Genomic DNA, 72089 nt, shown 5'->3' on the forward strand with positions numbered 1-72089 from the left:
GCATCAGCATTCATTAGGGATATTGGACTGTAATTTTTTTTGGCAGCATCTCTGTCTGGTTTGGGTATCAAGGTGATGTTGGCTTCATAAAAGCTGTTTGGAAGTGTTACCGTTTTTTTCAATTTCATGGAAGAGCCTGGCTAGTATTGGTAGTAGCTCCTCTTGAAAGATTTGAAAAAATTCATTAGGAAATCCATCTGGGCCTGGGCTTTTCTTTTTGGGCAGATGTTTGATTACAGTTTTAATTTCCTCAGTAGTGATGGGGGTGTTTAGATATGCTACATCCTCCTTACTTAACTTTGGAAGTTTATAAGTGTCCAAGAATTTTTCCATTCTTCTAGGTTCTCATGTTTAGTCGCATAAAGTTTATCAAAGTAGTCTCTGATTACCCTTTGGATCTTTGCAATATCTGTCATGATCTCCCCCTTTTTATTTCTAATACGGGTTATCAGATTTCTCTCTCTTTCTTTGTGAGTTTTGCCAATGGTCTATCAATCTTGTTTATTTTTTTCAAATAACCAACTTCTGCTTTCATTGATCTTTCGGATTGTTTTTTGGGTTTCCACTCATTGAGTTCTGCTTTCAGCTTTGTTATTTACTTCTGTCTCCCTATTTTTGGTTCCTTTTGTTGGTCATCTTCTAATTTTTTGAGCTGCGTCATTAAGTTATTCAGGTATGCCCCTTCTTCCTTGCTGATGTGTGCTTGTAAAGCTATAAATTTTTCTCTCAGGACCATTTTTGCTGTGTCCCATAGATTCTGGCAGTTTTGTGTCTTCATTATTATTTGTTTCCAGGAAAGTTTTTATTTCTTTTTTTATTTCATCTCGGACCCACTGGTTGTTCAGTAGCAGGGTGTTTAATTTCCAATTGTTAAAGTTTATCTTCTGTGTGCCTTTGTAGTTCACATCTAATTTCAGAGCCTTGTGGTCAAGCAAAGGTAGCCTACAAGATTTCTATCCTCTTGATTTTATGGAGGTATGTTTTATGTGTCAGCATGTAGTCTATCCTGGAGAATGACCCATGTACATTGGGAAAAAAATGTGTATCCAGGTTTTGTGGGATGGAGTGTCCTATATATATCTACTAGTCCTCTTTCTTCCATTACTCTTTTCAGAGCTAGTATGTTTTTGTTGGGTTTCAGTCTGGTTGACTTATCAAGTGTTGATAAGGCCGTGTTGAGGTCTCCCACAATTATTGTGTTATGACTGATTTCTTCTTTCAGATTTGTCAGTAACTGTATTAGATAATTTGCTGGTCTCTCATTGGGTACATATATGTTTAATAGTCTGATTTCTTCCTGTTGCACATATCCCTTGATTCATACATAGTGTCCATCTTTGTCCCTTACCACTTTTCTGAGTATAAAGTTGGTGTCATCAGATATTAATATGGCCACTCCAGCTTTTTGAGGGTGTTGTTTGCTTGGATGATTTTCCTCCAGCCTTTGATTTTTGAGTCTATGTTTGTTCTGACTATTCAGATGTGTTTCTTGTAGGCAGCAGAAGGTTGGATTCATCTTTTTGACCCATTTTGCCACTCAGTGTCTTTTAATTGGTGAATTTAGTCCATTGAGGGAGATGATTGTCATAGGATTTAATGTCATCTTTGTAGATAAGTTTGCTGTGTTTGTTGGTCTCTCTTGTCTTAGAGTAGACCTGTCAGTTTTTCCTTGAAGGCTGGTTTTTCATCTGTGAAGTTTCTGAGCTGTTGTTTATCCATGAAGCTATGTATTCTTCCTTTAAAACTGAACGTGAGTCAGAATGGGTGCAGTATTCTAGATGAGGCATTTATTTCATTCAGTCTTGTCACAATATCCCACCACTGTCTTCTGGCCTTGAGAGTTACTTGTTGACATGTCTGCTGTAAGTCTTATGGATGCTCCTTTTACTGTAATTTCCCTTTTTATCCTGCTGCTTTCAGTATCCTATCTCTATCTGTGGGATTTGTCATTGTAATGAGGATGTGTCTTGGGGTGTTTTTCTTTGGGTCTCTTTTAGCTGGTACTCTTTGGGCGTGCAGAATTTGATTGCATGTAGTCTTTAACTCTGGGAGTATCTCTTTGATGATGTCTTTGACAGTTGATTCTTCCTGGAGATCTCCTACGTGGGTCTCTGGGACTCCAATGATTCTTATGTTGTTGCTGTTGAGTTTATCAAAGACTTCTATTTTCATCTGTTTGCATTCCTTAAGTACTTTTTTCATTGCCTGTTCATTTGTCTTAAGGTTCTTTTCTAATTTCTTCTGTTTTGTTGAGTTTTTCTGCATCACATCTTCCAGTACTCCAATTCTCTCCTCAGCTACTGTTACCCTTCTGGCGAGGCAATCCATTGAGGTTTTCAGTTGAGCTACCATGTTTTTCAGATCTGTTATTTCAGTTTGGAGTTTTCTAATTTCTGTATTTGTGTTCTGTTCAGATCGATCTATGCTTTCTCTGAGTTCTACAAACATCTTCCATATTGCTATTTTAAGTTCCTTATCCGAGAGGTTAATAAGGTGGTTGGAATTTATTAGGTCATCCGAGCTTTCGTCTTTATTCTCTGTGCATGGTGTTTGCCTTCGAGGTTTCCCCATTGTCACGCTTGTAGTGTGGTTTTTTTCCTGCATGTTGTAGTGGGATTCATTGGTTAGAAAGAGTGTGCAGCCGCTAAGGCACTCTTCTGCTGCCTCTAGTTGACAGTTTTTTGGGGGTGCGCTCCCTAGGCCTCTGAGGAGACCTTCAGGTATTCAGAAACACAGACAGGCACAGGAGAAGTTTCCCTTGAAGTCCTCAGAGTGAACAAAGGCACAGTAGGGTGGAGCCTCCACAGGCCAGAGAGCTCAGCTTATTGGTCAGCGACCCCCACAGCCAGAGTTTACTCACTGGGTAGCTTCAAAATGCAGTTTTTTGGGGGGTTCGCTCCCTAGGCCTCTGAGGAGACCTTCAGGTATTCAGAAACACAGACAGGCACAGGAGAAGTTTCCCTTGAAGTCCTCAGAGCGCTAGTTTATACATTTTAAATACCTTCACCATTTTACCCTCTCTCCTTCCCTCCGTCTCTGGTGAGCCCTGATCTGTTTTCTGTACAGTTTTTTTAGAAGCAATATACATGTACTATATTAAAACCCTGTGTTCTAACACAAACTATTTTTGAGGTAACAATGGACATTACAGAGAACAGCAACCAAAAAATATTTTAATTTTGAAATCACAAAATAACAATTAAATGTCTTATAACATATGTGGGTTATAGAATAAAGTTAATATTTCCAGAGAATAATTTCTTTTTTTAATTACTTGAAATCACTGTCATATAATTTGTTTTACACTGGAAAAAATATCATCATCTATTTTCTTTTCTTTTCTTCATTTTTTGAGGATGAGGGCATACCCAAAGACAATCAGATATTGCTCCTGGCTCTGCACTCAGAAATCACTCCTGGAATGTTTGGAAGACACTATTGGATGCTGGTGATTGACCCCTGGTCAGCTGCATGCAAGGCAATTGCTCTATCTGCTATTCTATTGCTATCTCTTTTCAATTAATAGATATACTTTATTTTCAAACACCTCTGCACTCTTTTTAATTTCTTCTAAAACTTATTACAAACCAAATAATTGTAGTCAGTGCAATAAACTTCTGAAAACATAAACAAGGGTTTTACTATAACTCTGAAGCTTTATAATTTTCTTTTTAATATTTTTATTAAGATAATTTTATACTAGCAGATAGGCAGAAATTACAACTGTTGCCATTTTTAATATATCCATAAAGATGTAAAAATACAGTCGAGGAAAGCTAGATCTATTCTTCAGAATTAAAATTAGAAATTCTCTAAAATTAGTATTAGATTCTAAAAAATATCAGATAAATATCACTGACAAAAAAAACATTTTATAACAAATAAATATATCAACAAAGAGCTGTTGCTACTATACAAAGAAATCAATAAAAGGGATGTATTTTGTTTTAAATTAATACAACCAGTTTTTTTCTTTTTCTTCTCTTTTCTTTTCCTTTTTCTTTTTTTTTCTATTTTGCAATAAATTATCAAATCCAGTGCTCTACCACTTACCTGCATCCCTGAAATAAATCCTACAACTAGATTTTTAAAGTTAGAAAATTCAAAAGTTAGCAAAATCAAAATTCAACAAAATAAAATTCACTCTTCCAAATATGCACCTGAACTTAAGCTGCAATTTCAGCAGAAAGATCAAGCTTCTGAAAGTTCAATAATTAAACTGAAGCTTATAATATTTTTAATAAAAGCTAAAATGGAGCTTATATGTGTGGTACATATTAAAATAAAATGTTAATGAAATAAAAAGAAAATAACTTTATTATTTAATCACAAAAACTTTAGCAAGCACCTTATGTTTTAGTGTATCATTTACTCTTTACAATGATCAGGGCAAAAATCCACTGCCTAATCAAAACATGAGACAGCATCTCACACCACAGAGACTGGCACACCTCAAGAATAACATGAGGGCCGGGAAGGTGGCGCTAGAGATAAGATGTCTGCCTTGCAAACGCTAGCGTAGGATGGACCGCGGTTCGATCCCCCGGTGTCCCATATGGTCCCCCCAAGCCAGGGATGATTTCTGAGCGCATAGCCAGGAGTAACCCCTGAGCGTCAAACGGGTGTGGCCCAAAAAACAAACAAACAAAAAAAAAAGAATAACACGAGAATAACACGAACAACAAGATCTGGTGCAGGTGCAGAAGAATGGACTGTCATTCACTGCTGATGGGAACTTTACTGGTTCAGACTTTCTGGATAACAATATGGACTTTCCTCAAAATTCTAGAAATTGAGCTTCCATTTGACCCAGAAACATCACTCAGGTAATAAACTCTAGAAACACTAACAAAATGCAGAAAAGGTATCTGCACTCCTATGTTCACTGTAAAGCTACTTACAATAACTAGAATCTAGAGTCAAAGTTCCCAAGAATAGATGAGTAGATAAGGAAATATGGTACAATTACACAATAGAATGCTGTTAAAAAAAAATGAAGTCATGACAATGATAGTTGGAACTGATCACTCCAGACAAAAATGGGGTGCTAGGGGCCAGAACCATAGCACAGCAGTAGGGCATTTGCCTTGCACACTGCTGATCCAAGATGGACCCGGATTCAATTCCCAGCATCCCAAGTGGTCCCCTGAGCCTGCCAGGAGCGAATTCTTAGTGAAGATCCAGAAGTAACCTTCTCTTTCACATTTCCTTTTTAACATTGTGGTTTACTCTATTGTTAATGAAGAAGTATGTATTATGCGTATCACTTTATTCCCTTTTAGCACCCTATTTTTGTAGGTTTGTTTTGGTTTGGATGCCACACCTGGTGGCGCTCAGGGGTGATTCCTTGCTCTGCACTCAGAAATTGCTCCTGGCAGACTCAGTGGCCCATATGGGATGCTGGGGATTGAACTCCGGTCTGTCCCATTTGCATGCAAGGCAAATGCCCTATGGGTGTGCTATTGCTCTGGCCCCATTAATAATTTAAATAATCAGTCTGAACAAGAACTGGGAGCTGAAAGAAGATAAAGTGATATGCATGAAACTCCTACAGTAATTCTGTCTAAAAGGAAAAAAAGAAGAAACAGAAGTTTTAGCCAGAAAAGAAGGAAAGGAGAGGCAGGAAAACTGGGGACATACAGCCATTTGAGAGCTGTAACCTTGCCTACAAATGCAATTGCCAAGCCTCTTCAACAAGTGGTGCTGGGACAACTGGTCAGCCACATGCAAAATAAAAGGGAACTCGTACCTCTATCTAACACCATGCACAAAGGTCAAATCACAATGAATTAAAGACCTTGATATCAGACCCAAAACTATAAGGCAGGGGTCTCAAACTCGAGGCCCGCGGGCCATTTGCGGCCCTCCATACATTTTGTGGCCCACGGCCGGCCTTCAAATATCGCAGTATTCACGATTATTCGCTTACTGAATAATTGCAATAAAAATCGCATTAGTAAGAAAAAATCGCATTAAACATTCGTATACCCCGAGCAGTTTCCTTCGGGGTATGCAAATGTTTAATGCGACTTTTTGCGGGTTTTTTTTCTTACTAATGCGATCTTATTGCGAATATTTGGTAAGCGAAATCCCTTATACGGCCCTGCCTCCCCCCGACTTTGCCTCCTGCAGCCCCCAGGTAAATTGAGTTTGAGACCCCTGCTATAAGGTATATAAAAGAAAATGTGGGCAAACCCTCCATGATGTTGAGACTAAAAACATCTTCAAGGAGGAAACACCACTGTCCAAACAAGTGGAAGCAGAGATAAACAAATGGGACTACATTAAAATGAGAAACTTCTGCACTTAAAGCAAACAATGACTATTGATACAAAGGCCACTCAAGGAATGGGAGAAACAGGCCGGGGTGGGATGGGGAGAAGGGAAATTTGGGACATTGGTGATGGGAATGTTGCTCTGGTGAAGGGGGGTGTTCTTTACATGACTGAAACCCAACCACAATCATGTTTGTAATCAAGGTGTTTAAATAAAGATATTAATTAAGAAAAAAAAGAGGGCCCGGAGAGATAGCACAGCGACGTTTGCCTTGCAAGCAGCCAATTCAGGACCAAAGGTGGTTGGTTCGAATCCCGGTGTCCCATATGGTCCCCCGTGCCTGCCAGGAGCTATTTCTGAGCAGACAGCCAGGAGTAACCCCTGAGCACCGCCGGATGTGACCCAAAAACCAAAAGAAAAAAAAAAAAAGAAAAGAAAAGAAAAAAAAAAGAGACATACAGAAAAAGAAACTCTTCTCCCAATATCTATCTAAATTGTAATTATTTTTTACTTTATATCCTCTCAATTATACCATAAGTATCTTAGGGTAATAATTAATTCCATTTTTATTCAAATGTCATCAAATTCTCAGCTCAGATTGTAGCAACCATAAACCTTCAATAAAACTGCTGGTGAATAGAATGATATAACATATACAAAGTGATTGGGAAAAAAATCTGACATCTAATCTCTAACTACAAGTAAAACTGCCTTCTTTGTGATAATTTTGTAGGGGCTGGAAAGGTAGCACTGGGGTAGGGGCGTTTGCCTTACACTTAGCTGATCCAGAATGGATGGTGTTCAAATCCCGGTATCCCATATGGTTGCCTGTGCCTACCAGGAGCAATTTCTGAGTGCAGAGCACTGCTGGATGTGACCAAAAAAATAATAATAATAAATATGTTAATTTTGTGGAGAGATACTTCCTAGTAATCTAGAACACTTATGCATGTATTGCTTTAAATATTTGTTTCTACTAAACTGTTGACTACAGTCGTACATATAAAGTATTTATCTCTAAATGGCCAACAGTTTGGAATTATCCTTTCCATATAAAAGTTACTTGAGAAATGTGACATGGCTGAATGAATGGAAAGACAAATATGAAAACAATTTTAATACACTATGCTAAAGGTCAGTATCTATAGAACAAACAAACAGGGGCATAGAAGAGGAAATGCCAACTAAAGGCGGGGAAGTTATGAGAAACCACATGAAAGATTTAAAATGCAAGCTTTGTGAATAGATTGTGTTACATGAGAGAAAAAAATGACTGAAACCAAAGAAAGGAAGCATTTCAGATTTATGACCCCTGATTCATCCAAAATATGAACTAACAAGAAAGAAAATTAACTGAGCACCATGATGCCACAATGACCCTTTCCCTCATAAAAAAGAAAGTAAAAGAAAATTAAAAATGATTAAACTATATAATCAGGAGTAAATTCATAAAGGTACTTGCAAGCTGGCTACAAAGCTAGGTTTTGTATTTCATCCCCTAAACAACTGAGCTTAGGATCCTGAAAAAATTAATTACAATGCATGCGTTTCTGTGTCACAGAAATGTAGCAAATAAGTGGAGATTATTAAAGATAACCTTTAGAGATAATTGAATTAACACAAGGCAATATATATGAATGTCTAAATAACTATGTTAATATTTTTAGTGATAATAGAAAGAAAAATACTCCAAAAATTATTTACTAACTAATTATTTACTAGACTACTTTAGACAAGATATAAAGAATTTGGAGGGCAGCCACACAGGGCAGCAGAGGTGACTGAGGAGCTAGCCAAAGCTCAGATCACCTGACTTAGCAGCAACATGGTCTTCAGGAAGATTTTCTCCAAGAAAATCCCAGTTAAAACCATTTACGGGATTGACCTTCTTTTCTATGACATTTCCCCTAAAGAATCAAAATATTTTCCAGTGATACACAAGACTATAGATCATATTTCTGTACCATAAAATGAAGATGAAAAGTTTCTTCAATACTTGATGATTGTTGACAAGAAATGTGCTGCTGATCAGGGCCTAAAGAAGGATTATTGGATCATGGCAAATAAAGATTCTGATGGGGACAGTTGGTGATGAATGGATTTCCTGGTTAAGCTTATTTTAGGAAGACTGTTTCCTCCAGAAAATAAGTAAGCTTTTTTCGCCAGAAAATAAGTAAGCTTGCAAGTACCGATGTGTTAGACAGTGCACTTCTCTTTAGTTTTGTATGGTATGAGGAAGTAATTTTTTCAGGAATGCATACATAATAAATATATTGTTTCATGGCTAAAACAAATAAGAGAAGGGGAAAATTAGAAAGGGAAACTGTTGGGTTACACTTTATTTTACCCAAAACACAGATCATCCCTGGTTTCTTTGTATGTTTGATTACAACTTGGATTTACACCCATACAGAGATTGTCTTCTTGTTAACCTGGGTGAGTTTACTGCCCCACCCAAGGATGGTCCCTGTACGCAATAATTCTGGCAAACAGGAGGAGCTCCATACTAGGTAGAAGACTGCCAGACTACATGTATTTCACCCTCAGCCTGGTCTGGTTTATTTCTTGTTTGACCCTGATTCACCTGGGCTTGGAAATACAATTCATGGGGTGATTTTACAGTAAGCTAAAAAAAATGCCCCAGTTTTATGCTTTAGGTGATCTGGTCTATTAGGTCTATAAAATCACCAGCCAAAGTTGAGAAGGGGAAGAATGTCAAGGTAAATAAGAGACAATAATGAAATTATTTTTAAACACTGATAGGAGACCACCGAATAGAAATATGTTGCAGGCCTTTGGAAATAAGCCTAAGTACTGTGTTCCTTTCTTTTATGTTCACATATAGAGAAATAAAACTGCGATTAGAGTTTCTCCAGTTATACTGATGACAGTAGGCCAATGCTCCTTATAACTAAAGAAGGAGATATATCCATTCAATCTATTATAGACGCCAAACAACCTGATTCCCTACAAATGCACACAGATCTATAAATGTATAAGCTGATCTTTTCTAAGAAAGAGTTCTTCAAAGTCATGTCAGCCTTTCTCTAAAAGCTATTTATCTTTGCCTATTAAGTGGAATACATCCAAGTTCCTGACTCTTACCTAGGATTCTCATATATCCCCATTATTGAGCTCATCTCATTATGTCATTAACTCACCTAATAGAATACATTACTGCCTGTTTGTCAGCATCTATGTTCCAGTCACCCTCCTACCAGCATCCAGATTTGTTTTCAAATTTAAAGCTCATTGTCAGTGCAACCCATGTACTTTAGGCAAAGCTGATCCAATGATTTCTGATCTCTGGGGAGGCTGTTGTTGACAGTAGCAATCAAATTCATTCTCCACCCTTGCCCACAGTGCCTGGCATATTTGTTGAGCATGGTACCCAGTCAAATCAGTATGAATCTCAGGACTTGAAAAGAACATTCAAACAGAAGCTCTTTTCCCAACAAAAATAAACAAACAAACATATATTCTATCATTAATGGAATACATTATGTTGTGAAAGCTTAAAAAGATATATTTAAAATATTTTTTAAAGTGGACCAGAGAAATAGTATGCTGGATAGAGTATTTGCCTTACATGCAGCAACTGACCCCAGTTTGATACCTGGCACTCAATATATTCACTGGGGCACCACCAGCAATTATCCCTGAGGGCAGAACCAGGAGTAAGCACTGAACGCAGCCAGGTGTGCCCCCCCCACTGAAAATAAAATCCAAAAACTAGGATATCATGAAGCTAATTAGCCTTTTACCACAAAAAATCAAAAGCAGTAAATTACTGAATTTTCAAGTAATTGGAGGGGGGACATGGGAATAATATTTACAATTGCAATAATAATAGATACTAATATATATGCAAATTTAACAAAAATGGATAAAAAGTAATATGGAAGAAAATAAGTGAATGTGTAAGTGGATAGTAGGGTAAAAGGTAATGATGGAATAAAACATAAATTTCATCATTTCTTGGAACATCGGTGATGGGAATGTTGCACTGGTAAAGGGGAATGTTCTTTTTATGACTAAAATCCAACTACAGTCATGTTTGTAATCAATTTGTATAAAGGTATTTTTAAAAACTTTCTAATAAAACTTAAAATTTTTTCATTATTTCTAACTAGAGTCAGTTATTCTGAAATATGTCATCACAATAAAAATTATTTTAGTTATTAAAGTAGCATTAGTTATTAAAGAATGAGATATACCCATTCAATCCATTATAGCCACCAATTAGCCTGATTCCCTACAAATGCACACAAATCTATAAATTTAAAGTTTACAATAGTAATTCATTTATTATTTTTAATTGCAGAGCAGTTACACCAGTCCATCTACCAGTATTTCGATATCTCTCTCAGGTAAATTTTGTGCCAATGCGTTTTCTTTTTAACTGTTGCAGAAAGTATGAACCATATTTTCTATGATGAATACACATAATTCAAATTTACTAAGATTCAAAAAATTAAAAAATAAATGGCCTAAAAAATATAAATAAATAAATAAATGGCCTAAATTTAGAAGATGAAACCAGCTATATCCCAGATCAATGACTGGTTTATTTTCTAATAAGGTATATACATAACTTCATGAACTTGTAACATTAAGATTATTATATGAGAATAATACACATGATTTTTGATAATATTGCATATCTGAAACTGAGGAAGTTTTAATGTAATGTAATTCAATTTATAAAATAAAATTAGATGATCACAGGACATAGCTGATAGAGACCCTAAATTTGATCCCTGTCACTACATGAACACCACCAGACACAAGCAGTGCAACACTGAGCACTGTTCAATGTTTAGTTTTGAGCACTAGATCATTCAGCCTGCATAACCAAGAATTGCCAGGAGGGTCACTGGGCCCCTAAGTAGTGGTTGGGAAAGTAAAATTAGATTAAAGTCAGTCAGATAGAACATAAAATTAAATTAAGTGAGGCTAATCTCTAAGAAAACTAAAATGATATAATATATGTGGGCAATCAATGAATAGCTGTGGGATGAATCAATTTTCCTGTAATAATTTTTCAATAATGTCCAGACATTATTATGAATTATATGTATAAAGTACAAAGAGAATTTTCACTTTATACTTTCGGAATGAGAAAATTTATTTACCTTAGTAAATTTCACAACCAGCAGAGCAGATTCTAAGCACAGTAAAATCAAAACTTCTAGATGTCAACAAAATTCTACCTGTATTTTTAGGCCAAAGGTATTTATTTCCAATTTCTTCCATATTTTGCTGTGCAAATGACATTTGCTATTCAAATGACAATTGCCACACACACATTTTTTAATGTAGTTCCCATCTCTGGAGAAAAAAATGGGAGCATACTAAATTTTTGGCTATTGCATTAATGACTTTATAACAAATACAGGAAGTTTCACAAATATAACTGCTAATGAATTCTCTGTCCCTTCTTCCATTTTTTAATTCTCTGTTCTCTTTCTATTTCTTAATAACTTTGCTTTCGGTCATCCCTGTGGTGTACCCCAAGACCCACCCATATCTGGGAGGAGTTTTGGGAACCGGATAATAGGTGTGACCCTACCTGCAAGACCTCCCATTCCTGGGAGGGGTCGGGAAAAAGTTAGATAAGCCTGGGACGAAAGGGATTCGGCCCCTTTTTGTCTCTTGGCCGGCTTTTGGATCTTTGGGCCGCATGGAGCCCAAAGGGAAGATGGCTAACAGGAGATAAGATGCAGGGCTAGCAAAATATAGCTGAATGCTTAAAAGGTTGACATAGGCCACACACCTGTGGTGGCTAGGGCATAAATAAAGATGATTCTTCCTGAAGCCTGCGTGTGAGTGAGTCTTAATTACGCGGATTACCTGGGCCTGAAATTCGCCAGCTGGATGGGGGATGAAGCCACGTGGCTGGGGCCTAAGCACAAAGGCCTCCATCCATCGCCATCCAGCCCCATCGTTAATTAATTAATTCAACAAATGGCGCCCGAACAGGGACCTGAATCCTGAACCCAAGAAATCAGCAACAATGGTAACATTTCTGCTCTTCTGTTTCATTTTGGCTCTTTTCGGGTGCACTGAGCCCAAAACACTGGGCCACGTGCAGCCATGTTCAAACATGGCCGTGACCCCTTCTAGGGAAACAAGGGCAATTAAAACAAAAGAGGTGGAAGCTTGCATCACCTCCAGCCCAGGCCCAGGCCCAAAACTGAAACTTTGTTACAAGAAACAAAAACCTGGGCCTCTTCAAAGACTTATTAAAAGTCTAAATTGGAAACGGAGAAGAAAAAAGACTGTATTTAAAGTGGACTGATTTTCTGAAAATGACCTTTGGCTTGAATTTGGATTTCGACTTTGGAAATTTCGAACTGAACTTTTAGTTTAAATCACTTGGAACTCTGAACATCCAAAGTGCTCCCAGAGGGGAAAAAAGGCAGCGGTGAAGCCCCTGCGGCAAAAAGCTCCAAGCGGCAAGCTCCAAGCAGCTCGGCTCGGCTGGGATCTCGGCTGGGATCGGCTTGGCTGGGCTCAGCTTTGCCCGGAAAAGCGAAAAACCTGGAATCCACGCTCCAGATCACAAACCGGCAGCGGAGCCTGGAACTACGGAAGAAAGCCACGTGGTAAGATCAGCGTGGGACAAACCAACATCTGAACTTTAAAAGTATACAAAAGCCACGTGGTGAGATCAGCGTGGGACAAATTAATCTAAACTATGGTTTTAGGTGTAGAAAATTAGTGGGTAGTAATATTTTACTCATAGTTGGTGATGGGATAAGTTTTAATTAGTTAGTGGTTAAAAAATAAAAATATAAGGGAGGTAATACAGATTAGCCCATTTTAACATCTAATTTCTAACCACCTGCATCTTTGTCTTAGTCATTTTCTTTATGATTTAAATGTGTTTTGTTGTCTTTCAGAGTTAATATTTTCAATTGCAAAATGTTTTACTGTGTATTTTAATGTACTTAGCCTGTTTTTAAAATGTATGTTATGCATGTATGCTGAAGTACTTGTGTATAGGAAAAATATAGGAACAGTGAAGTTCCCCCAATATAGTTTAAAAATATAGGAACATGAAAGTTCCGAAATAGTGCTTGGTAAAAAAGCATTAATACAATTTTAGGTTACAGGTGTAAAGTATATTTTGCAAATGATATGTTTTTGAAAAGGGCTGGTATATTAATTTTCACTTTATTACGTTGGCGCATGAAAATATTTAAAAAAGGGGGAAATGTGGTGTACCCCAAGACCCACCCATATCTGGGAGGAGTTTTGGGAACCGGATAATAGGTGTGACCCTACCTGCAAGACCTCCCATTCCTGGGAGGGGTCGGGAAAAAGTTAGATAAGCCTGGGACGAAAGGGATTCGGCCCCTTTTTGTCTCTTGGCCGGCTTTTGGATCTTTGGGCCGCATGGAGCCCAAAGGGAAGATGGCTAACAGGAGATAAGATGCAGGGCTAGCAAAATATAGCTGAATGCTTAAAAGGTTGACATAGGCCACACACCTGTGGTGGCTAGGGCATAAATAAAGATGATTCTTCCTGAAGCCTGCGTGTGAGTGAGTCTTAATTACGCGGATTACCTGGGCCTGAAATTCGCCAGCTGGATGGGGGATGAAGCCACGTGGCTGGGGCCTAAGCACAAAGGCCTCCATCCATCGCCATCCAGCCCCATCGTTAATTAATTAATTCAACAATCCCGAAACAAATGTATTATGATCAGTTATATCAACAATGTGATACATTTTCTTTAAATAAATAATTTAAATTAAAAAAAAGAAATGTGAGTGTCTAATTTCTCTTAATGGACAGGCTAGTGTAGAATTGCTCAGGCAGGCACTGACTCAGTCAGCAGCAAAAGCAGAAATAACACTCACCCAGCAATAGTGTCAGAGAACAATATTCAGAAGTGACTCCTTGGAGAATGTAATCTACCCCTCAGGGACTCTAATGATAATGGAGATAAGGAAAAACTTACAACTGAGTAGAGCTGCTTACAGTGAAGTGGAGAGTAAAATGAATAAGATTTGAGCATTAAAGGGCAAGCTCAATGTTTTAGAGGCATGCAAATTATATGCTGCTATTATACATTTTCTGGTATTTTGTTTCCTGGAATCAGAACTCTGATGGGAGATTGATTAGGGACACTTTGGCTAATCAGTTTCCTTTTCCCTCCTTCAGAACATATGAAGCACCTTTCCTGGAATAATTTACCTCCAGATTTTTTTAAGTTTGTTTTCTTTAAAACAATAAACTTTTTCATCAAGACACTAATTTTTCAGTAATCAAGAAACATTTTCGAGAGATTTGATCAATATGCCAATATATAACTATTTTTCTTACCTCTCACCCAGTCATTTTGATCATATTATTGTTTTATTAACTTCAAAGAATATAAAGTTAGCTAAATAGGCTTAAGGTGAGGCCGCACCAAGTGGTGCTCAGGGCTTTCTCCTGGCTCTGTACTCAGGGATGACTCCTGGTGGGCTCAGGGCACCCTACTGAGTGTGAGGGAGCAAGCCCGGATGGCCATGTGCAAAATACATGTCATCCCTTCTGTACTAACACTCCGGCCCCAAAAATTAGCTAAAGTTCTAACATAGTTCTTTTTTTTGTTGTTGTTGTTGTTTTTGTTTTTGGGCCACACCCGGTGGTGCTCAGGGGTTACTCCTGGCTGTCTGCTCAGAAATAGCTCCTGGCAGGCACGGGGGACCATATGGGACACCGGGATTCGAACCAACCACCTTTGGTTCTGGATTGGCTGCTTGAAAGGCAAACTCCGCTGTGCTATCTCTCCGGGCCCCTACATAGTTCTTTTCTTTATTGTGTGTCTCAATTAAACATTCACCCATCAAGTGAACTCCATGAGAAAGGTAATTTTGCATGTGTTGTTACAAATTAATTCCCATAGACTTGAAAATTAACTGTCATATATGATAGGCATTCTACAAATTATTTATTGAATGAGTATTAATCTGATTCAAGAGTTAAGTCATTGATGCCATATAGTATGAAAAATTTAGATAAGTATATTCATTCAAACTTTTTTTCAGTGAATGTCATGCCAAGTGGGCTTTGTCTAGTCTAGACTTTGTCACAACGATAGAGAATATATTGCACCATAGAAATCTGAACAGGCATTTAGAAGAAAATAAAACTAGGCATAAGTCCAACCCTGTCAACCAAGATGACCTGTTAGACAATAATATTCCCATTCTAATAGTACAAACTATTAAACCTATCAGAGACCATCTGTAAAATAGCAATTATAATAATAGGACATGTCTCCTAAGATTAGTGTGCAGATTAAATAAATTAGTGCATATAAAAGTAATAGTGCAGTCCTGTACTTTAGTTAACTGCTATATTCATGGTCTTCAGTGTGAAACTTACTACAATTGAGAGGAAGAAGAAGCAGGAACACTAGAAAATTGGAGGTTGTGGAAGTTTTGTACTCTAGTATAGGTTGTAGTGCTGGAATGTTTCATACATGAAGCTATCATTCACAATCTTGTAAACTATGTCAAATAAATGCCCAATATTTGCTAAGGGTAAATCTCAGTAGTAGATTCATGTGCAAAATTGTTATATTACATATGTATGTGATACATACATATTATATATAACATTTCTTTGAAACCAAAGCCCACTGAAAATGTATAATGTGCTAATACATTTTCTATTTTGATCCAAAGAAGATTAAAGAAAAATGTAATTGTTTTTATTCATTCATTCAATTCGATTTCACCTTATCTGAGTGGTACTGCCAGCCTGTAAAAAAGAAAGATATAGTCTCTGTCTCAAGAGTACATTCAGTAATCAAGTAATCACGAAGGTGAACATACTGGGTAACAGATCTGATGGAATGAAATCTATCAGAAAAGTTTGCAAAGGGATGGTGAGAACATTAGGACTTAAATTGTTGGAGAGGAAGTGTCTTAGAACTAAGCCTCAGACGTGGGAATGAGAAAAGTAGAATTGTAGGCAAAATCCACAGTGGGGATGGGAAGAATCAAAATGGAAAGTGAGGATATGGCTGGACTTTGAGATTCATTGCAAGGGACTAGCACTCAAATTGCTGTCTGTTTAATCACTCAAGGGAACTAGGACTATCAGAAAGACAAACATGAGCTCATAAAGGAATTAGTACATCAACTCAAATATGTTGGATTTTATTCTCTAAAACAAGAAGTTCAAATCACAAATATCTGCAGGAATCTTATAGGACATATGATTAAGTAAAGTGGATCAGGTGTGAAAAACATTCTAATTACAGGAACTATACATAATTACCTGCCTCATTCAGGTACCAGGTACAGTACTATCAGTACAGAGATTTCTAATCTCTTGGACTGAACACAGAAATAAAACTCCCACAAGACAATGTGATGTTAGCCTTCATTTATGTACCAAATACAATGGGATAAAAGAGAATGGGGCTTATTCACTCCACCTGAAGAAATCCGGAAGTTTCTCTGTGAGATAATATTTCAGGTAGAACTGAGAAATAAAGGCTCATTTCTCTATTTCCAGTTATACCCTAAAATTCCCTTCAACCCAACCAGGTTGTTCTTACTGCCATCTTTCTCAAGTTTCCTTTTTATTTACCTTGTGTGTCCTAGCTCACTTCCTTATTTACCTTACCCTTAAAGTGCAAGCCTTCCTCATATGCAAAATTCATGAAGACTTTCCAGGTATCAGAATTTAATTGATAGTTCAAGAGTCAAGACTTCGGTAGTAAAACTCTTCTACTAAAAGATAAAGAAAGAAAAAATTTAAAAAGATAGTAAAAATGTAAAAAAAAAAAAACAGAAAACAAAAAAACAAAAAAACAAAAAAAAAAAAACAAAAGGTACAGGAGTAATGGTACAATGGGTCCAGGGCACATGCTCTGCATACAGCCACAACAGGTTCTATCTATGGCAACCCATGTGGTCCCAGAGGACTGAAAGGAGTAATTTCTGAGCACAGAGCCAGGAGTAAGGCCTGAGCATGCCAAGTGTGGCACAAAAAAAGTGTATACATACACATACACTCCACACTGGAGTGCAGAAGAATTCCATAACATATAACTATGCTTATGCAAAGCCTACTGGCATGGAAATCAAGGATTCAGACTCCCTTTGAAAAGGGACTTGATATATATTATATTTCCAGCAGGATTTCCACACAAACCTTCAATTTTTTTTCCCTTAGGATCTAAGTGTCACCTCACTAATGAAGAGTAGCAATAATGTACTTAATTTCTTTGTGCCATCCTAAATACCACTAAACTCCTATCCTAAACTTAGGAAAGGGCAAAAGTCACATAATCTTTGCAATCCAGTTGCAGGACAATCTGTTGTTTCTACTTGAACTGAAACGATCTGTTTACTTGAGAAGGATGGAGTTCTCTGAGAATCCATTGTGCAACCAACCCTTTGGGTGTGGCTAATCTGGGAAAAAATAAATATGTACCCTAAGGAAAAAAAATCTTTATATACTAAGTGAATCCACTTCACTTAGATGAAGACTACAAATCCCATGATGCAAAGCACAAGCCCAGACCAAGGTGGACAGTAGTGAACTCCTGAAAAGTGAGATTTTTTTTCTGATCTCCAGTAGGAAAAAAAAATTATCATCAGCCTTCATAGCCTTGCTTGACCTCAAAACGTACATTATCAAGAAGCTGAAACAGATAAAACCAAAAGAGCTTTCAGAAAAATCACCTTCCATCCAGCTCTTGTCCAACCAAAGAGCCCTGGCCCTCTAAAGCCGCACCTCTAGGGGCGGGGCCATTTAAATTAACGCCTAGCTCTCGTCCAACCAGAAAGCCCATCCCTTTATAGCCATGCCCCTTCTGGGGCGGAGCTGTGTTAAGTGACTCCATGTGTCGTCCAATCAGAAAGCCCTATCCCTTATAACCACGCCCCCGAAGGGGCGGGGTCATTTTCGTCCAACCTTTCGAGTCTCGTACGCCCCTTTGGAGGCGGAGTCATTGGTCAGCTTCCACCTCTCGGACAACTAGAACGCTCAGGCCCTTTAAAGCCACGCCCCTTGAGAGGCGGAGCCATTCGTCCAACCTGAGAGCCCTTTCCCTTTAGAGCCACGCCCCAGAGGGTGGATTCATTTAAATTACCTAAATTACCCTCCAGCTCTTACCCAATCAGAAAGCCCTAACCCGTTCAAGCCACGCCTCTAGGGGCGGAACCATTGAAATAGCCCTTCGGCTCCCATCCAACCAGAAAGTCCTCTTCAGAGCCACGCCCATATGAGGGCGGGGCCGATCTTCGATACGTCACTTCCGGAACGGCGACGGCGGCGGAGGCGTCCTAGCTCCTCCTCAGGCGCGCGGCTTCTCTCGGGGCGCTGAGGGGGCGGGGAACACCCGGCTTTCGGGGTTCAAATTTCGGGGGACCTCTCGGAGTTCTGAAGAAAAATAGAAAAGAAGGTCCGGCGGAGCGACATCAGGGCCGCGGACGGACGCCTCAGCCGGATCCCATGTAGAACCGTCCACCGGAAGTGTGCTGGGCTGCTGGACCTGAGGCTGAGGTGAGGACCTGAGGCGCTGGAGGCGGAGGTCCCGCCTGGACCCCGACTTCCGAACCCCGCTTTGGCGAGGCCGCTGGGTCTCTGGGCCCTTCCCGCAGCTCCCCATGAGTCGTTGATCGCCTCAGGGGCTCCCCTCCACCGGCCTCAGCTCGCCCGCCCCGGGCTGGATTCGAACCCGCGACGCTGACAACGCCCTGGAATGTCTCCTGCTCACTCCTCCAGCCCTGTGGACCTGCAAACGAATGGATCAAGGGGCCTTGTGGCCCTGGGGCAAGGCTGACGCCCCCCCCCAGACGACCTTGAAAAGCTTGAAGATGTCAGTCAGAATCCCCCAGTGATTTTTTTGGGGGGGACCCTGCAGGCTGCTGCAATGGAGGAGCCCAGAAACAGCACCTTTGGGGGTCTTTGTATTTTGCAGCAAAGTCTGGGGGTGCTTTGCTCAGAGCCTTGCGCTGTCATTCATTCCTCATCCCTGCTTGCAGCCCCTATTGGCTCACTCACCCCCTCTTGCCTCTCCAGGGCTGGGTTTTTGCAGAGGGTTTTTCTGTTTGTTGGTCTGCAGTCGCTTTTGGGGAAATTCTCTGATCAAAACCATGCTTCTTGCATTGCTGAAGTTATTCAATCCAGGCTGACTCGCTTTTTTGGTGAACTCTCTCTCTCTCCACTTTGCTGATCAAAAACCATGCCTGTCTTGCTTTGCCGAAGTTATTCAAACCAAGCTGACTCATCACTCGGAGGGGAGAGATGATTAAAATATGGATTTCAGAGATTTAAGTACAGATACTTTTTTTGGAGTGTCTAAGTTAGGGAATAGGAAACTAAATGATAATTAAACTTCGCTTCTCATTCTGGGAGGGAAGGAGGGAGAGAGAATTGGAGTAACTGAGTTGGGGATCAGAAAAACTGAATGATTTGTTTAAACTTTGCTCCTCATTCTGGGAGAGAGAGAGGCAGAGCCAGTATATCGGATTTCACCTCTTGTTTTTGTTTTCATAAAGGTGTCATAAAAACTTTGACACGGATTGGAGAACTGGGTGCTTTCAAAGCAATCACTGTTCTGGAACATTCTTGAGAATTTCATTAGCTGAATCATGAAAATATAAATAAATGTGCGCCTTTTGTTTTTCCTACTTTGTACTAGGTCATTATGTAATGCTCATAATTGGGGAGTGAAGCTTTGGGAAGATGCCACTTTCATATAGATAAAGGCAGGTTGAAATAAATGGCAGAAATCTATCAGGAGGAAATTATTCTCCTGATACGAAAGTTAAGAAATAAGCCTCTGGAGCGATTTCTGGGTGTGGCTCAAAAAAGAAAAGAAAAAGAAAACAAGCCTGAGATGTAGATCAGCAATATGTGAGGCCCTGGGTTGAAAAGGCTCTCTTTACATTGCCAAAATATCATTTTAGAGCTGATTTTTTTTTTTATTAAAGAGAGATTAGATCGTGTTTTATTCTAACTAAAATACTAATGTAAGGGGGGAGGGTGTGCCCTAGAGAATCTAGAGTTTTAAGGCTCTTGCCTTGGATACAGTTGACCATGGCAGGATCCCAGCCACTACATATAGTCCTCCAAGCACTGCCAAGAATAATGCTGAGCGTAGAACCAGGGGTAACTGCTAAGTACTTCCTGGGGTACATCCAACCCTGCAAACCCTCCTGAGTAGTAAATGTATATGATCTTTTGTTTTCTTTTGGTTACTGCCCACATTAAAAACTAATCTGACAATATGTTCTCATTTTTAGATAGTTCCCAAGAAGAAATCATGGATTGTATAAAAGTCATCCTCTAAGTGTTTGGACTCAGCAGTGTGCAGGTTTGCTGCACAGGCAAAAGGAAGATGGCGACTCCTTACGTACCAGTTCCAATGCCTATAGGCAATTCTTCTTCCAGCTTTACAACCAACAGAAACCAAAGAAGTTCTTCTTTTGGGAGCATCTCTACAAGCTCAAGCTCTTCAAAAGGCCAGTTGGAAGACTGTAATATGGGTCATTCTAAACAGACAACTGTTCCTTATCAAACGGATAATACATCATCTGTCTCTAGCAGTCCCCTCATAAGGACGAAATTTACAGGAACAAATTCTTCCATTGAGTATTCTGCTAGACCAAAAGAAAATGAAGAACAAAATCCTGAAACAATAAATTGGGAAAATAGACCTTCTACACCTACGATACTGGGCTATGAAGTAATGGAAGAAAGAGCTAAATTTACTGTAAGTATTGAACTCTGCTTTACACAAATAGAAAAAATGGACTAACCTATGTTCTGAATTGGTGTTGAATTATTATTAGCCTATACTTAAGAGTTTTTTGAACATAAAATGGAAATCATTAACATCTCTAAATTTTGACCTGTAATAGTCAGTAGATGCCTATAAAATTAATACATGGTTAAGAATTACTGACATCCCAAAAGTCCCATGTTATCCTCATTTTAACGCTCCAGTTAATATATAGTGTCCTGATTTTGCCTATTTTTGTACTTTAAATTAAATTATGGGGCATATGCTCGTTTATCTGTGTTATCTTTTCTGGAGTTGTGTTTGTTAGATTCATCCTTGATCTCGAATGTAATTGTAGGCAACTGATAGTTATTGCTGAAACTATTGCTTTATATAACTATACCACAATTTGTTGGTCTGTTATTGAAGAACATGGGTCAATTCTAGTTTGGGGCTACAAATACTACTGTTGTGAATGTGTTAGTGCTGGTTACTCAGTAAGTATAGGTGTACATTTTATTTGATATCTACAAGGAGTAGAATTGGTAGACCTTACTCCTGCTTTAGAAGCTTCTGATAAGCAGTTCTCCACAATGGTTGAGAATAAGCTGGCAGCAATATATGAGGGTTCTAGTTACTCTACATCTTCCCAGCACGTGGTATTTTGCATTTTGTCCTGTGGTTTTAACAAGCGTCTTTATAAATAAAGACCTTTTAATAAGTGAAGGTAAGTTTTAGAAATTGAAGATCTTTTTTTGGATGTGGGGCCACAACCAGCACTTATTCCTGGCTCTAGGCTCAGAAATCAATTATGGTAGGCCCAAGAGGACCATTTGGAGCCAGGGATCAAATCTGGTCTGGCCACCTGGAAGGCAAGCGTCCTACCTGCTGTAGGGTATCGCTGTGGCCCTTAAGACTTTTTTTCTAAGATGATTATTATTGTCATTAAATTCATCCCTTTTGCTATATTTGTTGCAATGACAAAGGTGGGAGTCATTCATTGGATTGAGGTGCTCACACATTGAATTGTGCTGGTCAGGGCCCCAAACTTACCATAGGCTTCTATCAAGCCCCTGCATTGTTCCAGTGATACTACCCACTTTCAGAAGACTATGTAGGTTAACCTAGCAGGGGTCTCAAACTCAATTTACCTGAGGGCCGCAGGAGGCAAAGTCAGAGTGATCCTTGAGTGCAAAGTCAGTAGTAAGCCTTGAACATTGGGGGGTGTGACCCAAACAACTAAAAACAAAACAAAACAAAAAAAGATTCATCTAGGGCAGGGCCATATAATGTTGTACGGAGGGCCTTTTGCGGCCCGCGGCCCGGGAGTTTGAGACCCCTGAAAGGAGAACTAAAATACTTAATGTAGTGTGTCTGAATCTGTGAGTATAATTTATTGGCTTAAATTTTCTTCATCTTTTAATAAAGTTTTGTGAGAGTCACAAAGTAACTGAGATAACTGGGAAAGCAAAGGAATTTGATAGGAAAATCAAGCAGGGCATGTGGACTCTGCATTAGATGGGAATCTGAAAAGGTTTTAAGAAGATAAGCTTATTCTGACTACTGTAATGAGAGTAACTTTGTGGGGCAAAGAATACACCCAGGTGACAGGTAGGTCCTTATAGTAAAAGATGGTATGAGCTGGGGTGATGAGTAAGTACACGATGGGATGTGATTCTTGATCTGTTTTGAAAATTATGCTGTTCAAGTAGGATGTTGGAGAAAGGGAAATTAAAAAATGACCCCAAATTTAGAGGGAGGGAGGGAGGGAGGAGCGAGGGAAGGAGGGAGGGGGGAGGGAGGGAGGAAGGAAGGAAGGAAGGAAGGAAGGAAGGAAGGAAGGAAGGAAGGAAGGAAGGAAGGAAGGAAGGAAGGAAGGAAGGAAGGAAGGAAGGGAAAGGAAGGAAGGAAAATACTTGCATGTAGCTGACCTCCGTTTCATTCCTTGCATGTGTGGAAACCACCTCCTAGCCCCCAAGTACTGCCAGGGGTCAGTCCTGATCACAGACCAGGAGTAACCCCTCAACAAAATCCACCCCCATAAAAGAAAAAGAAAATGGAGGTGTTAGTTATGTATTTTCATGGGAGTGTGCCTAGAAGAGGGGGTCATTTGTACATGTTTAGGGGAAAAGTGCAAGCGTGAGACAGAAGCTTGGAAGTCTTAGGTTTATAATAAACCTTTGCTTATTAGGTTTTTGGGGATGGATAGATAGATAGATAGATAGATAGATAGATAGATAGATAGATAGATAGATAGATAGATAGATAGATAGATAGGAAGTCTTAGGTTTATAATAAACCTTTGCCTATTAGATAGATAGATAGATAGATAGATAGATAGATAGATAGATAGATAGATAGATAGATAGATAGATAGATAGATAGATAGATAGGAAGTCTTAGGTTTATAATAAACCTTTGCCTATTAGATAGATAGATAGATAGATAGATAGATAGATAGATAGATAGATAGATAGGAAGTCTTAGGTTTATAATAAACCTTTGCCTATTAGATAGATAGATAGATAGATAGATAGATAGATAGATAGATAGATAGATAGATAGATAGATAGATAGATAGGAAGTCTTAGGTTTATAATAAACCTTTGCCTATTAGGTTTTTGGGCATAGATAGATAGATAGATAGATAGATAGATAGATAGATAGATAGATAGATAGATAGATAGATAGATATTAGGTTTTGGGCCACACCCAGTAACACTCAGGGTAAGATAGATAGATAGATAGATAGATAGATAGATAGATAGATAGATAGATAGATAGATAGATAGATAGATAGATAGATATTGGGTTTTTGGGCCACACCCAGTAACACTCAGGGTACTCCTGGCTCTGCACTCCGAAATCGCTCCGACCACATGGGATGCCAGGAATCGAACCTGGTTCTGTCCCAGGTGTCTGCATGCAAAGCAAACGCCCTATCCATATGCTATCACTTCAGCCCCTAACTTTATATATATTTTTGAGTTGATCTCTGAACTAAATAAAGTGTTTGGACTTAAGTGGTGACATGTTATAGTCAACTCTTTAAAAAGAGTTTAAAATTAAGTACCTAGCTAGAATGAAGTCGTTAGTAGCAACTGGAAAGAATCACAAAGTGTGCTGTTTCTGTTGAAAATGTTTCAATTTCCTGCTACCAGTTACATCATTTCCAGAATACAATAATTTACATACTCCTGATTTGTGCACCTTTATGTTTGCATTTTTGTAATTCAGTGTTATAATTTACTAGCAATATTTTAAAAAGGACTATATTAAAAGACACTACATAATAGTGTATACTAAGTTTCAAAAAGAGTACAGACAATAAGTGCTATTAGGAATGATTAGTACTTGTACCCAATGCTTTTAATGAAAGAAAAATTTAAAAAAATAAAGCTTTCTGTGCTCGCTTCAGCAGCATATATACTAAAATTGGAACGATACAGAGATTAGTATGGCCCCTGCACAAGGATGACACACAAATTCGTGAAGCATTCCATATTTTTTCTTAAAATAGATTAATTAAAAATAAAAAATAAAGCTTTCTAGAAAAATTGAAGTACAAAATTCTGTGTTTCATCGAGAAATGGAGTCTAGTTTAATAGTTAGAAGAGAGAGGTTTTTTTTCATGCAGGAAAGTTAAAATACAGATCATATATAAACCCAAATTTTTTTACCATGCATCTGTTCATACTCAAAAATCTGAAGTTGATTTGACCCTCTTGTTTGAATTAGTTTTTTTAACATGTAATTGTTTCCTTTGTGCCTCCTTTGAGACAATATTTGGTCAGAACTTACTGGACTCTCAAAGAGTGTACCCCATTTTATCACCTTCTCTCCTTTGTATATTACAAAGAAATTGCTTGTTTTTCATAAGTTAAAAAACTCTTGCTAGTTCTCCTAAAGACTTAGAGTATTATGTAAAGAAGAAAAATCAAATGAGAAGGGTCTAAAGTTTCTAAATTAGCAGGTTGTCTGTAGAACAGCAGTATCCAGTAGGACTATAACACAAATGTGAGTTATATTCGTAATTTTTACTAGTCATGTCAAAAGTTAGTAAAAAGCACACAGGCAAAATTATATTAGTAAAATATTTTTAACTTAATATATCCAAAAAAGATTTCAGTGTGTAATCAACAGAATTATTTTAGTTGAGTATTCTTATTGGTTTATATTAAATTGTTAAAATATGTGTCTTTTACACTCACAGCACACCTTAATTTGGGCCAGTCATATTTGACGTATTCTATAGCCTGCAGTGGCTAGAGGGCAGCTGTAGAGTCACAGTTTCTACTGTGCAATACAAATATACTTTCTTCAAAGGGATTTTTAATTCAGCATACTTTATGTGTGCTTCACATTTATTTTGGCCCAAAGTACTGTACCAAAGATGTCAAATATTTTACTAGTGCTCCGTTCTAAGTAGTATCTCCTCATAATTAACTCCAAAATTATTTTTAAATAGATCCTAGTTTTTCTAGTTAGATACTTTTTTAAATATTGAATGGCTTCAAACAAGATTTTCTATTCAATAGCATTAGATGTTATAATTATATAAATATAACTGTGCGTGGACATTTTTTAGTTTGTATTTCAGCTCTGAAAATTTCAACAAAGTATTTAGAAATTTTTGTTGTTGTTGAGCCTGAAATTTTAGTTTCTTTAAGAGAAAACTGACTATTTTCTTTTAAAATCGTACATTTTTTTCAATAGTTTTTAAATATGTAGACATACATTTTGGAGCTTCTGAGTAAATGTATTAGTGTGCACAATTTTGTCATTCATATTTCTAAAGGAAAAAATATTGCTTTTGAAACCTACATTGTTTTTAGATTTGGTAGTCAAAATGATTTCTAATTTTTATGTAATAATATATATAATCTGGATTAAGAGAATTTTTTTTAAACTGGTTTATTTGAAGTTTTAAATCTCTCTCTCTGTATAGGTATATAAAATATTAGTAAAGAAAACACCAGAAGAAAGCTGGGTAGTTTTCAGAAGATATACTGACTTCTCTAGACTTAATGATAAAGTAAGTACTTTATGGGATGGCATAGATCGACCCATAAATTTAAACTTAACTTTTAAATTTTGAATGATTTTCTTTCCCGAATAGTTCTTAGGTTTTGTGTTATTTCCCTTCCATTTTATTTATTTAAAGTTTATTTTTGCTCTTTCATAAGAAAAAATTAACTCTAACTTTACTTTGATAATTTTTAAATGTCTTTTGTCTTATATAGAGTTGCCCTTTGGGCAAATACAAATAGCTCTTTTTACTTATTTTTGTGATGTTTTGTTGTTGTTCTAGTTGTGGGGACTCCTAATCCCAACCATTTGGTAGTCCCAAAGGCATCCCAAGGTCTCCTCTGAACCCTGTAGATTCTCTTATTATAAGTCTCATCCCCAGTGCCATAATAATTAATACAAAATATAAAAACCTTATAATTGGGGCTTGAGTGCAAGCGGAAGGGCTTTTGCCTTGCACACACTGACCTAAGACGGACCACGCACAGTTTGATCCCCAGCGTCCCATATGGTCCCCCAAGCCAGGAGCGATTTCTGAACCCATAACCAGGAGTAACCCCTGAGCGTCATCTGGTGAGGCCCCAAAGCCAAAAATAAAAAAAAAAAAATTCTTATAGTTGTTAATGAGATATTATATAACTGTGTGAATTTGAAAGATATTTAACTATTAAGACCCTTAAGTTATAAGACTGCTAGAGAACAAGCAAAATATGTTTTCAATGTACTGTAAAGTTTTACACTGCTGTGCAACAAAATACCACAAACTTTGCAGCTTATAGAACACCTGTTTATTATATACAGCTTTGTGTGAGCTCAGCTGGCTCATTTCAGCGCAGTGTCACACAGGGTCAAAATCAAGCTTTTGGTTCTTTTGGACTTTTATCTGGACACTCTGGGGAAGAATCAGATTCCAGGCTCTCTTGGGGTGTAGGCGGACTTCAGTTTCTTGCAGTTGTAGGAATGAGGTTCCTATTTCCTTCCTGGCTGTCAGCCGGGGATTGTTCAGAGGTCCCAGAGGCTGCTCTCAAGCTCTCTGAAGTCTTTGCCTATGATCCCGACTTCTTCAAAGCCAACAGTAGCAAGCCAAGTCATTTTTTTGTGTTTTGTTTGAATCTCTTAGACTTTCTTTTCTGCCACCAGACTGGGGTAAAACTGCTCTTGGAAGTTTTATTTTTAATTGCTTTTAAAGGTGATAAAATTGGCTCACTCAGAGAATCATCCTATCTGAAGGTCAGATATAAGATACATAATTACATTTGCAAAAATCCCCTTTGCTATCTAACAACTAAATCATAGAATTTGTACCAGGAGCAAAAATAATTTTTCTGCCATCTGCCAAAGAGGATAATAATAAAATTTAAGTAAATAAGTCCTTTAAAATAAATGTTAAAAGGCCGGAGAGATAGCACAGAGGTAGGGTGTTTGCCTTGCATGCAGCAGGACAGTGGTTTGAATCCCGGCATTGTCCCCTGAGCCTGCCAGAAGCAACTTCTGAGCGTAGAGCCAGGAGTAACCTTTGAGCGCTGCCGGGTGTGACCCAAGAAACAAACAAACAAACAAACAAATAAATGTTAAAAGTAAAAATACAGAAAACAAAGCAGATGGTATACATACTATATATACAAATTAACAGATTTCCAAAATATTAAAATCATAACCCCAAGAAAATAAAATCAGAAACTTTTTTCTCTGTTGAGTTGGCATATTTAAAAAGATGCTATCCATGGTTGAAATTCTTAATCTTCCTAGAGAGCACTCTCAAACTATGCATAATTTTAACAATTGAATTTGAGGGCTTTATCTCATATATAAGTCTTACTTCCACTTCTTTTCTGAATGTTTTAAATTGATATACCCTAAAAGTATTTGGGAATGATTTTATTCCCCAAATGGGAAACCCCAATTATGTGACTTTACAAACTACCTGACCATTCGCAAGTTCTTGCTATTCTGAAAACATTCAAAACTCATTTGAATTAAAAGATAAAATAATGAAGGTTAAACATGATACTGTTTTATCTTTTACAAAGACTATATAAAAATTATATAGATGCAATCCTAACTTTAATGAGAGTTTACATTATCCAGTTATCAGTAGTTAAATGGTATTGAGAAAATAAAAACATCCTCTTAACAATTTGAAAACTATTTAACGTTGCTTTATTGGTTTAAAACTGAAACATTTCAGGGCTGGAGTGATAGTACATTTGGCAGATGTTTGCCTTGCATGCATCCAACCCAAGTTTAATCCCCAGCATCCATATGGTTCCCTGAAGTCTCCAGAAATGATTCCTTAGTGCAGAGCCAGTAATACCTTTGAGCACAGACAACGAGACCAAAACAAACTAACCGTGCATTGCACACATATACCATTATAATGTTGAAAGTTCTAAGACTACTTTATTCTTGCATTGCATGTAACCAGTTCAATCCCTTCTTATCAAGCTATGATTCCCACCAAGCCCTGCCAGGTGTGAGCTCTGAGCAAAAACCAAGAAAAGTTCTTGAGCACTAATAGGTATGGATGGCCTAAACCACACTGTCTCCCAGTCTCCCTCCCATCAAAAAAAAAATCTTAAATCCAATAGGGTTTACTTCTTCTAAGCTGTTACTATTTTATTTTCATTACAATGCATTAACAGAACTCCTAAACCAAACTGTTCGGTATCATCATGATACTCACAAATCAAAGTTTTCAGGTGTCCAAATACTGCTCTAATTTTTGTCTTTCATTGTTATCTTCCAGCGTTTATAGAAATGTGGACACATTACATTTTATATTTTAATTCATTATATTTTAAATATTTTATAGTCATGTTTTAAATATGGACAGATCATATTTTATACTGTTACTGAACTGTGAAATTTTCCCTTTGCTACCATGTACATTTAAGTACATAAATATGATTTTATCCAGTTATTGAACATAGATAATTGACCATATATATTGACTATATTATAGACTATAGTCCAGTTTAGTACAATGCTACAGTCTAGTTTAGAAGAGTGAAAAGTGTCTTTCATAAAAGAGGTTATGGTGCTTACTTTGCAGACAGCCTATCTTAATTTGATCATCAGCATTGCATATGGTCCCCTGCATATGGTCCAAAAGTTTGAGCAGCACAGGGTATTCCCAAAAACAAGAATGTAAAATTTAAACAATATGCAAAATGGATCTAAACCAAAATGCAAAGAATAAAACTATAAGCATCTAGGAAAAACCATAGATGAAAATATTTCAATTTTAGATAAACAAATTTTCTTAGGTAGAATCTTTATTTTTCTAATAATAGCTTTAAGCACCATGGTTACAAACATGTTTGTAGTTGGATTTCAATCATAAAAAGTTTGTCGTCCCCCCCCCCATCACTAGTGCAACCTTCTGCCACCAATGCCCCCATCTTCCCCCATCTCCAGATAGAATCTTTAAAAGTGTACAATCCAGTAAGGAAAAAGATGGGTAAATTAAACAATCTAATTGAAAGCTGTGCTCTTTCAAGACTTTAAAGATTATTAAAATGACAAATCACAGGGCCAGAACGATAGCACAGTGGATAGGGATTTTGCCTTGCACATGGCTGCCCTGGTTTCATGCCCAGCCTGCCAGGATTAATTTCTCAGCGCAGAGCCAGGAGTGACCCTTGGAGTAACCAGTGCCACCAAGTGTGGTCCAAAAACCAAAAAAATAAATAGGCATTAGTTGGGAAAAAAATACTGTTTCATACATATACATGTACTTCAGAAAAGACTTTGATCTAGAACTCTTAGATATTAATAAAAGTAATACAATTTTTTAACTAAGTAAAAACATTTTAATAGATAAATTACTATAGAATATATGCAGATCCAAATAAGATGCGATATGATCAGTCTCATTTATCAAAACAGATAAGCTGATAATATTTTTATTGCTGTTTTGTATTGGGGTCTTTCTTTTTTACTTTTATTGGTTTTTGGTTTTTCGGTCACACCTCATGGTGCTCATAGGTTACTCCTGGCTTTGCTCAGAAATCGCTCCTGGCAGCCTCAGCAGACCATATGGGATGCCAGGAATCGAACTGGATTTCGTCAGTCTGGGATTGGCCACATGCAAAGCAAACACCCTACCACTGTGCTATCACTCTGGCCCCTTTATTGCTGTTTTGAGGTTATACCTAGTAGTACTCAGGGGCTGTTCCTAGCTCTGTGTTTACGGTGACCCTGCTGGTGGTCCTCACGATATAATGTCAGCTGTATGCAAGGCAGGCACCTTACACCCTTCACCTCCATGTTATCTTTCAGGTCCCAGAAATGCTGATTATTAAAATCTCAATGAACTGCTATGTACCTACTGAGAATGGCTAATGTTAGAAATATGCCAAGTGTTGACAAGAATACAGAGCATCTAACCATTGTACTACAAAATCAACAACCCAAAAAGTGCTTAAAAAAACCGCTTAGCTGAATTTGATTTGAATTTTAATGTTTCATAAATAGTTTGATATAGTCAGCAGTCTAGATTTTGTCAAGTTGATGTAATTGTATTTTGTTTTTGTTTTTCAGTTAAAAGATATGTTTCCAGGCTTCCGATTAGCACTTCCACCAAAACGTTGGTTCAAAGATAACTACAATACCGACTTTTTAGAAGATAGACAACTAGGATTACAAGCATTTCTTCAAAATTTAATAGCTCATAAGGACATTGCTAACTGGTATGTAACAAGTTGAGTTAAGAAGTTATAAAAAGGGCCTGAAGAGATAGCTCAGTGGTGTTTGCCTTGCAAGCAGCTGATCCAGGACCAAAGGTGGTTGGTTTGAATTCCGGTGTCCCATATGGTCCCCCGTGCCTGCCAGGAGCTATTTCTGAGCAGACAGCCAGGAGTAACCCCTGAGCATCGCCGGGTGTGGCCCAAAAACCAAAAAAAAAAGGAAGTTATAAAAAAATATTTCAGGGGCCGGGCGGTGGCGCTGGAGGTAAGGTGCCTGCCTTACCTGCGCTAGCCTTGGAAGGACCACGGTTCGATCCCCCAGCATCCCATATGGTCCCCCAAGCCAGGAGCGACTTCTGAGCGCATAGCCAGGAGTAACCCCTGAGCGTCACTGGGTGTGGCCCAAAAAAAAACAAAAACAAAATATTTCAACTGGTTTAAGCTAAACAATAATTGTAAGACCATGGCTTTTAATCACAAAAATATTGGGTTGGAGTATATTATTTATTATCTAAAACATGGTGGTATTTTCTTACTTTTGTTGTGTCATATCATCATACATTTAGTGAGTAAGAAAACTTAAATTTTAAATAAGTTATGTCATTTACTTTAGGTACCCAATTGTCTTCTTTGAGGTGATAGATAGCACTTTTTAAAGAAATTAAGCTTTCACAGGGCTGGAGCGATAACACAGCAGTAAGGCGTTTGCCTTGCACGCGGCCAACACAGAACGGATCCTGTTTCGAATCCCAGCATCTCATATGGTCTCCTGTGCCTGCCAGGAGCAACTTCTGAGCACCGCCAGATGTGACCCAAAAGCCAAAAAGAAAAAAGAAAAGAAAAGAAATTACTCCCCCAAAAAATATAAAAAATGGACCAGAGCGATAGCACACTGGTAGAATGTTTTCCTTGCACACAGCTAATTCTGTGTTTAAACACAGCTAACACCTGCGTTTAATTCCCAGTGTCCCATATGGTCCCCCTAGCCTGGAACGATTTCTGAGCACATAGCCAGGAGCTGAGCGTCATTGGGTGTGGCCCAAAAACAACAACAACAACAACAAAACTCAAAACAGAAATTAGGCTTTCTTTTGAGCAAAGTACCGTATTTTTTGCTCTGTAAGATGCACATAGTTTTTAAATGCTCTCCTTTCCTCCCCTGCACTCAAGCTTCAGTTCCAGGTGACAGATCCTCCATAATATGCATAATATAACTTTGGAGGGGGGGAATGTGGATCTTAGGGTATGAAAAATATGGTAAGTCATTTTTCTTAAAATGCTATCTGGTATGATATAGATTATAAAAGTAGCGGAAACTCAGAAAAGGAAAAGATCAGTACTATTTGTGGGCAGTCAAGCAGTCCTGAAAGTAGAAAGTATAATTTTTTTTTAATTGGGGAGTATATACCCAGCGGTGGTCAGAGTGTGCCATATGTGATACTAGATTTTGAAGCAAGGTTGCAACTACAACCTCATAGTAGGCAAGTGCCTTAACCTTTTCATTATTTCTCTGGCTGGAAATGGAATTTGAGAGCATTAAAGACTAGACTAAAACTATGAGTTAGAAGAATAAGAGTTAAAAATTATTAGAAGCAATCTAAAAATTCTGAGATTACTAAAGGGACGCTGATGCATTGGTCGTCAGTTCATTGAAATTGCCATAGTACTTTTCATACTTTTCTTTAATTATTTTAGCAACCCATACTTCTATTTCTTCTCTGAAATAAATGCCTAATTATCAAGTGTCAGAGACTGAATTATAGCAGCAATTATGCTACGAGTATTAATACTGCTATTGTACTACCATTCTGTATTTAAAAATCTCAAGTCTACAATAAAATAGTTATCTTATCTCATAAGATAATTCACCCAAAAAAGCTATTTATGGGTCTAAAAATGTAGAAGTAGAGTGAAAATAACAATTCTTTCATTTTTATAGTGCAAAAGAAAAAAAGGTAACATCCCTTTTAAGGAGATAACACAGCTTTCTTGTCTATCAAAACATTGAACTGCATATTAAAATTCTCTAACTTAACGTGCGACTTTCTTATATTTCCAGTAGTAAAGAGCTATCTTTATATGGCCAAATAATTATATTAACTTTTATACAGTTGTAGTTTTTTTTAACTTTCCTTTTGACTTTTTTTTTTGGGGGGGGGCCCACACCTGGCGTTGCTCAGGGGAAAGACAGGCCTGGAGAGATAGCACAGCGGCGTTTGCCTTGCAAGCAGCCGATCTAGAACCTAAGTGTCCCATATGGTCCCCCGTGCCTGCCAGGAGCTGTTTCCAAGACAGCCAGGAGTAACTCCTGAACACCGCTGGGTGTGACCCAAAAACCAAAAAAAAATTTCCTTCTCCTTTAAAATACAAAGGACCTTGCTGTGCTGGAGATTAATACTAGGCCTTCTTCTTGCCAAGCATTCACTCAGCCTATTGAGTTATATTTCCAATTAGTTATATTTCCAATTCTATATTTAAGTTTAAAATTTTAGCTACTTCTCTATAGATAATTCTAGTTTTGCAGTAAAACTTGAAGCCTTCTCAAAATCTGCACTCAAGTTTCTGAGTCCTTTCCCAGTTGAGTAATTTCCTCATGTCTACTTTGTTTTGTTTTGTTTTGTTTAAATTTTACTTATTTATTCATTTATTTATTTATTGGTTTTGGGCTCACACCTGGTGGCACTTAGAGGCCACTCCTGGCTCGAGGCTCAGAAATCACTCCTGGCATTATCGCTTTGGCAGCACACATACTAAAATTGGAATGATACGAGCATGGCCCCTGAGCAAGGATGACACGCAAATTCAAGAAGCATTCTATATTAAAAAATAGAAAGAAAAAAGAAAAGAAAAAAAGAAATTGCTCCTGACAGGCATTCCGATGTTAGGAATCAAACCAGGGTTCATCTTGGGTTGATCACATGCAAAGCAAATGCCCCACCACTGTGCCATCGCTCCAGCCCCTACTTTGACCTATACTTGTTCATTCCTATCATCAACAGAAAGTGCTTTATCAATAAAGCACCTCCTTAGTACTAATGTGGTTATCTCTAGACCAAATCAAAACTTTTTATAATTTACCATTGGTTTCACAGCTGGCATTAGGTCTCTTTAAAATTACATATGCAGGGGGCCAGAGTGATAGTACAGCAGGTAAGTAGAGCATTTGCATTGCATGTGGTCAATTTGAGTTTAATCCTCAGCATCCTATATGGCTCCTGAGCACTACCAGGAGTAATTCCTCAGTGCAGTGCCTCAGTAACCCCTGAACATCACAGGTACAGCCCTACCCTCCAAAAAAAAAAGTCATTGGGGCCGGCAAGGTGGCGCTAGAGGTAAGGTGTCTGCCTTGCAAGCGCTAGCCAAGGAAAGATCGCGACCGTGATTCAATCCCCCAGCGTCCCATTTGGTCCCCCCAAGCCAGGGGCAATTTCTGAGCACTTAGCCAGGATTAACCCCCAGCATCAAAAAAACAAAAAACAAAAAAAAAGTCACGTGCTGGCATATTCCCAACATATATGAAATGTTGCTTTTTTTTCTCTTCACACAGAAGGGCTTAGTCCAGGATCTCAGAAGGGATCTCAGAATTATTATCAGTACTGGAGAAATGCAAGGGTTCAGGTGTTTGCCTTGTATGCAGCCAGTACAGATTCAGTCTGTGGCACCACATGTAGTCCACTGAACCCCATCCTGAGTAATCCCTTAATTCATAGACAGGAGTAAATTGTGAGCACAGCAGATGTGGTTAAATAAGATATATTTTAAAAAATTTTTTAATTACCATCGTTCTCGGTATTTACAACAACATTATAATCTATTTTAATTTTTTATAAAGTGCCATTTAGTTTGAAGTTTTGCTTCTCAAATGTATACAGCTTATTAATGCAACTCAGGAACAAGCAAGATTCTGCTTTTGTAATAGATTCTGCTTTTCTAATTAATTTTTAGGTGATCTTAAAAAAGGGGGCTGGAGCACTGGCGCAAGCAATAAGGCCTTGCACATGCTAGCCTAGGATGGATGGACCGAGGTTCGATCCCTTAGATATATGGTCCCCCAAGCTACGAGCGATTACTGAGCGCATAGCCAGGAGTAATTCCTGAGCATTACTGGGTGTGGCCCAAAAAGCAAAAAAATAAAATAAAATAAAATAAAAAGGTGGTCTATGGACATTTTGAATAGCATTGCTAATATGTGGAGCTAAAAGTTATACCTACTTACTAAGACAGATGGTAAGGCCCTATTTGTTTACATAAGGTTATGTATCATTTAACATTCTCTAATATAAAGATGATAAGACTTTTGAGAAAATGAGTTTCTCTTTACCCTTAAAGATAACTCTTGGTGGAATTAAAGAAGGAACTAGTAAATGGAATATCATAGATTAAATTCTTTCTAAAATCTACTCTAGATATAAAAGATAGCAATTCTTTAGTTCTTAAGCATTAATAGTTTAGCATTCAGTTATAGTCTTATTGTTTGGTTTGGTTTGGTTTTAAATTTACATCTTTACTTAAGCACCATGATTACAAACATGTTTGTAATTGGGTTTCAGTTATAAAAAAGAACACACACCTCTTCACCAGTGTGACATTCCCACGACCAATAACCCCATCTCCCTCCTCCCCTACCTTGCTGTATTCAAGACAGGCATTCTATCGTTGTTATGATAATTGGCATTGTAGCTATTTCTCTAACCGCACTGACCACTCTTTGTAGTAAGCTTTATATCTTGGGCCAGTTCTTCTAGCCTTCATCTCTGTTGTCTCTGTATATTATCACAATAATGTCTTTTATTTTTCTTAAAACCCATAGCTGAGTGAGGCTATTCTGTGTCTCTCTTCCTCTGACTCATTTCACTCAGCATAAAAGTTTCCATGTCCATCCATGTATAGGAAAATGTTATGACTTTATTTTTTCTGCCGGCTACATATAGTATTCCATTCTGTATATGTACCACAGTTTCTTTAGCTACTCATCTGTTGTTGGGCATCTGAGTTTCCAAGTTCTGGCTATTGTAAATTGTGCTGCATTGAATATAGGTTTGCAGAAGGCCTTTGGTTTTCCAGATTTTGGCTATTGTAAATAACACTGCAATGAATATAGGTGTGCAGAAGGCCTTTTTGTGTTGTGTTTTGTGTTCCTAGGGTATATCTCTTTTTTTGAGGAATCTCCATATTGTTTTTCATAAAGGCTGGACTAGAGGACATTCCACCAGCAGTGAGAGTCCCTTTCTGCCCACATCCCTGCTCTTTGTGATGTATGCCAGTCTCTGTGGTGTGAGATGGTACCTAATTGTTGTTTTGATTAGCATCTCCCTGGTGATTAGTGATGTGTAGCTTTTTTGGGGGAGGAGGGCCCACACCTGGTGACGCTTAGGGGTAACTCCTGGCTATGCACTCAGAAATCACACTTGGCTTAGGGGACCATATGGGACGCCTGGGGGATCAAACCCAGGTAATCCTAGGTCAGCTGCATGCAAAGCACATGCCCTACCACTGCACCACCACTCTGGCCCTGATGTGGAGCATTTTTTCATTTGCCTTTTGGCCATCTGTTTTTCTTGAGAAAGTGTTCATCTTCCTATTTTTTGATGGAGTTAGATTTTTTTTTTCTTGTTAAGTTCTGTCAGTACCTTGTATATCTTGGATATTAGCCCCTTATCTGATGGATTTTGGGTGAATAGTTTCTCCCATTCTGTAGGTGGTTTTTATATCCTTGTCACTATATTCTAACTTAATATAGTCCCATCTGTTTATCTCCACTTCCACTTGTTTGGATATTGATGTTTCCTCCTTGAAGATGTCTTTGGTCTCAGAGTCATGGAGTGTTTTACCTACATGTTGTTTTATATAGCTTATGGTTCCAGGTCTGATATCAAGATCTTTAATCCATTTGGATTTGACCTTTGTGCATGATGTTAGATGGAGGTCTGAGTTCGCTTTTTTGATGTGGCTGACCAGTTGTCACAGCACCACTTGTTGAAGAGGTTTTCCTTGCTCCATTGTGTGTTTCTTCCCCTTTATCAAAGATTAATTGATTGTATGTCTGGGGAACATTTTCTGAATACTCAATTCTATTCCACTGATCTGAGGGTATGTCTTTATTCCAATACCATGAAGTGTTAATGACTGTTGCTCTGCAGTACAATTCAAAGTCAGGAAAAGTGATGCCTCCACCTTCTTTTTCCTTTTGGTTGCTTTAGCTATTTGTGGGTGTTTATTGTTCCAAATGAATTTCAGGAGTGTTGGATCCACTTTTTGAAGAATATCATGGGTATCCTTAGAGGAATTACATTAGATCTGAATAATCTTTGGCGTGTATTGCCATTTTAATGATGTTAATTCTCCCAATCCATGAGCAGGGTATGTGTCTCCATTTCTTGAAGCATTATTTTGTAGTTTGTTTGTATTGGTCCTTCATCTGTAGTTAAGTTAATACTCCAAGATATTTGAGTTTGTGTGGCACTAACGTGAATAGGATTGTTTTTTGTTTTAGTTTTTTAATTTTTATTTTGATCATATTGGCTTACATATCTTTCACATTAGTTTTTAGGTACATATTAACATTGAATCAGGGGAATACCCATCACCAAATTTGTCTTTCCCCCATCCCCGTTCCCTTCCTGCAACCCATGTTCCCCACCATCAACCCCTGGGCTACTAGAGTAGGTGAGGATTATTTTTTAATGTCTATTTCTTCTCTATTATTATACAAGAAGACGTGTGTGTGTGTGTGTGTGTGTGTGTGTGTGTGTGTGTGTGTGTGTGTGTGATAGCATCTATTGTTTCTAGAAGATTTTTGGTAGAGTCTTTAGGGTTTTCTAAATATAGTATCATGTCATCTGCAAACAGTGAGAGCTTGACTTCTTCCTTTCCTATCTGGATGCCTTTGATATCTTTCTTGCCTAATTGCTCTGGCAAGTGCTTCCAGTACAATGTTAAATCAGAGTGGTGAGAGGGGCCAGCCTTGTCTTGTACTGGATTTTAGAGGAAAGGTTTTTAGTCTATCTCCATTGTGAATAATATTTGCATTGGCTTGTGGTAGGTGGCCTTGACTATACTGAGAAAAGTTTCTTCCATGCCCATCTAGTTGAGAGTTTTTATCATGAATAGGTGTTGGACCTTATCAAATGGTTTCTCTGCATCTATTATGATATGATTGATATCTGTTAATAATACTTTTGTTGATATGGTTTATTATGTTGATGGATTTACATTCAACCATCTTTTGCATTCTGGAATGAAACCTAATTGATCATGAGAAGAAGGTCAAGGTGTATGTCCTTTTTTTTTTTTTTTCTGAAGCATTTATGTCTGATTTTGATAGCATGGTGATGTTAGCTTCATAAAACCTATTTGGGAGTTTCTGTTTCTTCAATTTTATGAAAGAGCCTGAAAAGTATTGGTAGTAGTTCCTCTTGAAAGTTTTGAAAGAATTCATTAGTGAATCCATCTGGGCCTAGGCTTTTATCTTGGGGAGACTTTTTAGATTACCATTTTAATTTTCTGAATAGTAATGGGGCTGTTTAGATATTCTAGATCATCCTGATTCAACCGTGAAGGCTTATAAGAGTCCAAGAATTCATCCATTTCTTCCAGGTTCTCGTGTTTTGTGGCATAGAGTTTCTCTAAGTAGTCTCTGATTACCCTTTGAATCTCTATTATCTGTAGAGATCTCCCCTTTTTATTTCTAATTCAATTTATTAAATTCCTCTCTCTCCCTTTCTTTGTAAATTTTGCCAGTGGTTTATCAATCTTGTTTATTTTTTCAAAGAACCAACTTTTGTTTTCATTGATCTTTCAGGTTGGTTTTTGGATTTCCACTTCATTGATTAATGCTCTAAGTTTTGTTATTTCCTTCTGCCTATTTTTTTTCCTATTGCCAGATGGTTTGCTATAAGGTTCTTTTCCAATCCCTTTTGTTGTATAAAGTTATGCATCTAATCCTCCATCTCATTGATTTCAATCTTTATCCACTGTTACTCTGTTGGAGAGGTTTACGTTTCACCTACCAAGTTTTCAGTTCCGTTACTTCAATTTGGAGTTTTTTTATTTCTATTTTCATATCTTCTTGATTTTTACTTGTGGTTTGTTCAGCTTGATCTATACTTTCTTTGAGTTCTATGAACATCCTCCATATTTCTTCTCTAAACTCCTTTATTGAGAGGCTAATTAGGTGGTTGGCATTTTTCAGGGCATCGAGCTGTCATCTTCATTATCTGTGGTGTTGGCCTGCATTGTTTGCCCATTGTCATACCTGAAGTGTGATGTTTTCTTCATGTTGTGCTAGGGATCATTAACAGATCTGCCTGGCCTCGAAGCTTAGTGGCTCCTCTGGTTCCACCCTTCTTGAGTGGTGTCAGCTCACCTCCAATCACGTAGTTACTGCAAACACTTCTGGGAAGGATTGGTTTCAAAAACTGCTATTGAGGATGAGGGGGGCAGCAGCCACCCTCGCTAGGCATTTGGCATTGATCAGGCTACCAGTCTTATTGTTATGTTAATAACTGCTTTTTTAAAAATATATGAAGATGTTATCAAGAAAAGTTGGATCAGTTTTATATTTTTACATGATAGAATTCAGTTATGTATATAGCACCTGAAATATCATCTTATGGAATCAGCTTACTGTTAATAAGGCTGGATACAGCTAACGTTTTCAGCATTGTTACATCTCTGCCTTGACCATGACCTGTTTAGTATAATTGGACACCACTCCTCTGTTCTGAATGAGACAGTCCAATCAGTAGGGTTACACCTACATCAGCAAACTGCAGGCTGGCATTTGAAGGCAGGCATAGATGACTTTTCCTTAAATATTAGTTTGATAGAAATCCAAATATGAAAACTTCATTAAAAACAATTTTTTTCTAGTCAGGTATATGTAGACTCTTACCTAGTTAAATTGTATTTTTGAGGAATTACACATAATTTAATTTTTTAAGCTTTGTAGTAAAATAATTTTAGGCAATTGCTTTTAGATGAAAGTCCAAGAATCTGATGAAAAAAATAATTCTTGAAGCAGAAGCCTCATGCCCCAATCCTCCCAAGGGAATAGGGAGCCGAAGGTCTGGAAAATACACAGGAAATAATCCACACTTGGTGAGGGAGATAAAAACAGGTTCAGGAACTTTCACCCAGGCTATGTTGGCTCAGCAGGGGAAATGTCCTAGAAAGATTTTTTGAGTTGAGAGAAGAAGTTAAAGCCTTCATGGAGAAGAATGGGAATGCTGTTTCTGAGTTGAGTGATCACAAATGGCTCATGAACTTAGCTTTTCTTGTTGACATCACACATAAGCTGAATGTACTAAACAAGATGTTATAAGGCCCGGTGCAGCTTATCAGTGCTGCCCATGACAACGTGAGAGCATTCTCCACAAAACTTGTGTTATGAAAATCCCATCTCTCTCAGACAAACCTTTGCCATTTCCCAGCATGCATGGAACGTGTGGATACAGGCATACCATTCAGTGGTGAGAAATATGTTGATGCTATTTTTAAGCTAGAGAAGGAATTGGATCAAAGATTTGCAGACTTCAAAAAGCACAGAGCCACTTTCCAAATTTTTGTGGACCCCTTTTCCTTTGATGTGCAAGATGCCCCTTCTGTGCTTCAGATGGAGCTCATTGACCTGCAATGCAACTCTGATCTCAAAGCCAAGTTCAGGGAGATTAGTGGAAAAGCAGACATGCATGGGCAGTTTTTGAGAGAATTGCCCCCAGCTTCCCTGAGCTTTCCCGAATATTCAAGTGCACTATGTGCCTTTTTGGGAGCACATATTTGTGTGAAAAGTTATTCTCCACATTGAATTTCTATAAGTCAAGTACAGGTCTAGACTTAATGATGATCATCTTCAAGCCATACTGAGGGTCTCAACTGCTTCCTCTAAAGCCAAATGTGCTTCAGATTTGTGAGAAGAAGCACTGTCAAGTCTCTGGCAGCAAGGAATAGGCAAAAGATGCCATGTTCAGAAGAAATAATTAAAACTGTTAATAATGACGTTTGAGGACTTTTTTTTTTTTTTTTTGAAATCCCTTATGTGGCCCTGCCTCACCCTGACTTGCCTCCTGCAGCTCCCAGGTAAATTGAGTTTGAGACCCCTGCTATAGATAGTTTTCTTTTTTTTTTTCTTTTCTTTTTTTTTTGGTTTTTGGTTTTTGGGCCACACCCAGTGTTGCTCAGGGGTTACTCCTGGCTGTCTGCTCAGAAATAGCTCCTGGCAGGCACGGGGGACCATATGGACACCAGAATTTGAACCAACCACCTTTGGTCCTGGATCGGCTGCTTGCAAGGCAAACACCGCTGTGCTATCTCTCCGGGCCCTATAGATAGTTTTCAACTAGGGGACATTAAAGATTATTCTCTGTTATTCCATGATAATAAATACTCAGATATTTTCTTTTCTGTGACTGGTTGTTCTTTCTTATTATGAGAATATTAAAGCCAATAATTTTTTTCTTTGTTCTGCTTTGGTGGCCATTCCTCTATATTTACATTTTATTTTCTTTTAGAAAGGCCCTCTAAAATTCTCGTTTTTCTCTTTATGATTCCTCTATCAGTAATTATGCTGTATGAACCAAACTAAACCCCAAGATACCCCTACCTTTTAACAATATAGCACACTGAGAAATCTTACCCTTATCTATTTATATCTGAACAAATTAATCTCTCCATATTTATTTTAATACATACAAAGAATGTTTATCCATAAAAATGTTACAAAGAAGTTGAGTTATCTGCCTTTTTAACCTGTTTCTGTTTATTGCAATGTATAAATTTGCAGTATGATCTTTTATTATTTTGTAAGTTTTAGTTGTTTAGAAATGGAATGTTAATTTTTGTTCTCTTGTTTTATTTAAAGAGTATTTATTAAAAGTATAATAAGAACAGTTTCTGGCTTTATTTAAAATAAGTGTTTTTTTTTTTATTAAAACGGCTATTGAAGAGTGATAAGTGAAGTATAAATTAGAAATTGCTTTGATTTATATCATGATATGACAAACACATAGGCCTTTGACAGATCATTTAGGTTTACTTCCTAATCCATTCTGAATTGTTTCATGTATGTACCTTTTGCATATCATATTTGTAATCTGTTGCTGTCTTTTATAAACTTATTTATGCCCCAGCTAATTTTTTTTTTTTTTGAAAAGCCTTGCAGTAAGAGAGTTTCTTTGTCTGGATGATCCACCGGGTCCATTTGATAGCCTAGAAGAAAGCAGGGTAAGTGCTGTATTATATGTCACATGAAAGAGGAAACAGTAATATAGTATAATAACTCCATTGTTTTTTAAATGAAGAAAATCACTATAAATTCAGACATAATAGTTTTGCGCAAAAAGTTTTTAATGCTTGAGTCAAAAGTTTCTTTAAATCCTATAAGGATTTAGTTCAGTAAAAAAAATTAAATACACATATACGTCATATAGTCTCTGAAACTCTAAAATTAAATCTTGCACTGTGTTCTCTGTATTTTTGCTATTAAAAGAAAATTATTCAAAAATTTGTTTTACTACATTTAAAAGCAATATTTGAATCTTTTCTAATTGAGGTAAAAAAATTAACAGTCAAAATCAAATTTGACATTTTTCTTTAGAAGTTATTGTCCTTATCAACTCAGATCAAGTTTAACACTGCTTAAATTGCATTGATTAGCTTATTAAAGTGGTTTTTTCTTGTGTAGAATTTGGCCACATTGACAAAGCAGTGTTTGGTCATAGATTGGCTAGGGGTTTTTTTGCCAATTAACAGGCCCCACCCCCAACACACACACACACACACACACACACACACACACACACACACACACACACACAAATGTCTAGTAGTCTTTAAAGGAAACAAATTTCATGGGTAGGTTTGTAATGTTTTCTTTTAAACTGAGTCAGTTCTTCATATTAAAGTGAATAGCATAGCTTTTTAAAAAGCACTTATTGATATAAAGTTCTCATTCATTTTGTGTGCATATTCCATTGTAAATATTGAATAACTTGTTACATGTGTGAGCTGTGGGGCTGGAGCCATATTGGAGTATATTGGTTGGGCTTTCCCTTGCACACAGCGTACTCGGATTCCTGCTTCCCATATGCTCCTAAGCATTGCCAGGCATGACCCAAAAGCAGAAAATGGACCCCCAAAAATGTGTGAGCTGTACAACCATCATCTTAGTCCAATTTTATAATTATTCATTACTTAGGGAAAAAACAAAACCCTACAAACCAGTTGGGTGTCGTTCTAAACTCCTGGCCATATATAAATCATTGATCTACTTTCAAACTCTACATATTTGCATTTTCTAGATATTTAATTTTAAAAGAATCACATAATATATGCATACATATTTTCTAAATAGAATACTGATGTTGAAATAATTTTAATTATACTTCTCTGAACTTGGTATTGGATATTTCTTCACATCTAACTTTTTTCATTTAGCAAAATATTTCTGGGGTCATACACATTATAGCCTCTATCAGTATTTTGTTACTTTTATTACTGGATATTTTCTATTATATGGATGTAATACATTTTGTTCTGTCACCTATTTGGATAAAATTTCTTGAGTTCTTTATTATTCAGCCAATATTGGGCAGCAATTTGTTTAAATATTCAAACTAGTAATATCTTTCCCCTTTGGCAGTATGTATATAGACTGAAGAATGCAGTGAAAATTCAATTTACTTTCAAAAATGTTTACTGTACTTTATTCTTGATTTACAGTGTTTTTAGACTCTGTCAGCACTCATGGTTTGGGTCCCCAATTTTACATGCATAGACATAACTTCTTGTAACATAGGATATGTGGGAAGTTTACTATGCTTCCATGTGTTTTCTGTAACTCCTCACTAGTTCTTTGCTTGCCATGAAAATTGCCACTTTAGCCAACAACACTGAGTCCATGAGCCTATCCAGCAGTGGTTACAAAGTGTTGATCTTGAATAGAACTGGGTTATTGCATTTGAGTTGGAGGTATTAGCCTAGATCTGAGCCTATATATATCTACAACATAGATCAGTATGAACTATTCCCATATGAAGTTAAATTATTCTAGATTGTCACTTACTTGTTTCACATAAATAAGTAATTTGAACCTAAATGTGTATTGTTATTAAACACAATTCTTGGCAGTCCTTTGTAAAATTCAACTTTAATCAGGAATTTTATTTTCTCAAACTTGAACATAGTTATTTTAGCATCATTATTTAATTTAAAAAAAAAGGCAAAACCCTTCTTCCCAAAAAGTTTCATAAGCATTATCCAAAAAACAAAATTATTAAAAGGGAGCCAGCGAGATAGTACAGTGGGTATGGCTCTTGCCTTGTATGCCCAACTTGTTTTTGGTCTCTGAGACATCATATGGTTTTCTAACTCTCCTAGGAATGATTGCTGAGCATAGAACTAGGAGTAAGCCTTGAGCATCACTAAGTAGTAAAAAGTAAAAATAATAAAATAGGGCCCAGAGAGATAGCACAGCGGCATTTGCCTTGCAAGCAGCCGATCCAGGACCAAAGGTGGTTGGTTTGAATCCCGGTGTCCCATATGGTCCCCCGTGCCTGCCAGGAGCTATTTCTGAGCAGACAGCTAGGAGTAACCCCTGAGCATCGCCAGGTGTGGCCCAAAAACAAACAAACAAGAAATAATAATAATAATAATAAAATACAGATTTAAAAATTATTTAGGGATTACATAGATATATGTGATAGTGACATAAGCATAATGACAAAATAGGAAATATTCTTTCTAAAGGTATTAAAATTCAAAACTGAAAACTGACCAGATATAATATGTCTGATCTCCATGAAAGTATTTAGACTCAGGCCAGAGAAATAATAGAGGTAATGCACTCTTTTGCTTGAGGTCACTTCAATACCACCACTGCCTGTGGTGTCCTTAGTTAGCATCACAAGGAATCAGAGCCAAGAATATCAAGTGTGGCTCAGTCCTCCCCACCCTCAAAACTTTGGGGTTGGATGAGGTAGAAGCTCTAATCACCTTATTAGCCATCATTTGTTGCTTTGATCTAAAACTTGTTTGCATTGGTAGACTTTGACCCAGGTGTATATTGAGCTGAAAACTAATGGCTTGTCATAACGTTTCCAATTCAATTTCATGATTTTTACTCCTTCCTAATACAGTAGTCTAGTTTATTGAATCTTGAAATTAATTTGCCCAAACACAGTAAAATTAGATTATTGTTCCTTATCTCTCCTGTATATATATTAGTTTTGGTCATTACTGTGGTAGTTACCAGAAGGAAGTGAGGTGGGGGTGATTAGGATGAATGAGTTGAACTTTTTTTTTTATTTGCAAGTGAGATGACACTAAAACTTTGGTGAGAGCTCTATAACTTTATGATGGTTGCAGAGTCCCATGCATAGGTAGAACCTATGATGCCATACCCTGAAAATCTATGTACTAATTTGCTGTATGTCTACAACTGGAAAGGGGAAGCATGGAAGTTTCACCGGTTGACTATTAGAGCTAAATAATTCTTTGAGATGTAGGGAAAAGGGTCTGTCCAAAACATTGTACAGGTGTAGCAACTCCCCTATAGTTGTAGCAACCCCCATCTATCATAAGAATCAAAAATATCTTTAGACATTGCTTAGTGTCCTCAGCAAAATCACACCTGGTTGAGAGTCAAATTTAAGTACAATCAACAAAGCATAAGGTTTAAGTGTACAAAAAAATAATATAGGGTATACGTCATAGGCTGTTTCTCTAAAACAAATGAATTTGCCTAACACTGTACTTTAAATATTTTCTTTATAATCTATTAGTTAAATTTCTCCTTATAATTATGTAATTAACACATCTCATGCCTTTATTACTGACAGCTTTTCTACCTAAAAATTAGTTCAAATCATTAGTTCAAATCCCGGCATCCCAGATGGTTCCCCAAGCCTGCCAGGAGCGATTTCTGAGCATGGAGCCAGGAGTAACCCCTGAGCGCTGCTGGGTGTGACCCCAAAACAACAAACAAAAAAATGTATTTGGCCTGATACAAATAAATTTATGCCTCTTATGTGGGTAGGGAGAAAAGATTTACTTATTGCCTCATAAGAATGTTTCAGCTTTTTTTGTGTGTTTTTTTTTGTTTGTTTTGTTTTGTTTTTGGGCCACACCCGTGACGCTCAGGGGTTACTCCTGGCTATGTGCTCAGAAGTCGCTGACAGCTTGGGGGACCATATGGGACACCGAGGGATCGAACCTCGGTCCATCCAAGGCTAGCGCAGGCACCTTACCTCTAGCGCCACCGCCTGGCCCCAAGAATGTTTCAGCTTTTGACAAGAGTAATTGTAGGGTGCTTGCCTCCAATTTGATTGAGGTTTGGTCCCTGACGCCCCATAAAGACCCCCAAACCTGTCAGGAGTGCAAAAACAGGAGTAAGCCAATTAGTTTCCAAGTCTCTGAAATATAACTGTTATTATGTGTGTACAGTGAATTATAATTTTTATATGTATATAAATATATATATATATATATACATATACACATACACAAACTCACACAATCATTCAACATATACCTACTTGCTTACCGTTCCCTTTCCTCATTGTTCCTTGTTACCTCTTCTCATTCTTTGGGGTCCAGTTAACTCCAGAAACTACTTCATTTAATGTCTTTTCAATAAATGTCAGTAGGTAATATTTGGGTATTAGATACCTGAACTTTTAAAAATCTTGCTCTCCTTTGCTGTATGATTTTAAGGGTATTGGGACCCAAGCAATAGCTCATCAAATAGGACAGTTGTCTTGTACATGGTCAACCTAGTTTTGATCCCCAGCATCCCATAAGTCCCTCAGAGCACTGACAGGAGTAACTCCTGAACACCGCTAAGTGTGCACCAAAACAAAACAAAAATATGTGAAAGTTTACTTTTATAGTCATTTTATCAATGCTTTCAAGTACTCTCCACTTCCTTTAATGTTGAATATTGCAATGAAACATCTACTCACATCATTATTAAACATTTGATGTTAAACGTTTTGGGGGAGTGTTTTATTTTTATTTCACTATAGCATTTGTCATTTACTTCTATTTTCTGTGGGGTGCACTAGCCTTCTCAAATCTAGTATTTAATCAGTTTTGAAAAGTTTTTTCATGGAGTATTGCTATTTCTCATTTTCTCTGTTCCTTCCCTAATAGAATTCTATTTATAAATAAATATATATTTTTTTTATTTTCCATTCCATCTGTTTTAACCTTTTATTCTATCCATCTCAATATCTCCATGCTTCATAATAGGTAAGTTTAATATTTCTATTTTTCATTACTACTGTGTCTTTATTATTTGAAGACAGGCTTTTTTATGATTTAGTACACCCATTAATATTTTACTATTATTGAATTTATTTTCTTATTTTTACAATTTGTTTTACTTGTCTGGAGTATATTTGTTGCTTTTTAATAGTAACTATTGAAATAATATATATACATGTTATACATATATATATTTTATAGTATCATATAGTTACATCTTATGAAGTTATGGGATTTTAATCTTTTTATTTATTGAATCTACTTTTATACTGGAAGATTTTCCAATCTGTTTTTGACATTTGGGATTATAAATTCAACTTTGACTAGAACTTTGTATAGAGAAACAGTATATATCTACAGTTGAAGGTAGTTTATGTTTTCTGCTGCCAAAATACTTAGCTTATCATTGATTGTAAGCTGTTTTTCTAGTTTCTGAAATTGGGTGGATATTGGTGAGATTATCTGGATAATTGTGGGAAAATAAAATCCCAGATCCACGTGAAGTGTTGGATCATGTTTATAGATAAATCATCAGGGAAGATTCTTATACTTTGCAGTTATTTATTTTGCTTTTCTCTGTGGCCTTAATCTATTTGTGTAATAGTTTTAAACTTTTTTGTTGTTGTTGTTGTTTTGTGGTCACACCCAGCAGCACTCAGGGGTTACTCCTGGCTCTGTGCTCAGAAGTCGCTGCTGGCATAAGGGATGCCGGGATTCAAACCACTGACCTTCTGCATGAAAGGCAAACACCCTGCCTCCATGCTATCTCTCCGGCCCCCAGTTGGAAACTTTTTTATGTGTGATAAATATGTTCAGAGTTTTAAATCTGAAATTGTGTATAATGTTTGTTTTATGTGGTTTAGTGAAAAAAGCAGTCCACCAATAATATGTTTTATAGACTTGCATCTATACAAAAGAAAATATTTTTGAGAATCTGAAAAGAATTTAGTTTGATTGCAACATAGGTTGTGCAGAAGACCAGAGGAAGTGACAAAGCAAGCTTTGAAGTCAGTTAGGGTAAAAGCATTTAAATCATAAGTTATCCAACTTTCCATGGTTACATATATAACCTTTTCTTTCGAGTTGTATTGAATTATATATAATATGACCAAGTCTATTTTCAGGATAACTGACTTGGATTGAAGGGTGTCTGAGTAATCAGAGAGAAGCCAGTTAGTTTCCTGGTTTTGTAGTTTGAAAAACAAAGCTAGTAGAAAAGCACAAGAGTGATATGTAGCGGGTAGGTAGTTTGCCTTGCATGTGGCCAGGTTCAATCCCTGGCAGCTTATGGTTTCTAGAACCTGCCAGAAGTCATCCCTGCATTCCTATATTCATTGTAGTGCCATCAACATTAGCCAGAATCTGAAAACAACCCAAGTGCTCGAAAGAAGATGAATAAAGAAACCGTGGTATATCTATACAATGGAAAACTGTTCAACTGTTAAGAAAAATTAAGCCGTGAAATATGCTTATGCATGGATGGATATGGAGATTACTGTGCTGAGTGAAATGAGTTAGAGGAAGGCAGATAACATAAAATGATCACATTCATTTATGGGATATAAAAAAAAAGGATAGTATGGTAATAATACCCTAAGATATTAGAGACCAGGACCAGGAAGACTAGTACATGATAGAAGGGTGTTTGCCTTGCATGCACTAACCTAGGACGGATTGTGGTTCAATCCCACCCAGTGTCACCCTAGCCAGGGGTGATTTCTGAGCACATAGCCAGGAGTAACTCTGGAGCATCACCGAGTGTGACCCAAAAACAAAACAAAACAAAACAACAACAACAACAACAAAAACTTTCCATAAAGAGAGAGGAGTGCATTTAGGGCAGAGAGCAGATCATTTATCATTGTTGGAAATGATCAGGGAGCAAAATCTGGGTGCTGAAAGGAGGTAAAATGATATGCATGATACCTCTTCATTAACAGTATTGCAAGCCACAGTGTTTAAAAGAGACAGAGAGAGAGGTAAATGTCTGCCATAGAGGGAGTTGGCAGGGAGCATGAGACATTGGTGGAAACTGTGCACTGATGGAGAGAACAACTCAATCGTGAACAACTTTGTAACTGGCTCACAGTGGTTCAATTAAAAGTTTTATTAAGAAAAAGGGGCCAGAACGGTGGTGCAGCAGCACCAGCTGACCTAGGATGGGCCGGGGTTCATGATCTCCGGCATCCCATATGGTCCCCCAAGCCAGGAGCAATTTCTGAGCACATAGCCGGGAGTAACTCCTGACCGTCACTGGTGTGGTCCAAAAACTAAAAAAAGAAAATTTTATTAAGAAAAGTTCGGGGCCAGAGCGATAGAACAGCAGGTAGAGCGCTTGCCTTCGGTCACCTGCATCCCACATGGCCCCCTGAGCATGCCAGGAAGGCGTCCTGAGCAAAGCTAGGAAGAGCCCCTGATCATAGCTGGTGTAGTTAAAAAAGAAAGAAAAGAAAGTTCAGAAAGAAGAAGAATCTGCTGTTAAAATTTCTTGATTATTTTTTTCAAAAACTTACATGAATGACCCTTTAAAAGAATACATAAGTTATATTTATTTTGATTGTTTTTATCATTTCCCATCAAAGTGTACATTTTTCTGTTCCTAGAATTAAATGCATGTGTTTATCTTTAAAAAAAAAAATAGTGATCCCTAAGCACTGAACCAGGAGTAAGTCCTGAACATTGCCAGATGTGACCTAGAAGCCCCCAAAATTAAAAAAAAAAAAAAAAAGATGTTGATAAACCAATGAAGGAAATACAAAAATGAGAAATGGGAAGAGTGATTTATCCTTATGTCATAGAAATAGGAAAAGGGAATTACAGAAAATGCATCCAGGTGAACAGCATAGTTGGTTCCAATTTTGATTTGCCATTGATAACATCAAATTACTGAGGCCTAGTAGGCACACACATAAATAAAGTCTATGTAACTAAGAAAATTCTGGATTGGACATTAACAACAACAGGAAACATAAATTATTAGCATGTAAATGTAAATTCATCACCGAGGTGACAACAGTAAATGTTAGTGCCCAGAGATGACTTATAGAGCAACAAAATGTCTAAGCAAGGTTAAAACTTAGGATGGATACCTACATACAAGAATAATAAACTTAAGAAGGAAATCTGGAAGATTTACAATAGCCAATCGAAGAGAACTAGGGGGTACTTGATAGGGAGGGGTCCATACCCAGTCCAGCAGTAGTCAGGGTTTACTCCTGACTTTGCCCTAGGGGGATTATTCTGGTGATGCTCAGGGACCATATGTAGTGCCAAGGATCAAACCTAGGTCAGCCAGCCCCTATATTGTGTATTGCTTTTCCAGCTTTGCAGTTTTTACTTTTTTATTGAAGTCAGAATTTACGATAGCCAAGATCTGAAAACAGTCCCAGTGTCGAAAAGCAATTGACTGGATAAAGAACCTGATACAAATTCACAATGGAATACATCTTAAATATTTAGCAAACAAGCAGAGACTGGTTTGAAGGGATGATGGTAAAGGATCAGTTAGGTGGGGTTACTTACCAAGAATTGGTTATTCCTGTTCCTTCACTCCTCAGAAACAAACACTCTAGAGCAGTTTCTCAACTAGGAGTCATATGACTACATGTGTCCCCAGGATATTCCAAGGGAGGCCACAGGGGAAAATTGTGTAAGGGGTTGCAGGGAGAGTACAAGGCTGGGGAGTCAACTAGTAGTGCAAAGGGCTACAGGAAAAAAAACATTGTCTGAAGGGACTACAGGATGATGGTTTGAACCCCGGCATCTCATATGGTCCCCCGTGCCCTGCCAGGGGCGATTTCTGAGTGCAGAGCCAGAAGCAACCCCTGAGCACTGCCGAGTGTGACCCAAAAACCAAAATAAAACCAAAATAAATAATTAGCTTTGCGGTCGGAGAGATAGCATGGAGGTAAGGCATTTGCCTTTCATGCAGAAGGTCAGTGGTATGAATCCTGGCATCCCATATGGTCCCCTGTGCCTGCCAGGGGCGATTTTTGAGCATAGAGCCAGGAGTAACCCCTGAATGCTGCTGGGTGTGACACAAAGGAAAAAAAAAAAAAAAGAAGGGCCCACAGTCAGAAAAGGTTATGAAGCACTGCTTTAGGGCCTCGCTTCTTAAACTGGGTTGCCATCCCACATGGGTAGTTATTTTTAATTTGTTTTAAAATGAACTTACTTACAAATTTCATTTGTGTTTTTTAAAAAGCTGATTTCAAATCCTTTTTACATGAGTCGTTGCACAGGCAAGCATTTGTTAAAAAGCACTTGTAAATACACCTTGTATTCTGCTCTAGGCTGATTTTGAAGTAATATTTAAAAATAATTTTCTTTAACTGATTGCCCTGAATTACTAATGATTGAGTTTCAGGCCTTCAGAGTTTCAACACTAAACCTTTCAACAGTGTCTGCTTCCCTCAACTCAAAAATCATTTTATCCCCCACCTCCCACCCTTTTAAGCACTATCTTTTACAATACTTTCATTTTACCTCATTTCATCACCTATTTCTGGTTCAGAGTGATGCTTCTTCTCTCTGTCATTGTCATACTGGTCTCTTCCTGAGGTATTTCCACCCCCACTTCCTTACCACCCTCCAATGCAAACTCCCTACTGACAGCCACTTCTCCTGCCTTTGTTTCTACTATTATCTTTGAGCACAGTTATTCCTCTCATATTTCTTTTTTTTTTTTTTTTTGGTTTTTCGGGCCACACCCATTTGATGCTCAGGGGTTACTCCTGGCTAAGCGCTCAGAAATTGCCCCTGGCCTGGGGGGATCGAACCACGGTCCTTCCTTGGCTAGCGCTTGCAAGGCAGACACCTTACCTCTAGTGCCACCTCGCCAGCCCCTCCTCTCATATTTCTTTATATTTCACATATGAGTGAGATCTTTTTGTCCCTGTCCTCTGGGTAAAGAGACCAGTAGAGTAGAATTGAAAATCCTTAGGTGTAGCATATGAAAAAGTTTCCATAAGATGATTCTTGGAATTGTATATAAAAGTGTTTCCTTAGGATTGTTCTGTGACTTTTGCCCCACCTAACCCTTCCAGGTGGGGCGCTGTGGAGTTGGGAATAAATAGCTGGAGGGATAGGAGTTAAGGGTCCTTCTGTGAAAAGCTGCTGGCTGCAGGAGGATTCTTTGGCTCTCCTTGCCCGATCTTTTAAACCCTATCGTTCTGGTCTGTGTGGATTATTATTTGCTGCGGATAAATATTTCCAAGGTCTTCCCCTTCACCACCCCCTTTGAACTGCGCTCATTCTGCCTTGCATAAAATAAATGCTCAAGAAGGTCGACAGGAAGAAAATCATTGCTCTTTCCTTCTCTCTCTCTCTAGCCATATGGGTCAAAGCTAGCAGACTAATACAGGTTTTCTCAGGGGACATTCCCATCTGTAGAGTACAGCTCAGCCCCTGGAGCCCTCTCCCTGGTTTTGAATCCATTCTGGCTTACCCAGAACACCAGAAGGGAGTTAGACACCTTGAGGGTCATCACAGCAACTCTTCATACAAGAGTAAGGACAGTCAATGCACTTGACCTTCTCTAGGAGGTTTTGCAGCTAGTAAACTAATGTAAAATAGAATTCTCTTCGCTGCCTCTGGGCTACCCTGGGGCTAGAGATCCCTGTCATACTGGAATGGGGGTGGCAAGTGATAGGAGGCAGTGATGATGGTTCTTCCTTTCCTCCCCTCCTCTTGGTTTTCACGAATAGGAAGAGGATAAAGTTCGGCGAGCCCAAACTCATCTTAAGAAAGTTAGATTTAGGTTTCCTCAAACAAGCATGAGAAACGTTGCCTCCCTTGTTCCTGACACATGAGGCTAAGTGAAGAAAGCACACACTCTTCTAAACAGCCCCATCTCAGATCATGCAAGACCTGGGATTCTAAACCTCAAGAGCTGAAAGAAAAAGGAGGGTGGGGATTCAGAAAGAAGACTTTGGAAAAGTCAAATGAGCTCCCTGACTTCTACAACACAAGACCAGATTGAGTGTAGTGTAATGGATAGAGCAAGCGCTCTCTCAAGCAGCTTACCCCGGGAGCTCCCCATGGCCTATTAGGTCCTGAATATTGGAATTTCTTACTCGACTTCTGCTTTTCAAGGGAATACTTACTCGGAATTGATCATCTTGGACGCTGTAGATTTTATTCTACTCTGGAGCTTGTAGTTGATTCCTTTACATCTGTTTCTGGTTTTGAACACCCTGTGTTAGGCTAAAAAAAAATTTCTTTCTATACTTTTTCCCGTGATGCACTTATGCAAACAGCCACTCTTTTACAATGGCTTAGTTATTCCTTTTACAATTAAAAACAAATATTATTTATTTCTGTACATTATTATTGTTTATTGTTTCTTTACAAAAAAGGGGGGAATTGTAGCATATGAAAAAGTTTCCATAAGTTGATTCTTGGAATTGTATATAAAAGTGTTTCCTTAGGATTGTTCTGTGACTTTTGCCCCACCTAACCCTTCCAGGTGGGGCGCTGTGGAGTTGGGAATAAATAGCTGGAGGGATAGGAGTTAAGGGTCCTTCTGTGAAAAGCTGCTGGCTGCAGGAGGATTCTTTGGCTCTCCTTGCCCGATCTTTTAAACCCTATCGTTCTGGTCTGTGTGGATTATTATTTGCTGCGGATAAATATTTCCAAGGTCTTCCCCCGAAAGGGGACAAGGGGATGGGAAGTAATTTCTCATTCTGGGGACTGTTCTTGGATTCACAAATACCCAGCCAAGATAACAGCGAAGATATTTTGCACTTAGGCAGAATCTCAGGTATGTGGTCATTTAGTCTTCAATAAAGGAGCATAAAATATGAAGTGGAGCAAGGAAATCCTCTTCAATAAGTGAGATTAGAAAATCTGGTTACCCACCTGCAAAGCAATTAAGTCAGACCTCTTAAATACTGTACACAAAATTCAAATCAAAGTAAGTTAATTTTTGATTGATGGATTATGCATTCAGAAATCTGTTACTGTTGCTAACTTTTCTGTAACATCGCATTGAGTTTCTGTAGTGATCTACAAAAACTGCTGCTTCAGTTCATATTCATGAAACACTCCCTAGACTCAAGTTATAAAAAAAAAAAACACAGTGTCACAATAAAGATGAAAATAAAGGCATAGGTGGTTCTTAATATAAGTTAAGAAACTTAGACTGTGAAGAAAGGTATTGTTTGTGTAAGTGATTTTGTGCATTTTATTGTTGTTTTTAAGGCTTTTTGTGAAACTTTAGAAGAGACAAACTACCGTTTACAGCGAGAACTACTTGAAAAGCAAAAAGAAGTAGAATCACTGAAGAAGCTACTCAGCGAGAAGCAACTTTACTTAGACACTCTAGAGAGCAGATTCAAGTATGTTGTGATACTTGTATTTTCTGTCTGACTACTTCAATTCTTGGCTAATACTCCTTGTATTTTGATATGACTTAGGAAATTGCTGATTATGAAAGTCTTAAACTCTTAGTGTACTCCTTTGTATATTGGAAACTTGTCTTGGTTATTTAGGTGACTAAACATTTAAAGAATGGAAAGAAACCTCAAAAAATAAGTGTTACCTGTCAATATTAAATAATACTTTATTTAAATTCTACCTTTTAGACCTTTTAATGGGGGAGTGGCCACACCTGGCACTACTCAAAGGCCACTCCCAGTATTGCTTAGAAAACCAGGTGTGCCAAGGACCAAACCTGGGACTCCCATATTCAAAACATGGTAACCACACCCCAAACTTGGTATACTCTAGACTTTTTTTTTTTAGACTATGCCTGCCAATGCTCAGGGGCTAACTCCTGACTCTGCATTCAGGACTCACTCCTGTCAAGGTTGGGGGACCATATGGGATGCCAGGTATTGAACCCAGCTCAGCTGCATGCAAGTCCTTCCACTGTACTCTGGCACAAGGCAAATGCTAGATTTTATGCCAACTTCTCACATATGAATATTCTAGCTTGCCTTATTGTCAAAATATATTGAATCGCTGTTAAAATCTTTTTTTTGGGGGGGTTGATTTTTGGGCCACACCCGGTGACACTCAGAGGTTACCTCTGGTTATGCGCTCAGAAATCACTCCTGGCTTTGGAGAACCATATAAGATGCCTGAGTTAAAATCCAAGTCTGTCCTGGGCAGTCTTATGTAAGGCAGACACCCTACTGCTGTGCTATCGCTCTGGTCCCTAAAATCATTTTTAAAGTGAGCTTCTACGAGTGAGAAGAGAATAGAGAGATATTAGTTCAGAGACTCAACAAAATGAACACCTCACCAAGAATTCTGTATTCAAGTAGATTATTCAGATTTAAAGGAACAATACAAAGCTAGGCAATCAACAGCTATGGAATTTATAGCTGCTTTGTAAGAAGCTTTAAGCTAAGACAAACTTGGCACTTAGTATTAAGCATGGGACTCAGGGCCAGAGAGATAGCATGGAGGTAAGGTGTTTGCCTTGAATGCAGAAGGACGGTGGTTTGAATCCCGGCATTCCATATAGACCCCCAAGCCTGCCAGGAGCGATTTCTGAGTGTATAGCCAGAAGTAACGCCTGAGCGCTGCCAGGTGTGACCCAAAAACCAAAAAAAGAAAAAGAAAGAAAGTACAGGACTCAACTAATAGTGTACATGATTACCTTCTACTAGATTAAGAAAGGAATGTTTATTTCTAGCTTGCTAAGGGATTTCATACATTTTCAATAATAAATTAATGTATTATTTATATTGATCTATAGTTATTTTTATATCCAGAGGGTTTTTTTTGGGGGGTTGGGTTTGTTTTTTTGGTTTTTTTTTTTGGTTTTTGGGTCACACCCAGCAGGGTTCAGGGGTCACTCCTGGCTCCACACTCAGAAATCGCTCCTGGCAGGTTCGGGGACCATATGGGATGCTGGGATTCGAACCACCGTCCTTCTGCATGAATGCAAACACCTTACCTCCAGGTGATCTCTCCGGGCCCCAGAGATTTTTTATAATATTTACTTAGTAATGCAGCCATTCAAATGTTGTCTATAATATATTGTCTGATATACCAATATTCCCTTTCTTAGAATAAAATATTTTGTACTATAAAAGACCTATTCAGATTTTTCCATTAAAATTTTTGATTCTTTTCACTCTTACTAAATTTTATTATATTCATATGTTTTGCTTGTTTTATAGAAACTATAAAATATATTAACATTAACTAATGGGATTTTTTAAGCTTTATTTGTGACAAGGAAGACATGATGATTACCACAATCAGTTTATTAAAGTACAAATGCAGTATATTTTAGATACTAGAGTTGAAAACTTAGTTATATAAATGAGAATAGGAATATACTGTATAATATTACATGATTTCTGTTTATTGGTTTTTATTGATTTATTTTATAGTAGTTCAATTTGCCATTTTTTTCCTAAAGTTTGCTGAAGCAAGTAATATGAAAAATGTTATACGCCTGCCACGGGGCAAATTATAGAGTGGGAGGGAACTAGGGTTCATTGGTAGAGGGAAGGAGATATTGATGGTGGAACTGTGTCAGAACATTATATATTTGAAACAGGTCTATTATGAACAACTTTGTAAACCATAGTGCCTTCATAAAAAGTTAAAGAAAATATACTGGGGCCAGAGTGGTGGCACAGCGATAGGGTGTTTGCCTTGCAAACGGCTGACCTAGGACGGACCACAGTTCGATCCCCCCTGAATCCCATATGGTCCCTCAAACCAGGAGCGATTTCTGAGTGCATAGCCAGGAGTAACCCCTGAGCATCACTGGGTATAGCCCAAACCCCTCCCCCTGAAAAAGAAGAGAAAAGAAAAAATATTGAATAATTTTACAATTACTAGTTTCTGTGTATCAGCAAGTTATTAAGATTGTTGTAAGACTTACCAGCTAAAGATACCTGAATTTGCTATAATAAATAAATATGCATGTTTTATTCATAAAATATGAATTTTCCGAATTCTGGTTTTCTTTTAGAACAATGTCATTAGAAGCTGCAGAATCACTGCATGTATCAGAAACAGTAGACAGGTCTGACTTCAAGGAAGAGCCCTCTGCACTTGAGGGTGATCAAGGTATCTTGGATGAAGAATCTAGGTATATCATTTTAAGGCTCTTAACTAATCATCCCTGATAATTAGATAGACATAATTATAATTTCATATTTTATTTTTATCAGTATTTTTATCATTAATGTCTTTTTTTTTTTTTTTTTTTTTTGGTTTTTCGGACCACACACATTTGATGCTCAGGGGTTACTCCTGGCTAAGGCTCAGAAATTGCCCCTGGCTTGGGGGGACCATATGGGGCGCCAGGGGATCGAACCGCGGTCCTGATCCTTGGCTAGCGCTTGCAAGGCTTACCTTACCTCTAGCGCCACCTCGCCGGCCCCCATCATTAGTGTCTTTTAAAAAACAAAGACAGTAGTAGATATTCTAGACTGTCCTGAGTGAATTTTTGTGCACAGGATCTATGCTTTATTTTGGAAAACATAACTTTTTTGGAAAGTATGTTTAACAGTGCTCTGATTTAATTTGTTGTATTTGTCTTCATCATACATCTGAAAATTTATAATACCAATTATAAGTTCAAGGTAGTTTTTAATACTGAAATGGTAGAAGTGAAGCTTTAGTTATATATAAGATTGTTTATTGGTTAAAGTAAGTACCGACTAGTTTTATGTTTATAAATGTAGATGAAAGAGCTGGAAGAATTCAGAATGAACTCCATGAGTTATATAGCAGTAATGACATTAAAAAAAATAATGTTCTAATTGAACCCCAAGTATCACAATTTTAGCCCTAGCAGCTGACTGAGCACTACCCAGTGCACCTTTAGGATGGCTTTTGTGGGCTCCAACAATCTGGCACTCGTAGGCCCTAGCCTCAGCCATCAGACCTAGTTAACTAAGCACCACACTGACAGGCCCCCAGAGCCCCTGAACACTGTGAGAGGAACTACCTCTCCCCCACCAAAGAAATTTTTTTCTGGAGCTGAAGTGATAGCATCTCAGGGAATTTGCCTTGCAGATGGCCACCCAGATTCAATCCCTGACATCCCATCTGGTCCCCCAAGCCCACCACGAGTGATTCCTGAGCAGAGCCAGGAGTAATCCCTGACCACCATTGGATGTGGCCAAAAAAACAGTAATAGGGGCTGGAGAGATAGCACAGTGGTACGGCGTTTGCCTTGCATGGGGCCAACCCAGGAGGAACCCAGTTTGATTCCTGGCATCCCATATGGTCCACTGAGCCTGCCAGGAGTGATTTCTGAGTGCAGAGCCAGGAGTAACTAGCCCCTGAGCACTGCTGGATGTGGCCCAAAACCCAATCAATGAATCAATAAATATTTTAAAAAATAATTTTATTTCTGATTGAATATTTAAATACCTTCTCATTATTTTAGTTTAATACTAAAATATGCTTTATATGTATTAAAAGATTTTTAAGTTATTATAAAAAGTGAAATAGCAGGCATACAGTCTCTTCATTGATATTTCTCCCTTCTTTTTACAGAGTTCAGAATAAGCAATGCTTAAGTTTTAGTGAACCTGAAAATTCTGTATCAGAGATAGAAGTAGCAGAAGTGGCATATAATGGTGAAGAAGACTAAAATATCACAAATAATTCTGAACATTTCTTGTGGTAGCAGCTATTTCGTCTTTGTTCTCATTCCAGAGTGGCAAATATTTAAAATTATATAAAGACTGAAACATTTACTGAAAACAAGAATGCACATGTATAAAGTTTAAGTTATTATAAGAAATATATTCACTGTACTTACTCACTGCTGCTTCAAATTGTCTTTTAGCCAACTATTGTACTTAACATACTTAAAAGATTCTAGCTAAGAGTTTTGTTATAAAGCTCCACATTCTTAAATGGAGTGCATAAATTATTTTGGTGGTTTTGATAGTGTATTGCTTCAAATTGACATGTATGTTGTAAGTGTATCTGCTTGCTTGAGTGTTGTGTGTGTATTTGGATCAGTTATATTACTCAAATGAAAATTGCATGAAACTATCTGGTTAGTGGATACTTTGATATTTAACGTGATATTTTTCATTATTGTTTAAATCAGTGGTTAAGAGTGAATTTTAAATATCTGTTTATTATCGTTCAATAAAAATTGTTTATTTGGAATGGTATGCTATTTAAAATGGAAGGTTTTCTAGTACCAAAGGGAAACTATTTGAAAGAGAGCATCACTAACATAGTAGCTTTTATTTTAAAAGTAAATTCAATAATATCAGAAACTATTATGTCTCCCAGTTTATTTTCCATACATATTTACCTTAAATTTCCACCTATAGAATTGGCGGGGGACCTAATAGATACACAGGTAGTACAGTTACAGCTGACCTGGGTCCAGCCCCAGAATCTCATATGGTCCCTAAGCTTGCCAGGAATAATTCCTGAGTTCAGAGCAAGGAGTGACCCTTGAACAGTTCTAGGTGTGACCCAAAAGTCCCCCCTAAAAGAAAATATAAAATGTTTTTAAAAAAGAGAGAGAGAGAAGAATTGGTGAGTTTGCCTCTCAGAACTACCTCTTTTTGCTACTCAAGTCAGACGCTTTGGGTTATATCATAAATTCGAAGCAAACACAACACAAAAACTCTAAATAAAAAGCCATATTACTACAAAAGTTCCTGTAGACTTCTGGCATTACATTATTTCTTGATATGTAACTATGTTGTTATAATGTGTTTTGGCTGGTTTTCTTTTTAATGTATTTAACCCTATGATGCACTTTATAATAATTAAAGTATTTTGTGCCAAGTATAATTGGTAAATTTCCTTAATCGAGTTAGGAAAAAGAATTATATAGTGCCTTTACTAAAGTTTCACTTCTTGAAAATGTCTCCTAGGACCTGTGAGTGAGCTTTAATTTAAAAAAATGTTTATTTCTGCCTTGTATATTAATTGTTTAAAGTGCCTTGTTTTATTTGTATATTCATGCTACTATTTTATTTTGGATTTTGGTGGGGGCCTCCAAGAATTGTTTAGGGAACAGAGCTGGAGCTAGAGTACAGCAGTTAGGATGCTTGCCTTGCACACAGCCAACCTGGGTTTCAGTCTCCACAGACCACTTACCGTACCCCGAATCTACCAGGAGTGAAGGGCAAGGAGTAAACCCTGAGCACGGCAGGCAGGGTATGACCCAGAATACAAACCCAGAAAAAGTGATTAGAGGCCAGTCCATAGGCTACTCCTCTTAATGTTCAGCAAACCAGGCTGGAGGACAGGTCAGCATCAGCTCAGCAGTTCTGAGCCCACACAGGTGACCTTCTGCATATTCCCAAGCCACCATGACCATACCTATTCAGTATCCTTATGTTACTAGGGTACAAACTCAGGTCTCTGCATGCAAGGCATGCACCCCTGACCACTGAGCTATCTCCCTGACCCTACTTCTACTGTTTTGTATATTTCTGTTACTAAGCATTATAAATGTGCGTGCATTTTAATATAGTTATATTAAACTACATCTGCTTTTACATACTAAAGTAAACTTAGTAGGGAATAAGAATAATAGTGTTCATTATTTTTTATTTATTAGCTAAATGTTTATCAGTATTTGTTGTACATATTAGGATGTAGTAGTTGAAAATTCTGCAGTAAAAAATTAACCAATTCATTGACTATTATTAATCTTTACACTCTAAAAGGAAATATTTTACCAGGAATTCTGAAGAGATAGTACAGCAGATAAGGCACTTGCCTCGCAGTCAGCCAGCTTGGTTCGGATCCCAGCATGATTCATGAGCACTGCTGGTGTGGTCCAGAAACAAGCAAAGCCTTTCAGATTGTACAAGTATAGGGCCATGAAGATACTCAAGTGGTAGAACATATGCCTAGGACATGTGGTGTTTGAATCAAACTCAAGTTTGATTTCTGCTGCTACACAGGCCCCTCCTTCCTTCAAGCACTGCCTGACCCAAGAAGCACTCAACCCTCTGGCCTGCATTGTTAGACTGGGCATAGCAAAGGAATTGCCTCTGGATGCTCTGAGCCCCCTCCAGGTGCAATCTCTATAAAAAAAAATTAATATGCAGGTACAATAAATAGGTCTCAGAATATTTTCCACAAAGTGGAAATTATATAAGAAATGTTTTCTTGTCCTGAGTGACAGAAAGAATGTAATAAGTGTATCAAATTATTCACTTAGTATTCTAGACTTTTAAAATCATTTAAAAGAACAATCAAATGAGTCACTTATATTTAGGCTAATCAAATAAGATGATTTTTGCTAAAGTTCAAATATAGTGGTATTTTTTTTTAAGTGAAACACATTCAAAAGAACAAGGCTACGCAATTAACAATTAGGTCAACCATTATTATTTTGATTTAGATTTTTTTATTTTTATAAATCATTTTATTCCCAGTATTATTCATTTAATAAACTACTTTTCAGGTATTGTATACTATTTTCCCTCTCTAATTTCTGTTTTTCCTAATCTTTATAATTGTAAATTTAATTAACTGCTGCATTCCACAAATGTGGAATGAATCTGGTTTTCTTAAGTTTGTACTTTATATATATAAATGAATTATTTTGTCTGTGAGAAGGTGCAGTGTACTTCAAATGTAACCAATATTAATAAAAAAAATTGAAATATTTCTGTGGATAGTCTCAGCCTTTAAAATTTAAATTCATGTAGAAGGATCTCAACAATCTTAAAATTTAAAAAAAAAAAGTGTCTTATCTACTTTGTTGGAATTAACTAATTAAAATCTCTGTTAGAGATTAGAGAAGTAGTAAGAGCTGATAAAGCCATTTTCTTGCATGCAAATAATCTGGATTTGATCCCCAGCATCATGTGTAGAACCCCCAAGCACCTCCAGAAGTGATCCCTGAGAACAAACAGATGTCTCTCACACACACATACACACACACACACACACACACACACACACACTCATTTATAAAACCACATTTTATATAATTTGGCTTGGAAAAAGATTTTGTAAATTACAGTAACAGGAGTTTGGGGTTGCATTAAAGCAGATTTCCTTTTTTATCTGCATAGTGATAACATAGAGCACATGGATTAATGTGATCCCAAAATGCCTAGTTCTCAGTGATGAGGGAGCCTTGTACCATATCGTTAAGTTACCACTGTCACTTTTACACTGGCAGCAGCAATATACACCTAACACTTAGAGTCTTGACAGCATTTTTGTCCCTTATGTTTGATTTACTCTCCTGTATATTCATTCTCACTCCTAACTGTACAAAAGCCATTGCTAATGTTACCTATGAGACCCCTTGGCAATTGACTGCCCATTAAGTAAAATTAAAAGTGATTAAGGACTACCAAAGTAGAAAATCAGTGATGTAATAGCCATACCAGATGTTCCACATTTCATCAGTCACAACCTTCATAAGAACAAATGACAAAAATTTGAGTAGGACTTAGGTAGAAACTTGTAATAACCAAAGTTCAAAACCAAAGACAGAAATCATTCCCTTCCTACTTAGTAGCTTGACATTCTTGGCACCATAGCCAGAGCAAAAAAAAAGTTATTTTCCTTTCAAGAAAGACTGGACAAAACTGTTACATTTACTGATTGCTGACTGACATTTCAAACAAGTCTGAAGTAGTTATTCCTTACACAATGTAAAAGTGAGTAAGGAATCTAAGTGCTGTTGGAGAGCTGAGGAAAAAAAAAATCACAAATCCCAAATAAGCTCTTCATGGAGGAAAATTATCAAAGCAAATCTTCAATGTGGATAAAACCTTATCTACAAATGCAAACTTGAAAGAACTTACTTTAGTCTTAACATATACCTAGAAAATGCCAGAGTTCAAGACTTTTTGGGCAGAAGAGCGTTGCCTAAGTGTCCCAACCCAAAGGACACTTCATCGTGGATATTTCTAAGGAGGAAATGTGCAAGTGGACACAAAACAAAGACAATAAACACAAGACTGACACAGAGACAGAATGGGAAGATTCTGTTTATAAAAGCAGCAAAAGCACCTTAAAAAGGTTATAGACTAGCTAACAGGCAAAGATGGGCAGGCAAAATGCTCATGATAACAGGAGCTGTTAAACCACAGAAAAAATGTACAAAAGCTGTCAACATTCCTTTTTCAGAGAGGTCAGGATGTTTCCAAGATGCCTCTTGTCACAAGCCTAGTGAAACATCTATAATTGTTTTACTGCCTAGAGAAATTTGTTTCAGGTAAGTTTTCCTAGGACATTCCTTAACTCTGACCTTACTAGAACTTTGGCTCCTGGCACTTAATGTATTCCAGGGTGTCAAACAAAATATTTTGTGAACTTCTACAACGCAAAGGAACCTCAAGACTTTCAAGATACCAATATGCACCACCACTATTGTGTTACTGGGGCAAAGTAGTTAAGGGCAGCCCTACTCCTCTTCCAAGATCCTAGATGGCTGTGCTACTGAAGTGGACAAATTTTGTTTAGATTGCTTTCAAATTTTTATTTACTGTTAGTAATGTTCATGAACACTTTTTTTTTTTTTTTTTTTTGGGTCACACCCGGCAGTGCTCAGGGGTTATTCCTGGCTATCTGCTCAGAAATAGCTCCTGGCGGGCACTGGGGACCATATGGGACACCGGGATTCGAACCAACCACCTTTGGTCATGGATCAGCTGCTTGCAAGGCAAACGCCGCTGTACTATCTCTCAGGGCTCCGTAAACACTCTCTTTTATTGGTGACCTTTATCCCAATGACAAAATGTTTTTCTCTCTAGCACATCTCACCCAACAAATGGATTACAAAGTTATTGCAACTTTTGAAGATTGACTACCAAAAGAGTACCTTTACCCAGGCCGCTACTGACACTGAAACAATAATGAAAGCATTATAGCATCTGACTGCATTAAGCTGGTAAAGATTTTAATTATGTCATCAGGAAGTATTTGACATCAAGAATATTCTCATGACACACCCATGACTTAGATTTGCCAAAGATGAGTAAGTTGCAAAAAGTCAACAAAGCCAGACAAGTTGCCAAGCAGCTCTAGCCTTGGTGTGGTAAAAATAACCTTGAAGGACTAGAAGTGATGACTGAGAAACTGAGGAGTAGTTGGAAGTAAAACAAGATGGCGCCAACTAGGGCTGGAGCAATAGTGCAACAGGTCAAGTGCTTGCCTTGCATGTGGCCTACCTGGATTTTATCCCCAGAACCTCATATGGTCCCTGAATACAGTCAGGAGTAAGACCTGATTACCACCAGTATAGGCCAAAAACAACACAATATATATATACATATATATATAATCTTGGGAATACTAAGTAATATTGCTAATAAATAATAAATGTATTTATATGCATATATAAATAAAATAATATAATCATAATGTAAATGGCAAAGAAAACTATAGAAGATAAAGAATCCCAGGGGAAATGGATAGTGATAAATTGAGCAAAAATTCTGCACAAGTCAAGAAGAGTTTAAAAACTTGAACTGCAACACTGAGAGGTTCAATAATAGAAAGGTTCGGAATGTAGTATGTGCTATAAGCAAATCAACAGAGACATTTTTCTGAAGAGCAACATCCTCTGAGAAGAGCAATAGGCAGATTCTTCCAGAAGTCCTTTCCTTTGGAAAGGATAACTTCATGAAAAGATAGAAGACAGGGATCAGAATGATAGCACAGTGGCAAGGCATTTGCCTTGCACGAGGCCAACCTGGAACAGATCTGGGTTTGATCCTTGGCATCCCATATGGTCCCTTGAGTCTACCAGAAGGGATTTCTGAAAGCACAGAGCCGGGAGTAACCCCTGAGGGCCGCCAGGTGTGACCCTAAAACAAAACAAAAAAGAAGACAATGCCAATCACCCTCATCCTGTGTAAGTTAGGCTGATACATATAAATATTTTTAACTTTATTTACACACTGGTTTACAAAGCTGTTCATAATACAGTTGGAACATTCAATGTTCCAATACCAATCTCACCACTGGATCTTCCCTCTATCATTGTCCTCAACTTTTCACCCAACTCCTATGCTTTTCCCTTAGCAAGCACAAAACTATTTTATACAAAACTGTTTTGTATTTCTTGTTAGAACAAAATGCTCATGGAATATCAAAAAAAAAAATACTTCAGTGAAAAAAATGTGTGGAAATTGTTTTATCTCACAATGGCGTTAAGGATATACTTAGCTGTTTGTTACTAGTTAAGCTTTCTGTGTTAGTGATTTTTTATTGAACTTCATTGGCTACTTTGCTGCTTTTCAATCTATTTTGCTTTGCTTCTCCTGGGCTATCTGGGGAAATTTGCAGGAACTCCAGGGTCTGTCCAGGTGGGCCATTGAAGTTCAGTGGCTTACTTTAGATTGCATCACCTACAAGATTAGTGATGAAGTTGTGATGTGAGGTAATTGCTTACACCATGGCAGCAGTGGGATACAGGTGTGGTTGCTGGGACTACCAGCTGCCCTCACCCAACCCAAGAAAACCCCAAAGTTTTCAGCCCCAAAACTTATGTACCTGGAATTTCTTTGGATTGGCATCTGCAGAAATTAGTCATGAAACAATGAAGTTGGGCCATGTAATGTTGGAGGAATGGGTCTGGGTTCAGCTACCAGGGCTTTGGCAGGGCAAGACTTGGCCCACCTCTCTCCCAAAGTGACCTCAGAGATTACATCCAGACCCATATACCAGTGGGTTTTAGTAGCTAGTCTTGCATCTCTTCCAAAATTAGTTGGGATGCTGTGAAGCTAGTTTATTGTCTGCAAAAATGGGGTGGGTGGTAGGCTAATACATTTGGAGATCTTTACCGAAACAATTTGCATTTGGGGATGTATGGATATTGGACACAGCCGGAGATGCCCTGGGTTTACCCCTGACTCTGCATTCTTGATCAGAGTTAGAGGACTGGAATACAGCACTGATAAACTCAGATTATGAGCTTCACCATGACCTCAAATTGGAACAAATTCCACTTGACATCAATAGGAAAATAGAACAATATCATTATATTCACACAGAACGAATGCAAGAGAACCAAATACAGCCAAAGTATACTGCATAGATAAGTGTTTTATTCTGAGATAGGAAATAATAGGTTTTAAATACCCCAATGTTTACAGTCTAAACTAATTGTAAGCAATGAGGTATTTATATTAATCACATGATAGCTAAAGAGCTGTGATGTGTAAAGCTTGGTTGCTTAAGCCCCAAAACTCTGGAGATTTCTTTCTCTAGAATGAATCAGTATGCCTATCAAGACTTCCAGTTTCCCACTCCATGACATTGAGACTAAAGGCATCTTCAAGGAGGAAACTGCACTCTCCAAACAAGTGAAAGCAGAGATTATCAGATGGGAATATATTAAACTGAGAAACTTCTGCACCTCAAAGGAAATAGTGCCCAGGTACAAGAGCCACCCACTGATTGGGAGTAACTATTCACCCAATACCCATCAGATAAGGGGCTAATCTCCAAAATATGCAAGGCACTGATGGAACTCTACAAGGAAAAAAACATCAAATCCCATCAAAAAATGGGGAGAAGAAATGGCCAGACACTTTGATAAAGAAGAAATACAAATGGCCAAAAGGCACATAAAAAAAAAAAGCTTCACATCACTAATCATCAGGGAGATGCAAATCAAAACAACGATGAGGTACCACCTCACACCACAGAGATTGGCACATATCACAAAGAATGAGAACAAGCAGTGTTGGCAGGGATGCGGTGAGAAAGGAACTCTTATCCACTGCTGGTGGGCATGCTGACTAGTTCAACCTTTCTGGAGAGCAATATAGAGATTCCTCCAAAAACTGGAAATTGAGCTCCCGTATGATTCAGCTATACCAATCCTAGGAATATACCCTAGGAACACAAAAATACAATACAAAAATCCCTTCCTCACACCTATATTTATTGCAGTACTATTTACCATAGCAAGACTCTAGAAACAACCAAGATGCCCTTCAACAGATGAATAGCTAAAGAAACTGTGGTACATATACACAATGGAATATTATGCAGCCATCAGGAGAGATGAAGTCATGAAATTTTCCTATACATGGATGTACATGGATGTACATGGAATCTATTATGCTGAGTGAAATAAGTCAGAGAGAGAGAAACGCAGAATGGTCTCACTCATCTATGGGTTTTAAGAAAAGTGAAAGACATTTCTCAACAATTTTCAGAGACGAAAGAGAGGAGGGCTGGACGTTACAACCCACCTCATGAACCTCACCACAAAGAGTGAAGAGTTTAGTTAGAGGAAATAACTACATTGCGAACTATCCTAACAATGAGAATGTATGAGGGAAATAGAAAGCCTGTCTAGAGTACAGGTGGAGCTGGGGAGGGGAGGAAGGATATTTGGGTCATTGGTGATGGGAATTTTGCACTGGTGATGGGGGGGGTGTTATCTGATATGACTGAAAACCCAGCCACAATCATGTTTGTAACCAAGGTGTTTAAATAAAAAATATTTTAAAAAAATACTTTCAGTTTCCTATCGTCATCCTTTCTTTTATTTTAAATTTTATTGATTGATCAATTGATTGGTTTCTGGGCCACACCTGCCATGTTCAGGCATTACTCCTGGCTCTGCACTCTGAAATCGCCCCTGTCAGGCTGGGGGACCATATGAATGCCAGGAGTTGAACCGGGTCCCACCCAGGTCGGGCTCATGAAAGGCAAACGCCCTACCGCTGTGCTATCTCTCCGGCCCAGTCATCCTTCCTTTTACTAACATAGCAAATGTTTGCATAGCTCTTCTCCTTCACCTTCCAATAGGAAGTGGAAAAGAAAACACTTGTTTGTTCAACTCCCTTTGCAGCTGTTTGTGCCTGTGACAAGATGATAGCCAGTGAAACAAATCCAAGTGTATCATCTTGCTTTTCCTGTGAGAAAGCAAGCATGCCACTGGTTTAGCCTCTCACACAGCCTCTTAATTTTGATCTCATAAGATGTCCAGAGATTCTAACTAGTCATCTTACAAATATGATACGTGACAGCATCGGTGACCAATCTATATTGTCATTTTCCCATTTTTTTAAGATAAACAGCTCTTTTAAATTTGGATTGTAGCTTGGAGAAATGTAAGGAGAAAAAAAATTAAGGCTTTTCTAGCTGATGATTTCATATAATTTGTCAAATAAAATGATTTTTTATTTTGAAAACGGAAGGCAAAAGTAACATCTATTAGACATAGCAAAGGTAAGTTATTACTGTGAAAAAATTGACATAAAATCTTAAAAAAAAAAAAAAAAAAAAAAAAAAGATGGGTCCAGAGCGATAGCAGAGCAGTGCTTGCCTTGCAAGCAGCCAATCCAGAACCTAAGGTGGTTGGTTCAAATCCCGGTGTCCCATATGGTCCCCCGTGCCTGCCAGGAGCTATTTCTGAGCGGACAGCCAGGAGTAACCCCTGAGCACCGCCAGGTGTGACCCCAAAACCAAAAAGACTATTCTAGGGGCCTGAGCTATAGCACATTAGTAGGGTGTTTGCCTTGCACGTGGTTGACCCAGGATGGACCTCAGTTCCATCCCCCAATGTCCCTTATGATCCCCCAAGTAAAGAGCGATTTCTGAGTGCAGAGCCATGAGTAACCCCTGAGCATCATCGGATGTGGTCCAAAAAAAAAAACAAAAACAAAAACAAAAAGAATTCAAGTTAAATATGGCTTACTTAATACATTTTTTATATATCTTGCTCAAGGTGCTATGGTTTAAAACCTATTAGGTACTGGTGTTAACCACTATAAAATAAGAGGGGGGGGGGGGAAGCCTAAATCACCTATAGTACTTTCAAGTGACTAACATCATGAAAATAAATCTGATGGACTGAGGTGTTTTTCATTTTACAAGTGTTCAGCACAAAAGGTCACATTTTTCTTTTGAAGAAAGGTAAAAAATAATACATTATCAGTTTTGTAATGTTGTTCCTCTGTAGTATTTAAAACAAATTTTTCAGTTTAGATATATAATAAAATAAGAAATAAACAATCTAAAATTCTGCCTGCAGGAAAGGTCTTGGAAACATTTTTTACATTATGCTCAAGTTCCTGTCACTTCGTCATTTGTATCCATTCGAGGTTTTAATCAGCCAAGATTGTAGTAGGGTAGGAGCTTGATATGTGCTGCAGTGAACATAACCCTTCATAAATCAGCTACTCCTTCCAGTTAATCTCTCCCCAACATAAACTCTAAGCAGCCCTTCACTGAGTATATTGCTAGAAAAAACATGCCAGGGGCCAGGTAGGTAATTGCTGCAGAGGAAAAGGTCATGACTATTCTTGAAAACACATTTAAAAATTAAGCAAGACCAACTTCACCACTCATCTACAACTCTCTACAGAGACACCAATCTGACCAAAACTCTATGTAAGCCAATATTTGGGCCTGAATCACCAGGACTTTTTTAGACTGAGTGTGGGCACACACCCCCACCAAATGCCTTCTCATACTTCCAGAAGTCCTGACAGCTGAAAACACACGCCATAAAATCAGCAGGATCAGAAATATTGCTTGGAATTCCATGGACAACTCTATTTTTTTAATACTGTCATCCCTATCCTATAGGAAAACACCAATTTAGTTGCCAATGTTTATCTGAATCCACCTAAAATTTAGAAACAAAAGAGGTAACAATGATAAACTAGGAACAAGAGCTTACTAAACCTCATTAAGGTTTTATTAACGACAATGACTTAACAACCTCATTGCGGGGAAACAATTATTTTCACCAACTTTCTTATTGCTGTACTTTTTCTTTCTGTTCTCTGTTAATAATTTTGCTCCACTTACCTAAAAACAAATGTATTAGAATCAACTATGTCACTTTGTGATATATGGTCTTTAATTATCTTTATCTTTAATCTATTATGTCACTCTGTGACACATGATCTTTAAATAAAGTAATTTATATATGTATTTTTAAACTAGGCAGGACCAGAGAAATGAATGAACTGAGCATTGCCTGTTGAGACCCAAATTGGAGCTTTAGTCCCACATAACCCCTCAACATTGTTGGTAGTGACCCCCAAATACTTAAGCAATATACTAGAAGTAGCCCCTGAAAAATATCTGGGTGTGGCGCCAACATCAAGTTTAGGTGTTTGGAACGTTCAGCGCCCCAATCAAATCAGTTACAGACATAGGAACTAGATTGTAAGAAATACTTGACAAGCAGCAGGTCAATTCTGACCCTCTGGGCCGGATAGATAGCACAGCGGTAGGGCATTTGCCTTGCACACAGCTGATCCAGGATGGACAGTGGTTGGTATCCCGACATCCACTATGGTTCCCCATGCCTGCCAAGAGCGACTTCTAAACACAGAGCTAGGAGTAACCCCTGAGCACCGCCAGGGATGATCCAAAGCACAAAAAAAAAAAGAAAAATACTGTCCTCTGGCACAAATACCCCACAAGGAGCTGTGATCTGTGACTGTTCATGTGTGACAGTTTGCAGGTGGCTGGCTGTCTTTTACAAAACTCAATTCTAAAAACATTTATACTTGAAAGAATCTGTCAGATCTTGAGCTCCAACCCCTTTGTCTCACAGGTAAATCCTCAAATACTTGAGTGGAAAAGCACCATAGAAAAGACACCTGGTTCTGCCTCCAAATCTCCCTTCTTTCCTAAGGTCCCCTCCTGCATTCATTTTTTTTTTCAATCAAAACTTAATGGTTGAATAGCTTCTCCCATTCTGTTAGTGGCTTTTGTATCCTAGGCATTATTTCCTTTGAGATGCAGAAGTTTCTACCCATCAGATAAAGGGCTAATATCTAACAAGGTACTAACAAAACTTTACAAGAAAAAAACATCTAAAACCTTCAAAAAATGAGGAGAAGCAATGAACAGACACTTTGTCAGAATTACAAATGGCCTAAAGGCACATGAAAACATGCTCCACATCACTAATCATCAGGGAGATGCAAATCAAAACAACAATGAGGCACCATCTCACACCACAAAGACATCACAAAGAAAAAGAACAATTAGTGCTAGAGGAGTTGGGGGTGGCAGGGAGATAGCATAGAGGTAGGGCATTTGCCTTGCATGCAGAAGGACAGTGGTTCGAATCCTAGCATCCCATATGGTCCCCCAAGTCTGCCAGGAAAGATTTCTTTTTTTTTTTTTTTTTTTTTTTTTTTTTTTTGGTTTTTGGGTCTCACCCGGCAGTGCTCAGGGGTTACTCCTGGCTCCACGCTCAGAAGTTGCTCCTGGCAAGCACGGGGGACCATATGGGATGCCGGGATTCGAACCGATGACCTTCTGCATGAGAGGCAAACGCCTTACCTCCATGCTATCTCTCCGGCCCTTGAGCGCTGCTGGGTGTGACACAAAAACAAAAACAAAACAAGAACGATCAGTGCTGGCGGGGATGTGGGGAGAAAGGAACTCTCATTGTCTGTTGGTGAGAATGCTGTCTAGTCCAGCCTTTTGGAAAGCGATATGGAGATTCCTCCAAAAACTGGAAATTGAGCTCCCATTTGATCCAGCTATACTACTCCTAGAAATATACCCTAGGAACACAAAAATACAATACAAAAATCCCTTTCTCACACCTATATTTATTGCAGCACTATTTACCATAGCCAGACTCTGAAAACAACCAAGATACCCTTCAACAGGTGAATGGCTAAAGAAACTGTAGTACCTATACACATGAAATATCATGCAGCCATCAGGAGAGATGAAGTCATAAAATTTTTCTATACATGGATGGACATGGAAACTATTATGCCGAGTAAAACGAATCAGTATAAGAGAGGTAGACACAAAATAGTCTCACTCATCTATGGGTTTTAAAATAATAAAAGAAAAAAAAAAGAAAAAGATTATTGAAATAATTTCCAGAGATGAGGGCCAGAGGATTGGCTCATGATATAAAGCTCACCACAAAGATTGGTGAGTGCAGTTAGACAAATAACTACAGTGAGAAATATCATAACAATGCCAATGAGTGAGGGAAGTAGCCTGTCTCGAATACAGGCGGGAGGAGGAGAAGGGAAATGGAGGACATGGTGATGAGAAGATTGCACTGGGCAAGAGGGGTGTTCTTTTTATGACTGACGCCCAACTACAATCAAATTTGTAGTCACAGTGTTTAAATAAAGATATTATTAAAATATTAACGACCGGGGCCCGGAGAGATGGCACAGCGGCGTTTGCCTTGCAAGCAGCCG

General features: G+C 37.9%; 1 protein-coding gene, 1 non-coding gene and 1 pseudogene across 2 annotated transcripts; all 3 read left to right on the plus strand.

Annotated features, from left to right (window-relative positions):
* The first annotated feature begins 20549 nt into the window (after positions 1-20549).
* Positions 20550-59272, plus strand: SNX16 (sorting nexin 16). The gene is made up of 7 exons (XM_049782019.1): positions 20550-21010; positions 25968-26054; positions 30590-30738; positions 41886-41955; positions 54196-54332; positions 56933-57052; positions 58471-59272. The coding sequence occupies exons 1-7, from the start codon at positions 20636-20638 to the stop codon at positions 58565-58567; spliced, it is 1035 nt and encodes a 344-aa protein (XP_049637976.1). The 5' UTR covers positions 20550-20635; the 3' UTR covers positions 58568-59272.
* LOC126021608 (U6 spliceosomal RNA) lies at positions 24425-24528 on the plus strand. Its single transcript, XR_007500109.1, has one exon. It is a non-coding gene; the product is annotated as a U6 spliceosomal RNA (small nuclear RNA).
* On the plus strand, positions 33466-33559 carry LOC126021773 (uncharacterized; annotated as a pseudogene).
* Positions 59273-72089: the final 12817 nt, after the last annotated feature.

This window comes from Suncus etruscus, chromosome 10 (genome assembly GCF_024139225.1).
Source record: "Suncus etruscus isolate mSunEtr1 chromosome 10, mSunEtr1.pri.cur, whole genome shotgun sequence".
Taxonomy (NCBI): Eukaryota; Metazoa; Chordata; class Mammalia; order Eulipotyphla; family Soricidae; genus Suncus; species Suncus etruscus.

Bases quoted from the DNA above. Each gene is read 5' to 3' on its own strand.
- SNX16 (XM_049782019.1), top strand. From the start codon at position 20,636: ATGGCGACTCCTTACGTACCAGTTCCAATGCCTATAGGCAATTCTTCT. The intron at 30,739-41,885 runs GTATGTAACAAG...TTTTTTGAAAAG, and splicing joins CATAAGGACATTGCTAACTG to CCTTGCAGTAAGAGAGTTTC. The intron at 41,956-54,195 runs GTAAGTGCTGTA...GTTGTTTTTAAG, and splicing joins ATAGCCTAGAAGAAAGCAGG to GCTTTTTGTGAAACTTTAGA.